Consider the following 72,089-nt stretch of genomic DNA (forward strand, 5'->3'; position numbering starts at 1 on the left):
TCTCTGCCAACTACAAGGTGGACTCTGAGAAGCTGGCCCCTTTCATCAAGAAGTACCTGAAATCTGCCGTGGCTTCCGGAGAGCTGGTCCAGACCAAGGGGAAGGGAGCTTCAGGTTCCTTCAAGCTCGCTTCGGCTGCCAAGCCGGAGAAGGCCAGCGCAGCCCCTGTCAAGCGGTCCGCTGCCCCCAAGGAGAAGCGCATCCCCAAGGCGAAGAAGGCTGGTGGAGCCAAGGCTGCAGCCAAGAAAGCCATTTCCAAAAAGCCTGCTGAGAAGAAGAAGGCCGCTCCTGCTCCCAAACCCAAGCAGAAGGCTCCTTCCAAGGCTAAGAAGGCCGCCAAGGTGCCCACTAAGAAGCCTAAGGCACCTAAGCCTAAAAAGGCCGCTAAGCCCAAGGCCTCGCCTAAAAAGGCTCCAGCAAAAAGGAAGTGAGGACATTTCGTGTTCTTGCTTCCTTCTACACGCACCTCTTGCTCTCGTAAGAGCAGAGGAAAAACGGCCCTTATCAGGGCCATCAATTTTATTCCCCAAGAGAGCATATTATGTCAGTCACTGTCCAAGGCTGGAACCCTGGCCTCTCCTATCTCTGCCTCCTAAACAGGCTAGTTTGTCTCATTGCGGGGCGACTCACTCTTCGAATTTCATTATTATTGTACTTGACTACATTTTTCTTTATCCTTACTTACTGCACTTTTGCTGTTGCTGTTGTTGTTATTATTATTATTATTATTATTATTATTATTATTATTATTATTATAACTATCACCTCCTAGATATTAATTAATGAATTATTGTACTCAGTACTCAAGATTATTATTATTATTATTATTATTATTATTATTATTATTATTATTTTCTGTTACTCTTAGATTTTTCCTTGAACCTAGAGGAACCACTAGCTTTTTTTTTTTCTTTTCGTTTTCCTTCTATCCTAGACCAGAGAGACAATAACTACTCTTCTAGGAAATTTTGGTGGCCCTGAAAAGGGCCGTTTGGTAAAGCTCCAGCCATAAGACAAGCACCGGACTTAGGCACGTTCGCCACGGATGCGGCGGGCGAGCTGGATGTCCTTAGGCATGATGGTGACACGCTTGGCGTGGATGGCACACAAGTTGGTGTCTTCAAAAAGACCCACCAGGTAGGCCTCACTGGCCTCCTGCAAGGCCATGACAGCCGAGCTCTGGAAGCGCAGGTCGGTCTTGAAGTCCTGAGCTATCTCTCTCACCAGCCGCTGGAAGGGCAGCTTGCGGATCAGAAGCTCAGTGCTCTTCTGGTAGCGCCTGATCTCACGCAGGGCCACGGTGCCGGGCCTGTAACGATGAGGCTTCTTCACTCCTCCGGTGGCAGGCGCGCTCTTACGGGCAGCCTTGGTGGCCAGTTGCTTGCGCGGGGCCTTGCCTCCGGTAGATTTACGTGCAGTCTGCTTAGTACGGGCCATCACGTGCTCACTGTCGACTCGTCCCAGGAAGAATGGTGCGGGGGCTTGCTGCCCGGCTGTTTTATTGCTTCGCTTCCCCCACCCTCGGTAGCAGCTGCACTCCCATTGGCCGGGCGGTGCTGACGTCACCGGGGCCAGGCACTTTCAACAAAAGCGAGGGGTCGCGAGTGCCAGCCGCATTCTAGCTCTGAACTCGCAGCTCTACTGATCTATCATGACCGGACGAGGCAAGGGAGGCAAGGGACTCGGCAAAGGAGGCGCCAAGCGTCACAGGAAGGTGCTCCGAGACAACATCCAGGGCATCACTAAGCCTGCCATCAGACGTCTCGCTCGCAGAGGTGGAGTCAAGCGTATTTCGGGACTTATCTACGAGGAGACCCGTGGCGTGCTCAAGGTATTCCTGGAGAACGTTATCCGGGATGCCGTCACCTACACCGAGCACGCCAAGAGGAAGACTGTGACCGCCATGGATGTCGTCTATGCTCTCAAGAGGCAGGGACGCACCCTGTACGGTTTCGGTGGTTAAGTCTCCTCCGAGCGTGCTCCCGTTTGTGAGCATGCAGTATTTAAAAAACGGCCCTTTTCAGGGCCACCACTTACCTCTCAAAAGAGCACAGAGTCCCACTTACAGTACTCCTCTAACGTAGCTTGCGCTATTCTCCCTCTCAAAACAGTCATCTCCCCGAAACCTGCACGGAAAAAAAAGCCCTCATTATCAGTTATGATGTCTACATTTTAATGCTAACAAGAGAAAACAAACATTATCTTCCTTGCCGTGCACATCTGATACACAAAGTATTGTAAATATACTACTTTAAGTATCCTTTCCTCTCTAGTTAAGTGTGTGTTCTTACATGCATAGGTCGGTAGTATCCAGCAGTCAAGAACAGAATTATACAGCATTAATGAAATGAAATCTATAATGTACTTCCTTCTTCCTTCCCTTCTGAAAATTAAATATTAAGAGGGGCCTGGAGCTACTTCACTCATTTCCCCCTTAAATAAATAACCTCAAAGGTAAGGCTATTCTTGTGCTCTCCTGGCTAATGTTACAGATGCCCTCATATTTGCAGTGTCTCATTATTGTTATTATTATCATTATTATTAGGAGAGTTGTCTGAACTGCTCTATCACTTCAGGATTTTTCCATACTTCTGTAAGATAGCTATACCAGCATGATAGACAAACAGCTCTTATCTTAAGGTGTTGGTGGCCCTGAAAAGGGCCGTTTATTTATATTTTTCCGGTGAGCCAACGCCCTGACCGAGAACAGGAACTTAAGCCTTCTTCTCAGTCTTCTTAGGCAGGAGCACTGCCTGGATGTTGGGCAGAACACCACCCTGGGCAATGGTCACTCCGGACAGCAACTTGTTCAACTCCTCGTCGTTACGGATGGCCAACTGTAAGTGACGAGGGATGATCCTGGTCTTCTTGTTGTCACGGGCTGCATTGCCCGCCAACTCAAGAACTTCAGCTGCCAGGTATTCCATGACTGCGGCCAGGTACACAGGAGCCCCAGCACCCACTCGCTCAGCGTAGTTTCCCTTGCGGAGGAGACGGTGGATACGGCCGACAGGGAACTGCAGGCCTGCACGGCTGGAGCGACTCTTGGACTTGCCCTTAACTTTTCCTCCCTTTCCTCGTCCTGACATGATGCTCTGCTGCTCTACTTCGAAAATGATACCGAATCACTCTGCGCACCAGTTTTGTAGCCTGCAAGGTTGCTCAACGTTACGAGCCAACCAATAAGGCTGCAGTAAGCTTGCGCTCATTGGCTAGTCGCATGCAGCCCTCTCGGTCTTAAAAAGAATTGCAAGGGGCCCGCAAAATTTCAGCAGAGCAGATTTGTCAGCCATCAAGAGCGGATTTGTCAGTCAGAGCAAATTGTCAGCCAGCGAGCTGGTATCCTGCAAACCGACAGCTCGCCCCCAGCGCCAGCCAGACCCCCGCTAGTCGCCGCAGCCAGCCAAGGGACCGAGCGTGCGAGCACCCAGCTACTCCGCAAGCTCGCCTCTCTCGCCCGTCAAGCTCCGCCAGTCGCCGCAGCCTGCCCCTGGACCTCGGGTGGATAGGCCACCTGCCAAGATTTCCTGCGCGGTCCGTCCCTCCTGGTATATAAGGGGAGCCTACTGATCGCGGCCCAGCACTCCTTCGCCTGCCAAGCGAGCAGCCAGACGTCCAGCCCGGCCAGCTAGCCCCTTGCTAGCTACAAGAAGCAAATTTGTCTTACACCCGGTGTGTGCCTGTTTCGCGTCTTGTCCCGGCGTGATCCGTAACAACTAAACCTGACGCGACTGGTACCCCCCGGGTGCACCCTAGCCTTGGTCCTCCGAGGAGTTTGACCAATCAGTGCTAGTTTCCTATACTCCCGCCAAGCCCCCACCCTAACCTCTCCCCTTACCTATATCTCTTATTTCTTCGCCCAGAATATGGATAACTCCGGTGGATTGAGTAGCTGGGGCCCATATTCTGATTTCAATCTTCCTCTCTCCATCAAACTCAACCCCCCCCCTCCCCAACCTCTCGACTATGCTCTACTTATCCACCGTCCTAATGAAATCTCACCCGCCAGTTTGAAAACCCATCGTCTACTAATTGCCGCTGCCCTTATCAACAATAGTGAACATGTTTTCCTCATCGAAGAAGATCCTACCCATGACATTTACCTCCTCTCGACATCCGCGGAATCTGCCGCCATCGCCTACCTCCTTCTAACCTATCAGGGTCTTACCGTCACCCAATACGGCCACTCCGAAGAAGATGATTGTGAAGAGGACGAAGGTGTAGGAGAACCAACCGAAGAAGAAAACATCGCAGCAGCCAGCGCCGAAGAACATCCCTTCGAGCGTCCCTTCCATTATACCCATAACAACACCACCTTTCCCATTGCCTCCAAATGCAGCTTCCTTATTATCCCCCTCACAAATCCTGGACCCATTCCTCTCACAAGAAAAACAGTTATTGAGGCAATAGAACCTATCATGAGCAAGCACATAGCAATAATTGAAGAAACTCATAACAACCACCTCCTAATTACTCCCCTCCGAAACAAATCTATCCCTACCATTCTTAACAGATTGAAACCCCTGGACATCCCCCCTCCCATTCTTATGGATCCTGTTAATAACTCATGCAGAAGAGCCCTTCCCGATAGCAGCACTCAAGCGCCTATTACTAGCAATAAGCCTATACAAACTGACAGTATTCCCAATAGTTCCCATGAAGCCCAAACCGACAATATTCCCAATAGTTCCCATGAAGCCCAAACCGAGCCTACCCCACCGCCCCCGCCGCCACTTCCGTCACAACCGCTTATGCAAACAACTCCTCCGCCTGAGCCAGAACCTACAACCAATCAAATTCAACCGCCACCCAATCTCACCGCCAGCGCCACACAGACACGAAGAAGACGCCGCAGAAGACCAACACTGGAGCCCTCTTCACACCCCCAGCTAGTCACCCAACCACAAATGCCCCCCAGCCCACACCCATCCTTAATTACTCAATGTTACAACTGTCTTAAGCTGAATCACACAGCTGCGACATGCACTGACTCCACCAGATGCAATAGGTGTGGCGGCCCTCATCGTCACACTGATTGCCAGGTACCTCGACAACAGCCGAGGTGTGCTAACTGTGGGGGCAATCATGCTGCCTCTTACCCCGGATGTCCCTTCCTCAAAAATGCAATCCGTTCGCACTACAGGCATGCCAACCATCTCAACCAACCCTCTCCACCACTGAATCACTCCACCCTTCCATCCTTCTCACCAACCGTTCAACCTCCCAGCTACGACAATTCCACACTTATCCACCTGCTACTAAGCCTTCTCTATTCCCAACTAACCCCTCAAGCTCCACCAATGCCAAGCAGACAACTGATTGTTCATTAAACTACCCTGTCATCCCCTGTCAAGATTCCTGCCCTGACAAGACTCCTATCCTCACTAGACTGCCTTCTCCTTTTCTAACCAGGTAACCAACAGCAACAAGACCCTGCCACCTAGCACTATTAAACTAGAAAACTAATAGCACAGCGAAGAGGGGGGTTTTCATCTCTGACGTGGCGAACCAGTTTTCTCCACCGACAGATTGCTTTCTCCCCCCACTAGAGTAAATTGAGAACAGTGACTTCTTTCCCGTCTCTAGGGAACGACGCAGATACAGACGAGTAGGGGGGCCTTCTGTTGCCCCGGGGCTCTCGACCACTAGATATCAACAAAAAAAAAAAAAAAAAAAAAAAAAAAAAAAAACCGCAAAATTTACTTTCTAGGAGACATCCGAGACAACCATGCCACCCAAGACAAGCGGAAAGGCAGCCAAGAAAGCCGGCAAGGCCCAGAAGAACATCTCCAAGGGAGACAAGAAGAAGAAGCGCAAGAGGAAGGAAAGCTATGCCATCTACATCTACAAGGTGCTTAAACAGGTACATCCTGATACTGGCATCTCCAGCAAGGCGATGAGCATCATGAACAGCTTTGTCAACGACATCTTCGAGCGCATCGCCGCTGAGGCTTCCCGTCTGGCCCACTACAACAAGCGCTCCACCATCACCAGTCGGGAGATCCAGACTGCCGTCCGCCTCCTGTTGCCCGGTGAGCTGGCCAAGCACGCCGTCAGTGAGGGTACCAAGGCAGTTACCAAATACACCAGCTCCAAGTAAGGTGCCAGGTTTTCTGCCTTGCTGCATTCTTAACAAACGGCCCTTTTCAGGGCCACCACACCTTTAAAAAAAAGAGCAGCATCTGTTAGCCTTGTTATCAACTCCACTCTGATTTTATCTATCTGTCCTACTTCATATACATCGAAAGACAGTGCAAAACATTCAAATCATAAGCTAACGAGGGAAGAACTACTACTACTACTACTACTACTACTGCATTACCTTATTGCTAAAAATCCTCCTGCTTTGTCCTTTACAATGAAAACCAGACCAACCCCCATGGCACTACAGCCCCTAAGCAAGCAGGCTGAGTGGACCTCAAAGCAGCCATTAGAACGAGGTAAAATTCCTTTGCCTGGCCGGGAATTGAACCCGGGCCCCCCAGCTACGAGGCAGGCACGCTGCCCCTGCGCTACAGCGCCGGCCCCTTCACAACCACCTTCAGTAATTATTATTATTATTATTATTATTATTATTATTATTATTATTATTATTATTACAACCCTAGACACTTCCCGTGTGTGTGTGCGCGCGCGCGCCAGCGCGCGCGTTTTTTTGGGGTTAGGTTACGAGAAGTGGGGTTAAGTCGAGTTAGGTTACGTTTCGCCGCGGAGCGCGACAACCACCCGCGCCCGCTCCGCGACGGCGACCTCCGAGCACACCCCTGCACCATTGCCAACGCCCCCGCGCCACAAAGACCTCCAGGAAACTCGCTTTGCGGTTCGTATGGACGTTTCAAGCTCCGTTCTCTCGCCAACGGCCATACCATGTTGAATACACCGGTTCTCGTCCGATCACCGCAGTTAAGCAACATTGGGCGTGGTCAGTACTTGGATGGGTGACCGCTTGGGAACACCACGTGCCGTTGGCTCAATTCCCTTTTTACCAAGTTTCCCAGTCCCAGTACGACAACTTACTTTCAACTTTTGCCTCAGGCCAGCAGAAATTGCTTAAATCACGTTTTTTGTTACGTCTGAAACTAGCTAGACCTTTTGCTGCTCTTCGACCCCGTGTGGCTATACAGGAACGAAGCTTAGCGTAGTATTGCATTTCCTCCTAGGTGACCGGCCTAACCTGGCGGCGGCGACATCATTATTATTATTATTATTATTATTATTATTATTATTATTATTATTATTATTATTATTATTATTATTCGTGTCTCTCTCTCTCTCTCTCTCTCTCTCTCTCTCTCTCTGTGTGTGTGTGTGTGTGTGTGTGTGTGTGTGTGTGTGTGTGTGTGTGTGTGTGTGTGTGTGTGTGTCGACCTAGGGGACCCTTGCTGAGCCTAGCACCGCTTCCAATTACTCGTGCCAGGATTTTAACTTTCGTACCTCCTATCGTACGTCCCTATGTCTAAACTTGCTGTTCTTATTCTTTTAGGTTAGTGTAGCTTATCCTGCAGGCCTCTTATGGCACATAACATCATTCTACGTCCTATTTCTCCCAATATTAAGATTATTAAAGGGCGGAACGAGGCTTCCAAACTCCCCGCCCACCTTGAAAATCGCGAGGAAGGTGGTTTCCATGCAACGTCATCGACACTGTCGTGATTACAATGAAAGCCATGTCCTAGCAACCGACCGCGGCATTTAGCAGCCCCTCAAAGAGTCGAACAATTTCCTTTTATGTTCTTCCAGGTAAGTAGCTATTCAAATTACGACACGGTTCGGCAATAAGTTACAAGTTTGTAGTACGCTCGTGTCTCTCCCGGGCTTCCTTACGAACGGTAGGGCACCAGTGCAGTACAGTGGCCTACACACAGCCCGCTATCTTCGAAGTGCGTGTGTTGCGATGTAACGTAGTTTTGAAGCCTAGGAACTTGTAAAACTCTTTCATTTCTATCAAAGACGAGACGCCCTTCAAATAAGACTGAGAAGGTAACCTTTTGACGACAAGGGTTAGTTCAAAGAGTCGTGACGTTTTAGGTTAGGTGAAGGGAGGAAAGCACTCGTTTTTGTTGTTTGTACGTCAGCTGACCGATCTTTTGGCAAGTGATAAATTGAGTAGAACGAATCGGAACTCCGGATAGTTACTGTTACCGTCCTAGAATTAAAATTAGACCATTCTGAGCCCTACTTGACAGGTTCGACACCGGCTCACTCGCGTGATATTTCGATGGTCTGTAGATATGGGCGCATAAAAAGAACTCCTGCGGGACAAACTTCCGGCACCTCGGCATCTACGAAAGGCGTAAGATAATAGTGAACATAACCTTACTAGTAGTACCACCACCACCATTACTGCTACTAATACGACTATTACTTAAGGCAGTGGACAATTTCGAACTCAAGCAATAATGTGTCCATTTGCTGACCACCTGATCACTGCCTCTTGCCTTACTACTACAGGCTAGCGTTCAAGGAAAGAAAGAAAGAAAGAAAGAAAGAAAGAAAGAAAGAAAGAAAGAAAGAAAGAAAGAAATAAGTTACCGTTCTTCCCAAGTCAGGTTAGGATTTCTGCATCAGACACGGCTAGGGCTGATCGTGGATCTACTAATACCTAACATGCTCAATTGTGCACCGTTATATCATCACCAGTCGTGAAGTCACAGCTGCATCTTCTAATTACAGGGTAGATGCTACATATTTTGGGCAATATATAACCCAGGTTTGGCTTGGATAACCTAAAAATATTCAGGTACTGGGTCTGGCCTGGTTATATCAAGTGTCACCCTAGATCAGCAGGGCTAAGAATCATCAGGTCTCTGTCATGAATTTAAATGGCTTAGTACCCCTCATTATGGTGTACCTCTCTTCATATTTGAGGGAAGAGGAGTAAAACTTAAAACTTTATTGCCTGTCTTAAACCAACTGCTTTCTTTGGGGTATTGTCTAGCACAAACTTCTAAGGCGACCACATCACCCAGCCCGATGCTCGAATACTGCTTGGGCAGGGGTGTAGGTGGTGGTTAGTGGTTGCAAGAAGGGTCCTGGAAGGGAGGGATAATAAGCCAGTACGCCACTTGCTCTTAAGTCTGTACCTTTCATTATACGGTTTCATTAACTATTTTTTACACCTGCCCTGTAGTATGGTACCATTTAGTAAGAGGTCTCTAGAGTTTGGCCTAGTACAACCTTCAATGAAAGTAGTTTTCAGGAGTGGTTAGGTACCCCTATACTTACTTTCTTTCTTTCTTTCTTTCTTTCTTTCTTTCTTTCTTTCTTAGATTACAAGGTGTCGGTAAAACAGCTGATCGTTGCTTATGTACAAAAAAATGTTCATACATGGGCTTTCATTCGCTGAGGTAAATGATAATGATAATAATAATAATAATAATAATAATAATAATAATAATAATAATAATAATAATGGCAAGAACACAAAGGGTCCTTTTCTCTGCAGCTGATTTTTAGCATGAAGGACAGAGGCTGTCATGATGATGATGATTACCGAGTGATACCGTTAAGCTAAAACCCAGTAGGGGATTAATATTAACAGCAGGGAACGTTGTGCAGAATCATTCAGTAAAGATGTAATGGCAGGGGGGGGGGGGGAAGAGGGCGTTCAGTATAATACACCATCAACCCAAGTACAGTGCATATTTAGCTCTATGTTATGTTATGCTCTCTCTGCTCTCTGTACCTTTATTTGGCCCTACAACTTGTCTCACCAAGTGAAGGAGATCTTACACATAGTTACTGTACTGTACTTAATTTCACGCTGACTTCAACTGCTAGTAGGATACGCACGTCGAACCATGCAGAAACCTGCACGATTTCAAACGACTGCCGACTAGATAGCGACTAGGCCGAAGAAAGAAAGGGCATCTTATAAATCGAGAGCGACAATTCATTTTCGAGGTTAGGGTTACCGCATGGTTCTCTTAGCCAAAGAAATCATGAAACCATTTTGCGAGTAAAAACTGATGTTACCTGAATTTTGGATACAGTTATTACTACCATCATCATCATCATCATCATCATCATCATCATCATCATCATCATCATACGCTACTCTGTATGATGAAGGTGGGTAGCAAGATCGAGTCTCGGCGCGATCAGTTGGCTTCAAATTCTGCTTCACCTCGTTCAGAGTATACATATTCAAGGTAAAAACAAGAGCTTCTCTCAAAAAATAAACTCCTATTGAAGGGTCATTAAACACAACTTCTTCTTCTTCTTCTTCTTCTTCTTCTTCTTCTTCTTCTTCTTCTTATTATTATTATTATTATTATTATTATTATTATTATTATTATTATTATTATTATTATTATTATTATTTTCCTTTCTTTCTTTCTTTCTTTCTTTCTTTCTTTCTTTCTTTCTTTCTTTCTTTCAGGACCATTTAAGTGAGATGTTAGCTGTATGAGTGTTGCAGCACCTCAAACCTTTACATTTTTTCCTTGTAAGTTGTGGCAATGTCTTGCAGAGAAGTTTGTTGGGAAACCATGGTCCTTCCTTCCTTCCTTCCTTCCTTCCTTCCTTCCTTCCTTCCTTCTTTCCTTCCTTCCTTCCTTCCTTCCATCCATCCAATAAATCTGCTGAGTTGCTGTCTCAAAGGGTCTCTCATCCTAAAGAAATTTGACCGAAGGTAAGGGATGTTGCCAGGTCTATCAAACTGACAGACTTATCATCTCCTGGTACAGGAAATCTGTTCTTTGAAGAGTCTGGACTGACTGCCCCTTCCTCCGTCACGGTGTTCTCAATCCTGCCTTCGCAGCCCACTGGAGGCAGTAAGATACGACTCACAATGCCTCCATCCAGCAGGCGAGGGGTGAAGCCTCTCCTGAGGCGGTACAGGCTCTGTAGCGAACTGGAAATTTAATTATGCCCTAAGAAACATCTAGAGGTTCCCTTGGGCAGGCTGTCCCTTTTCCCAACCTGAGCTTTCGACCCCCGACAGGGGCTGAAAGCTGCTGGATGTGAGAGACTGTACAGAGTTGAGAGCCTTATAAATAGAGGCCTAAAGGCTAGGACTTTACGAGATTGGCGCTACCTGCAGGAAAGCAGGAGTCGAACGAGTCATGGAGGCTAGCTTCTAACTTATGTCCTTTATCCTGTAGGTCCTTTCAAGCAAAGCTACAAGAGGCAGATTACAGCAGGTCTGCTTCACTCTGTGGAAAACTACCTAAAGGCTGACTTGCCTTTGCTCTCACTCGGAAGGGGTTAGAGCCTGAGGATGGCCGTTCAGCTCCATTGCTAGAGGAAGGATTGGGCTTCCTTCAGGTAAGAGGGGGTCACTCCCGGGGGCGTCGCGACGACGACGGCCGCCCCTAAACGTCGGCATGGAGAGGCGGCTGGTGAAATGCTGCCCATCGAACGCACCTCCATCAGGACGCCCGAAGCAAGGTGACGAGTACTTCTGCCACCTGAGGAGCAGCGTCAAACCTTTGACTATCCCTTCCTAACCGAACCCTGATTGTAACCCACCCCTTAAAGACGCAGGGAGCACGAGAAAGGAGCTAGGAAGCACGTCCCCAACTTGTCGCCGCGCAACCCACCCGACAGCCAGCCACTGCTGTTTCCTGCGCGGTCCGAGTAGCCTGATACACTCAGATAACCAGGGGAGAGCGCGAACACTCGAACACAGGAACACTCGAACACGAACATTCACACACCTCGCCGTGCAGCCACGCTAGAGAGCGCTTCGGAGAGACCAGCCACGACGCCTGTTACTGGTTACCCAGACACCCAGCACACAGCCCGTCAAGAGGAGCTCACCGCCGCTAGCACTCGCTAGCCCTGTACAGCCAAGAAGAAGCCCGCCTAGTTGCCAGCATCGCCGCTAGCGCTCGCTAGCTGCGCCCCAGCCAAGAAGACAACTGCAGTCAACGGTCACTTTAGTGGCCACCGAGCTTATTTGTCTTACAGCTTGGTGTCCTGTGCGCGTGTCTTGCCTGTGGCGTAATCCACGTATAAAAAACTAGCCTGACACGACACAGGCAACAAGTTGAATAATACCCAGCCTGGTCCGCTACTGCGTTTGACCATTCCAGTATTTCTTCCTTACCTCTCCCAGCCTTCAACCAATAAATCCCAGCCAAGAAAAATCCCGCCATGCCCAACAAACCAAGATCAAGGAACAAGTCCGGTGGACCGAGTAGCTGGACCCCTGTTCCGGACCCTCCCAGAAATTACCAAACCAGAAGCAACACGACCCGTACCCGCTCGCCCCCCCGCTCCCCCATTAGTGAATTCATTGAGGTCTATACCCAGTATCGCAACAACAATACCCCCAGCCCGCCTCACTCTCACCCCACCGCCCGATCGCCGTCGCCTGCACTATCGCATAAATCAACTTCAACTACACTCTCTCACCAGGATCTCGAAAGCGCAAGCTATGAAGATCCAGTCCGTTATGTCAAGAATAATTCCATCTTTCCAGTTTCCCCCAAGTGCAGCACAGCACTAATCCCACTTGGTATCCAAGGACCTGTGCCTCTCAACCGTAGCACAATAATTGGTGCCATCTCAGACATCATCCCCACCCACGTCGCTGTACTAGAAGAGACGCATAATAACTTACTAATGATTACCCCTGTCCGAGACATTCTCATGCAGGACATTCTGCAAAGGCTCAGTACCCTCCAAGATGTCCCCCGCCCTATAGTCATTAACCCAGTGGACTCACTCCAAGATCCTGAGCCTGAAGAAGAAATCTACCCTGAGGATGAAGACGACATCGAAGAAGCAGAAGAAGAAGAAGAAGAAGAAGAAGAAGCCACAATAGAAGACCCTCCTTTCTTGGACTGCGGCGTCCAAACCGATTCACCTCCGTCCCTTGTGGACACCTGTTCTCAAACCGACCCTAAAATCACTTCCCCCTCAGCTACCACACATGTCCAGACTGACCCTGAAGTTCCCAACTCTTCAGCTACCACGCATATCCAGATTGATCTGGAAAAAACTGAAAATACTCCAATCACACCTGCCATAGAACCGGAGGCACCCCCTCCTGATCCGGAAAGCACTGAAAATTCTCCAACCACACCTGCCATAGAACCGGAGGCACCCCCTCCTGCAACCCTAAGCACTGCCACCCCCACTCAAAGGAGGACCTCACCTCGCCATAAGCCTACTAGTATAATCATGTGTTATAATTGTCTCCAACTACATCACACAGCTGCCAACTGTACTAACAAGGTTCGCTGTAATAGGTGTGGAGATCACCATCATCACTCCACCTGCCCAGTCCCTAGAAAGGAGGCCATATGCGCAAACTGCAAGGGCAACCATGCTGCATCCTATCCTGGGTGTCCCTTCCTTAAAAAGGCACTCAAGGCCCAGCATATTGCAAAAAAGCACTTACGTCACCAGCAACCTGCCACCCAACCGCAACAACCTTCACTACTCAGCCTAAAGATCCCACCACCTCCCGCCTACAACCCACCACTGCAACTCAACACACCTGCCATAGAGCTACTTAAAAGCCTCCTAACTCTCCTCACCACTACAGCAACATAAAGCCATTATCTCCCACGTCCAAAACTTTTTCACCCAAATACTGCATATAATAAATCCCAAATCTAACCTGCCCTACCCTCCTGAAATACTGGAAGATAGGGCTGAAAACTACAATGTCAAGATGGCATAGTCGAAAACTGAGAAGAACCAACTGAAGAACGAGGACAGCAAGTCGAAACAAGCAACTCACCAACCAGTTGGCATGGGACAAAGGACCCAGAAAGGTCGGCGGTCCCAAAAGATTTAAAACAAAAACCACGCGACCCCCCTTCGGGGGGTCACGTGGTCTCGTACACAGTCTGGAGCGCGAACACATTCTGATCGTGACCATGGCTGACACAGCAACAGCATCGGCAGCATCTGCACCCGCCTCGGCTCCGGCCCAGGCGTCGCCCAAGAAGAGCAAGGCTTCTGCATCGAAGAAACCTCGCACCAAGCCTGCCCATCCGAAAACCTCCGAGATGGTGGGCAGTGCCATCAAGAGCCTAAAGGAACGAGGTGGATCTTCTCTGCAGGCTATCAAGAAGTACATCTCTGCCAACTACAAGGTGGACTCTGAGAAGCTGGCCCCTTTCATCAAGAAGTACCTGAAATCTGCCGTGGCTTCCGGAGAGCTGGTCCAGACCAAGGGGAAGGGAGCTTCAGGTTCCTTCAAGCTCGCTTCGGCTGCCAAGCCGGAGAAGGCCAGCGCAGCCCCTGTCAAGCGGTCCGCTGCCCCCAAGGAGAAGCGCATCCCCAAGGCGAAGAAGGCTGGTGGAGCCAAGGCTGCAGCCAAGAAAGCCATTTCCAAAAAGCCTGCTGAGAAGAAGAAGGCCGCTCCTGCTCCCAAACCCAAGCAGAAGGCTCCTTCCAAGGCTAAGAAGGCCGCCAAGGTGCCCACTAAGAAGCCTAAGGCACCTAAGCCTAAAAAGGCCGCTAAGCCCAAGGCCTCGCCTAAAAAGGCTCCAGCAAAAAGGAAGTGAGGACATTTCGTGTTCTTGCTTCCTTCTACACGCACCTCTTGCTCTCGTAAGAGCAGAGGAAAAACGGCCCTTATCAGGGCCATCAATTTTATTCCCCAAGAGAGCATATTATGTCAGTCACTGTCCAAGGCTGGAACCCTGGCCTCTCCTATCTCTGCCTCCTAAACAGGCTAGTTTGTCTCATTGCGGGGCGACTCACTCTTCGAATTTCATTATTATTGTACTTGACTACATTTTTCTTTATCCTTACTTACTGCACTTTTGCTGTTGCTGTTGTTGTTGTTATTATTATTATTATTATTATTATTATTATTATTATTATTATTATAACTATCACCTCCTAGATATTAATTAATGAATTATTGTACTCAGTACTCAAGATTATTATTATTATTATTATTATTATTATTATTATTATTATTATTATTATTATTTTCTGTTACTCTTAGATTTTTCCTTGAACCTAGAGGAACCACTAGCTTTTTTTTTTTCTTTTCGTTTTCCTTCTATCCTAGACCAGAGAGACAATAACTACTCTTCTAGGAAATTTTGGTGGCCCTGAAAAGGGCCGTTTGGTAAAGCTCCAGCCATAAGACAAGCACCGGACTTAGGCACGTTCGCCACGGATGCGGCGGGCGAGCTGGATGTCCTTAGGCATGATGGTGACACGCTTGGCGTGGATGGCACACAAGTTGGTGTCTTCAAAAAGACCCACCAGGTAGGCCTCACTGGCCTCCTGCAAGGCCATGACAGCCGAGCTCTGGAAGCGCAGGTCGGTCTTGAAGTCCTGAGCTATCTCTCTCACCAGCCGCTGGAAGGGCAGCTTGCGGATCAGAAGCTCAGTGCTCTTCTGGTAGCGCCTGATCTCACGCAGGGCCACGGTGCCGGGCCTGTAACGATGAGGCTTCTTCACTCCTCCGGTGGCAGGCGCGCTCTTACGGGCAGCCTTGGTGGCCAGTTGCTTGCGCGGGGCCTTGCCTCCGGTAGATTTACGTGCAGTCTGCTTAGTACGGGCCATCACGTGCTCACTGTCGACTCGTCCCAGGAAGAATGGTGCGGGGGCTTGCTGCCCGGCTGTTTTATTGCTTCGCTTCCCCCACCCTCGGTAGCAGCTGCACTCCCATTGGCCGGGCGGTGCTGACGTCACCGGGGCCAGGCACTTTCAACAAAAGCGAGGGGTCGCGAGTGCCAGCCGCATTCTAGCTCTGAACTCGCAGCTCTACTGATCTATCATGACCGGACGAGGCAAGGGAGGCAAGGGACTCGGCAAAGGAGGCGCCAAGCGTCACAGGAAGGTGCTCCGAGACAACATCCAGGGCATCACTAAGCCTGCCATCAGACGTCTCGCTCGCAGAGGTGGAGTCAAGCGTATTTCGGGACTTATCTACGAGGAGACCCGTGGCGTGCTCAAGGTATTCCTGGAGAACGTTATCCGGGATGCCGTCACCTACACCGAGCACGCCAAGAGGAAGACTGTGACCGCCATGGATGTCGTCTATGCTCTCAAGAGGCAGGGACGCACCCTGTACGGTTTCGGTGGTTAAGTCTCCTCCGAGCGTGCTCCCGTTTGTGAGCATGCAGTATTTAAAAAACGGCCCTTTTCAGGGCCACCACTTACCTCTCAAAAGAGCACAGAGTCCCACTTACAGTACTCCTCTAACGTAGCTTGCGCTATTCTCCCTCTCAAAACAGTCATCTCCCCGAAACCTGCACGGAAAAAAAAGCCCTCATTATCAGTTATGATGTCTACATTTTAATGCTAACAAGAGAAAACAAACATTATCTTCCTTGCCGTGCACATCTGATACACAAAGTATTGTAAATATACTACTTTAAGTATCCTTTCCTCTCTAGTTAAGTGTGTGTTCTTACATGCATAGGTCGGTAGTATCCAGCAGTCAAGAACAGAATTATACAGCATTAATGAAATGAAATCTATAATGTACTTCCTTCTTCCTTCCCTTCTGAAAATTAAATATTAAGAGGGGCCTGGAGCTACTTCACTCATTTCCCCCTTAAATAAATAACCTCAAAGGTAAGGCTATTCTTGTGCTCTCCTGGCTAATGTTACAGATGCCCTCATATTTGCAGTGTCTCATTATTGTTATTATTATCATTATTATTAGGAGAGTTGTCTGAACTGCTCTATCACTTCAGGATTTTTCCATACTTCTGTAAGATAGCTATACCAGCATGATAGACAAACAGCTCTTATCTTAAGGTGTTGGTGGCCCTGAAAAGGGCCGTTTATTTATATTTTTCCGGTGAGCCAACGCCCTGACCGAGAACAGGAACTTAAGCCTTCTTCTCAGTCTTCTTAGGCAGGAGCACTGCCTGGATGTTGGGCAGAACACCACCCTGGGCAATGGTCACTCCGGACAGCAACTTGTTCAACTCCTCGTCGTTACGGATGGCCAACTGTAAGTGACGAGGGATGATCCTGGTCTTCTTGTTGTCACGGGCTGCATTGCCCGCCAACTCAAGAACTTCAGCTGCCAGGTATTCCATGACTGCGGCCAGGTACACAGGAGCCCCAGCACCCACTCGCTCAGCGTAGTTTCCCTTGCGGAGGAGACGGTGGATACGGCCGACAGGGAACTGCAGGCCTGCACGGCTGGAGCGACTCTTGGACTTGCCCTTAACTTTTCCTCCCTTTCCTCGTCCTGACATGATGCTCTGCTGCTCTACTTCGAAAATGATACCGAATCACTCTGCGCACCAGTTTTGTAGCCTGCAAGGTTGCTCAACGTTACGAGCCAACCAATAAGGCTGCAGTAAGCTTGCGCTCATTGGCTAGTCGCATGCAGCCCTCTCGGTCTTAAAAAGAATTGCAAGGGGCCCGCAAAATTACCACAAATTCACGTGGCATGTCAATAAAAATCTGAAAACCTTTTCGATCACCAGCGAGAATGATGTTGACCGCGCGATTGCGCACCTTAATAACAAGGTCTCCAATGCCCGGAAATACATCATTCGAGCAGCCAAAATTAATAATAATAATAATAATAGTAATAATCGTTCTCAGCACCGTCCTGGTTCTGAGGACGATACCACACCGGATCTCCTTAAGGATTTGATCCAAATTAAAAACAGATATAGGAAGAGATGGCAACGATTCCGGGACCCAGCTGACCGGGCGGAATACCTGGAACTAGCCCGTGAAGTCCGCAATCGCTTGCTGGAACGTAAGATTGAAAGATGGGAGGAATTCTGCCGACATCTTTCAGAACATGAGTCAGAACGCGACTTTTGGCGTGTCACTCGCGGTCTGACTCGAACCCAGGAACCCCGGCGTGCCATTCACGGCCGGCACGGCCTGGTGTTCTCCCCCTATGATAAAGCTGAGGCTTTCGCGGACACTATTGAAAGCCAGTGCGTAACTCACAATTTAGATAACGATGACGACGACGATGACGAGCGACGGACCCGTGAGATACGCAGAAAAGCCTTGGCTTTCGAAAGACAATGGACACCTGACTTCAACGTACCCGACTTCCAGCCTCGCGAGATTCGCAGGGTTATTAAAAATTTAAACGAGAAGAAGTCTCCCGGTGATGACAGGGTTTCGAACAAGGAAATCAAATCACTGCCATACAGGGCAGTAATTTTCTTAGCAACCATCTTTTCGGCCTGCATAAAACTGGGATACTTCCCTGACGTCTGGAAGACTGGTAAAATGATAGTCTTCCCGAAGCCAGGGAAGGATAAATTATTCCCACAAAATTATCGCCCGATAACCCTGTTATCACATATCTCTAAGATTTTCGAGAGACTTCTTCTCTCTCGCCTCAATGGATACCTAAACACCCGCAACATACTGCGACCTGAGCAGTTTGGGTTCAGGTCCAGGCGCAGCGCCCCCCTTGCGGTGCTGCGCCTGACACAGTATGTCACAAGGTCGTTCAATATGCGCCGTAGCGTGCCAGCAGTATTTTTCGACGTAGAGAAAGCTTTTGACACTGTCTGGCACGATAATTTAATTGTAAAACTTTTGGAATTATATAGAGTCCCAAGCTACCTTGTCAAAATTATTCAGTCATATTTGACTAACAGGAAATTTTATGTTTCCTGTGAAGGGGAGCAATCCACCCCTCGGGTACTCAGAGCAGGAGTCCCACAGGGTGGAGTGCTGAGCCCCACTCTCTACGGCCTATATGTGAACGATCTTCCTACACGGGAAGGTGTAGAGATCCAGCAGTACGCGGATGACATAGCCATTTACACTGGCATGAAGAGAAATGACTATGCTGTCCGACGATTACAGCAATGGATCGACTCCTTCTGGGAGTGGTGTCACCGGAACAAGGTGAAAATAAATGCAGATAAAACGCAGGCAATTGTTTTCACCCGGCGCCGGCCTAACCTTGACCGCCTCACTATCAATAACGTCCCCGTGTCTTGGACGAACCAAATTAAATATCTCGGCCTAATAATGGACAGAACTTTGTCCTGGAGCCACAATATAGAACAGGCCAGACAGCGTGCCACGGCACGGACGAAAGCACTGAGACCTCTGCTAGGCAATAAATATATCTCTACCTCCATCAAGAGAAATATTTACCTAGCATGTATCAGGCCCATCCTGCTGTATGGCTGTGAGGCCTGGGGCTATATTGCGAAAACTCCACTTTCAAAATTGCAAGCCTTCCAGAACAAGACACTTAGAATGATGACCAGAGCACCATATCTGAAATCTAACAAGAGGATACGGGCCGAGCTTCGTATCCCCACACTTATATCTCAGATAAATAAAATAGTGAGGATGACCAGGGCTAGGATCCTCTCGAACCAATCAGAGGACCCTGGTATTTTACTGTTAAAACGGGTCATGAGGACCAAGAAGCCTAGTACTCGCCTGAAGTACCGTGGCCCTTGGATCCTCTACGACCTGTTTTAAATTCGAACCGGCCAACCTTTCGGTCTATTCCAAATTGAAACCTTCTGTCCACTAAATTTTTCTCTAAATTACTCTCCCGCTAAGGGCCGTTTCTTAAGAAGCACTCTGATATCAATTCCGCTCCGATTTAATTTTCCCTTTTGAGCACGTAAACTGAAGCGAAGAGGGGGTTTCTTTTCTGACTATAGGCCTCCCAGCCTATCAGACAGACTGCTTTTCCCCCACCAGTGTAGCGTGAACAGTGACTTTTTCGCCTCATCGGCAATTCCTCGGACACAGATGAGTAGGGGGGCATCATTTTCGCCCCGGGGCTCCCATCCACTGGCCATCAACAAAAAAAAAAAAAAAAAAAAAAAAACCGCAAAATTTACTTTCTAGGAGACATCCGAGACAACCATGCCACCCAAGACAAGCGGAAAGGCAGCCAAGAAAGCCGGCAAGGCCCAGAAGAACATCTCCAAGGGAGACAAGAAGAAGAAGCGCAAGAGGAAGGAAAGCTATGCCATCTACATCTACAAGGTGCTTAAACAGGTACATCCTGATACTGGCATCTCCAGCAAGGCGATGAGCATCATGAACAGCTTTGTCAACGACATCTTCGAGCGCATCGCCGCTGAGGCTTCCCGTCTGGCCCACTACAACAAGCGCTCCACCATCACCAGTCGGGAGATCCAGACTGCCGTCCGCCTCCTGTTGCCCGGTGAGCTGGCCAAGCACGCCGTCAGTGAGGGTACCAAGGCAGTTACCAAATACACCAGCTCCAAGTAAGGTGCCAGGTTTTCTGCCTTGCTGCATTCTTAACAAACGGCCCTTTTCAGGGCCACCACACCTTTAAAAAAAAGAGCAGCATCTGTTAGCCTTGTTATCAACTCCACTCTGATTTTATCTATCTGTCCTACTTCATATACATCGAAAGACAGTGCAAAACATTCAAATCATAAGCTAACGAGGGAAGAACTACTACTACTACTACTACTACTACTGCATTACCTTATTGCTAAAAATCCTCCTGCTTTGTCCTTTACAATGAAAACCAGACCAACCCCCATGGCACTACAGCCCCTAAGCAAGCAGGCTGAGTGGACCTCAAAGCAGCCATTAGAACGAGGTAAAATTCCTTTGCCTGGCCGGGAATTGAACCCGGGCCCCCCAGCTACGAGGCAGGCACGCTGCCCCTGCGCTACAGCGCCGGCCCCTTCACAACCACCTTCAGTAATTATTATTATTATTATTATTATTATTATTATTATTATTATTATTATTATTATTATTATTATTATTATTACAACCCTAGACACTTCCCGTGTGTGTGTGCGCGCGCGCGCCAGCGCGCGCGTTTTTTTGGGGTTAGGTTACGAGAAGTGGGGTTAAGTCGAGTTAGGTTACGTTTCGCCGCGGAGCGCGACAACCACCCGCGCCCGCTCCGCGACGGCGACCTCCGAGCACACCCCTGCACCATTGCCAACGCCCCCGCGCCACAAAGACCTCCAGGAAACTCGCTTTGCGGTTCGTATGGACGTTTCAAGCTCCGTTCTCTCGCCAACGGCCATACCATGTTGAATACACCGGTTCTCGTCCGATCACCGCAGTTAAGCAACATTGGGCGTGGTCAGTACTTGGATGGGTGACCGCTTGGGAACACCACGTGCCGTTGGCTCAATTCCCTTTTTACCAAGTTTCCCAGTCCCAGTACGACAACTTACTTTCAACTTTTGCCTCAGGCCAGCAGAAATTGCTTAAATCACGTTTTTTGTTACGTCTGAAACTAGCTAGACCTTTTGCTGCTCTTCGACCCCGTGTGGCTATACAGGAACGAAGCTTAGCGTAGTATTGCATTTCCTCCTAGGTGACCGGCCTAACCTGGCGGCGGCGACATCATTATTATTATTATTATTATTATTATTATTATTATTATTATTATTATTATTATTATTATTATTATTATTCGTGTCTCTCTCTCTCTCTCTCTCTCTCTCTCTCTCTCTGTGTGTGTGTGTGTGTGTGTGTGTGTGTGTGTGTGTGTGTGTGTGTGTGTGTGTGTGTGTGTGTGTGTGTGTGTCGACCTAGGGGACCCTTGCTGAGCCTAGCACCGCTTCCAATTACTCGTGCCAGGATTTTAACTTTCGTACCTCCTATCGTACGTCCCTATGTCTAAACTTGCTGTTCTTATTCTTTTAGGTTAGTGTAGCTTATCCTGCAGGCCTCTTATGGCACATAACATCATTCTACGTCCTATTTCTCCCAATATTAAGATTATTAAAGGGCGGAACGAGGCTTCCAAACTCCCCGCCCACCTTGAAAATCGCGAGGAAGGTGGTTTCCATGCAACGTCATCGACACTGTCGTGATTACAATGAAAGCCATGTCCTAGCAACCGACCGCGGCATTTAGCAGCCCCTCAAAGAGTCGAACAATTTCCTTTTATGTTCTTCCAGGTAAGTAGCTATTCAAATTACGACACGGTTCGGCAATAAGTTACAAGTTTGTAGTACGCTCGTGTCTCTCCCGGGCTTCCTTACGAACGGTAGGGCACCAGTGCAGTACAGTGGCCTACACACAGCCCGCTATCTTCGAAGTGCGTGTGTTGCGATGTAACGTAGTTTTGAAGCCTAGGAACTTGTAAAACTCTTTCATTTCTATCAAAGACGAGACGCCCTTCAAATAAGACTGAGAAGGTAACCTTTTGACGACAAGGGTTAGTTCAAAGAGTCGTGACGTTTTAGGTTAGGTGAAGGGAGGAAAGCACTCGTTTTTGTTGTTTGTACGTCAGCTGACCGATCTTTTGGCAAGTGATAAATTGAGTAGAACGAATCGGAACTCCGGATAGTTACTGTTACCGTCCTAGAATTAAAATTAGACCATTCTGAGCCCTACTTGACAGGTTCGACACCGGCTCACTCGCGTGATATTTCGATGGTCTGTAGATATGGGCGCATAAAAAGAACTCCTGCGGGACAAACTTCCGGCACCTCGGCATCTACGAAAGGCGTAAGATAATAGTGAACATAACCTTACTAGTAGTACCACCACCACCATTACTGCTACTAATACGACTATTACTTAAGGCAGTGGACAATTTCGAACTCAAGCAATAATGTGTCCATTTGCTGACCACCTGATCACTGCCTCTTGCCTTACTACTACAGGCTAGCGTTCAAGGAAAGAAAGAAAGAAAGAAAGAAAGAAAGAAAGAAAGAAAGAAAGAAAGAAAGAAAGAAAGAAATAAGTTACCGTTCTTCCCAAGTCAGGTTAGGATTTCTGCATCAGACACGGCTAGGGCTGATCGTGGATCTACTAATACCTAACATGCTCAATTGTGCACCGTTATATCATCACCAGTCGTGAAGTCACAGCTGCATCTTCTAATTACAGGGTAGATGCTACATATTTTGGGCAATATATAACCCAGGTTTGGCTTGGATAACCTAAAAATATTCAGGTACTGGGTCTGGCCTGGTTATATCAAGTGTCACCCTAGATCAGCAGGGCTAAGAATCATCAGGTCTCTGTCATGAATTTAAATGGCTTAGTACCCCTCATTATGGTGTACCTCTCTTCATATTTGAGGGAAGAGGAGTAAAACTTAAAACTTTATTGCCTGTCTTAAACCAACTGCTTTCTTTGGGGTATTGTCTAGCACAAACTTCTAAGGCGACCACATCACCCAGCCCGATGCTCGAATACTGCTTGGGCAGGGGTGTAGGTGGTGGTTAGTGGTTGCAAGAAGGGTCCTGGAAGGGAGGGATAATAAGCCAGTACGCCACTTGCTCTTAAGTCTGTACCTTTCATTATACGGTTTCATTAACTATTTTTTACACCTGCCCTGTAGTATGGTACCATTTAGTAAGAGGTCTCTAGAGTTTGGCCTAGTACAACCTTCAATGAAAGTAGTTTTCAGGAGTGGTTAGGTACCCCTATACTTACTTTCTTTCTTTCTTTCTTTCTTTCTTTCTTTCTTTCTTTCTTAGATTACAAGGTGTCGGTAAAACAGCTGATCGTTGCTTATGTACAAAAAAATGTTCATACATGGGCTTTCATTCGCTGAGGTAAATGATAATGATAATAATAATAATAATAATAATAATAATAATAATAATAATAATAATGGCAAGAACACAAAGGGTCCTTTTCTCTGCAGCTGATTTTTAGCATGAAGGACAGAGGCTGTCATGATGATGATGATTACCGAGTGATACCGTTAAGCTAAAACCCAGTAGGGGATTAATATTAACAGCAGGGAACGTTGTGCAGAATCATTCAGTAAAGATGTAATGGCAGGGGGGGGGGGGAAGAGGGCGTTCAGTATAATACACCATCAACCCAAGTACAGTGCATATTTAGCTCTATGTTATGTTATGCTCTCTCTGCTCTCTGTACCTTTATTTGGCCCTACAACTTGTCTCACCAAGTGAAGGAGATCTTACACATAGTTACTGTACTGTACTTAATTTCACGCTGACTTCAACTGCTAGTAGGATACGCACGTCGAACCATGCAGAAACCTGCACGATTTCAAACGACTGCCGACTAGATAGCGACTAGGCCGAAGAAAGAAAGGGCATCTTATAAATCGAGAGCGACAATTCATTTTCGAGGTTAGGGTTACCGCATGGTTCTCTTAGCCAAAGAAATCATGAAACCATTTTGCGAGTAAAAACTGATGTTACCTGAATTTTGGATACAGTTATTACTACCATCATCATCATCATCATCATCATCATCATCATCATCATCATCATCATACGCTACTCTGTATGATGAAGGTGGGTAGCAAGATCGAGTCTCGGCGCGATCAGTTGGCTTCAAATTCTGCTTCACCTCGTTCAGAGTATACATATTCAAGGTAAAAACAAGAGCTTCTCTCAAAAAATAAACTCCTATTGAAGGGTCATTAAACACAACTTCTTCTTCTTCTTCTTCTTCTTCTTCTTCTTCTTCTTCTTCTTCTTATTATTATTATTATTATTATTATTATTATTATTATTATTATTATTATTATTTTCCTTTCTTTCTTTCTTTCTTTCTTTCTTTCTTTCTTTCTTTCTTTCTTTCTTTCTTTCAGGACCATTTAAGTGAGATGTTAGCTGTATGAGTGTTGCAGCACCTCAAACCTTTACATTTTTTCCTTGTAAGTTGTGGCAATGTCTTGCAGAGAAGTTTGTTGGGAAACCATGGTCCTTCCTTCCTTCCTTCCTTCCTTCCTTCCTTCCTTCCTTCCTTCTTTCCTTCCTTCCTTCCTTCCTTCCATCCATCCAATAAATCTGCTGAGTTGCTGTCTCAAAGGGTCTCTCATCCTAAAGAAATTTGACCGAAGGTAAGGGATGTTGCCAGGTCTATCAAACTGACAGACTTATCATCTCCTGGTACAGGAAATCTGTTCTTTGAAGAGTCTGGACTGACTGCCCCTTCCTCCGTCACGGTGTTCTCAATCCTGCCTTCGCAGCCCACTGGAGGCAGTAAGATACGACTCACAATGCCTCCATCCAGCAGGCGAGGGGTGAAGCCTCTCCTGAGGCGGTACAGGCTCTGTAGCGAACTGGAAATTTAATTATGCCCTAAGAAACATCTAGAGGTTCCCTTGGGCAGGCTGTCCCTTTTCCCAACCTGAGCTTTCGACCCCCGACAGGGGCTGAAAGCTGCTGGATGTGAGAGACTGTACAGAGTTGAGAGCCTTATAAATAGAGGCCTAAAGGCTAGGACTTTACGAGATTGGCGCTACCTGCAGGAAAGCAGGAGTCGAACGAGTCATGGAGGCTAGCTTCTAACTTATGTCCTTTATCCTGTAGGTCCTTTCAAGCAAAGCTACAAGAGGCAGATTACAGCAGGTCTGCTTCACTCTGTGGAAAACTACCTAAAGGCTGACTTGCCTTTGCTCTCACTCGGAAGGGGTTAGAGCCTGAGGATGGCCGTTCAGCTCCATTGCTAGAGGAAGGATTGGGCTTCCTTCAGGTAAGAGGGGGTCACTCCCGGGGGCGTCGCGACGACGACGGCCGCCCCTAAACGTCGGCATGGAGAGGCGGCTGGTGAAATGCTGCCCATCGAACGCACCTCCATCAGGACGCCCGAAGCAAGGTGACGAGTACTTCTGCCACCTGAGGAGCAGCGTCAAACCTTTGACTATCCCTTCCTAACCGAACCCTGATTGTAACCCACCCCTTAAAGACGCAGGGAGCACGAGAAAGGAGCTAGGAAGCACGTCCCCAACTTGTCGCCGCGCAACCCACCCGACAGCCAGCCACTGCTGTTTCCTGCGCGGTCCGAGTAGCCTGATACACTCAGATAACCAGGGGAACAGCAACAGCATCGGCAGCATCTGCACCCGCCTCGGCTCCGGCCCAGGCGTCGCCCAAGAAGAGCAAGGCTTCTGCATCGAAGAAACCTCGCACCAAGCCTGCCCATCCGAAAACCTCCGAGATGGTGGGCAGTGCCATCAAGAGCCTAAAGGAACGAGGTGGATCTTCTCTGCAGGCTATCAAGAAGTACATCTCTGCCAACTACAAGGTGGACTCTGAGAAGCTGGCCCCTTTCATCAAGAAGTACCTGAAATCTGCCGTGGCTTCCGGAGAGCTGGTCCAGACCAAGGGGAAGGGAGCTTCAGGTTCCTTCAAGCTCGCTTCGGCTGCCAAGCCGGAGAAGGCCAGCGCAGCCCCTGTCAAGCGGTCCGCTGCCCCCAAGGAGAAGCGCATCCCCAAGGCGAAGAAGGCTGGTGGAGCCAAGGCTGCAGCCAAGAAAGCCATTTCCAAAAAGCCTGCTGAGAAGAAGAAGGCCGCTCCTGCTCCCAAACCCAAGCAGAAGGCTCCTTCCAAGGCTAAGAAGGCCGCCAAGGTGCCCACTAAGAAGCCTAAGGCACCTAAGCCTAAAAAGGCCGCTAAGCCCAAGGCCTCGCCTAAAAAGGCTCCAGCAAAAAGGAAGTGAGGACATTTCGTGTTCTTGCTTCCTTCTACACGCACCTCTTGCTCTCGTAAGAGCAGAGGAAAAACGGCCCTTATCAGGGCCATCAATTTTATTCCCCAAGAGAGCATATTATGTCAGTCACTGTCCAAGGCTGGAACCCTGGCCTCTCCTATCTCTGCCTCCTAAACAGGCTAGTTTGTCTCATTGCGGGGCGACTCACTCTTCGAATTTCATTATTATTGTACTTGACTACATTTTTCTTTATCCTTACTTACTGCACTTTTGCTGTTGCTGTTGTTGTTGTTATTATTATTATTATTATTATTATTATTATTATTATTATTATTATAACTATCACCTCCTAGATATTAATTAATGAATTATTGTACTCAGTACTCAAGATTATTATTATTATTATTATTATTATTATTATTATTATTATTATTATTATTTTCTGTTACTCTTAGATTTTTCCTTGAACCTAGAGGAACCACTAGCTTTTTTTTTTTCTTTTCGTTTTCCTTCTATCCTAGACCAGAGAGACAATAACTACTCTTCTAGGAAATTTTGGTGGCCCTGAAAAGGGCCGTTTGGTAAAGCTCCAGCCATAAGACAAGCACCGGACTTAGGCACGTTCGCCACGGATGCGGCGGGCGAGCTGGATGTCCTTAGGCATGATGGTGACACGCTTGGCGTGGATGGCACACAAGTTGGTGTCTTCAAAAAGACCCACCAGGTAGGCCTCACTGGCCTCCTGCAAGGCCATGACAGCCGAGCTCTGGAAGCGCAGGTCGGTCTTGAAGTCCTGAGCTATCTCTCTCACCAGCCGCTGGAAGGGCAGCTTGCGGATCAGAAGCTCAGTGCTCTTCTGGTAGCGCCTGATCTCACGCAGGGCCACGGTGCCGGGCCTGTAACGATGAGGCTTCTTCACTCCTCCGGTGGCAGGCGCGCTCTTACGGGCAGCCTTGGTGGCCAGTTGCTTGCGCGGGGCCTTGCCTCCGGTAGATTTACGTGCAGTCTGCTTAGTACGGGCCATCACGTGCTCACTGTCGACTCGTCCCAGGAAGAATGGTGCGGGGGCTTGCTGCCCGGCTGTTTTATTGCTTCGCTTCCCCCACCCTCGGTAGCAGCTGCACTCCCATTGGCCGGGCGGTGCTGACGTCACCGGGGCCAGGCACTTTCAACAAAAGCGAGGGGTCGCGAGTGCCAGCCGCATTCTAGCTCTGAACTCGCAGCTCTACTGATCTATCATGACCGGACGAGGCAAGGGAGGCAAGGGACTCGGCAAAGGAGGCGCCAAGCGTCACAGGAAGGTGCTCCGAGACAACATCCAGGGCATCACTAAGCCTGCCATCAGACGTCTCGCTCGCAGAGGTGGAGTCAAGCGTATTTCGGGACTTATCTACGAGGAGACCCGTGGCGTGCTCAAGGTATTCCTGGAGAACGTTATCCGGGATGCCGTCACCTACACCGAGCACGCCAAGAGGAAGACTGTGACCGCCATGGATGTCGTCTATGCTCTCAAGAGGCAGGGACGCACCCTGTACGGTTTCGGTGGTTAAGTCTCCTCCGAGCGTGCTCCCGTTTGTGAGCATGCAGTATTTAAAAAACGGCCCTTTTCAGGGCCACCACTTACCTCTCAAAAGAGCACAGAGTCCCACTTACAGTACTCCTCTAACGTAGCTTGCGCTATTCTCCCTCTCAAAACAGTCATCTCCCCGAAACCTGCACGGAAAAAAAAGCCCTCATTATCAGTTATGATGTCTACATTTTAATGCTAACAAGAGAAAACAAACATTATCTTCCTTGCCGTGCACATCTGATACACAAAGTATTGTAAATATACTACTTTAAGTATCCTTTCCTCTCTAGTTAAGTGTGTGTTCTTACATGCATAGGTCGGTAGTATCCAGCAGTCAAGAACAGAATTATACAGCATTAATGAAATGAAATCTATAATGTACTTCCTTCTTCCTTCCCTTCTGAAAATTAAATATTAAGAGGGGCCTGGAGCTACTTCACTCATTTCCCCCTTAAATAAATAACCTCAAAGGTAAGGCTATTCTTGTGCTCTCCTGGCTAATGTTACAGATGCCCTCATATTTGCAGTGTCTCATTATTGTTATTATTATCATTATTATTAGGAGAGTTGTCTGAACTGCTCTATCACTTCAGGATTTTTCCATACTTCTGTAAGATAGCTATACCAGCATGATAGACAAACAGCTCTTATCTTAAGGTGTTGGTGGCCCTGAAAAGGGCCGTTTATTTATATTTTTCCGGTGAGCCAACGCCCTGACCGAGAACAGGAACTTAAGCCTTCTTCTCAGTCTTCTTAGGCAGGAGCACTGCCTGGATGTTGGGCAGAACACCACCCTGGGCAATGGTCACTCCGGACAGCAACTTGTTCAACTCCTCGTCGTTACGGATGGCCAACTGTAAGTGACGAGGGATGATCCTGGTCTTCTTGTTGTCACGGGCTGCATTGCCCGCCAACTCAAGAACTTCAGCTGCCAGGTATTCCATGACTGCGGCCAGGTACACAGGAGCCCCAGCACCCACTCGCTCAGCGTAGTTTCCCTTGCGGAGGAGACGGTGGATACGGCCGACAGGGAACTGCAGGCCTGCACGGCTGGAGCGACTCTTGGACTTGCCCTTAACTTTTCCTCCCTTTCCTCGTCCTGACATGATGCTCTGCTGCTCTACTTCGAAAATGATACCGAATGAAGCCACCTCATCAGAGGTCCCGAGGGACCAATGATGCTTTTAGCCCGTCGACCAATTAAAGGCCTTGAGTGCTATTTCTTAGTAGGATGTTATGGCATAATGGTAGTGTGGAATGTGGATTTTTGTAGGGGGGTCGTAACTGACCAGAATATGGTCTGGGGGGGTGCCCAGAAGGGCGGGGGTTGGGGAGAGGCGTTGGTTCTCTAGTTAATAGAGGCCAACGAGGAGCAGTATCGGGTGGATGGTCACCCATCCAGTAGGTGACCACGCCCAATGTTGCTGTCATAAAATGTTGTTGGGGATTAACCTAGTTGTAGGGAGGAAGGTTAGGGCAGTCTGAGTGGGTGATGGTGTAACGCGTGGTGAGGAGTTAAACATCTGGGAACTGGGTGTTGCTTGAACTGGGGGGGATTAGTTGATAATCAACTGGCGGCTTGGCATGGTCTGGTTAAGGGACGTGAGGAGGTGGATAAGGAGAAGGTTGAGCAGGGTAGGATTATCAAGACTTGGCGGGGCGGGGGTGTAGGTGGGAGTTGGGTTTGAGGTGTTGGTGGAGCGGAGGAAGGGCTGAGGAGCTGTGGAAGGGTGTGTGTGTAGGTGGCGTGCGTGTTTGTAGTGCGCCTTAATTGCCTGCTTTAGATATGGGCAGCCAGGGTAGGAGGCTGCGTGACTGCCTTCGCAGTTAGCGCACCTCGGCTTGGTTTTTGGTAAGGTGCAGGCAGTGTGGCGGTGAGCGCCACCACATCTGTTGCACCTGGTAGCCTCTGAGCATGAAGCCGCAGAGTGGCCCAGTTGCAGGCAATTGTAGCACTGTGTAATGAGGGAGGAGGGGCGGGGGCGTGTAGGTGTACTGTGAGTGTTAGGTGTTGGTGTGGGTTTCAACCGGGAAGCAGGTTTGTTACGCCTGCTCCCGGTTTGAGTGTATTTGTTGGTAGATACCTTGTCCGGTTGTGAGACTAATGGGGTCTCACTTCCGGATTCGGTAGATGGTGGGGAGTCCGCAACCTTGGCCGGTTGTGAGGCTAATGGGGTCTCACTTCCAGGTTCAGTCACGGGCTCGGTAGGCGGAGGGGGGTATGTGACCTTGGCCGGTTGCGAGACTGATGGGGTCTCACTTCCGGATTCGGTAGGTGGTGCAGTGTCGGTGAGTGTGGAAGAGTGGTGGTCAGGAGGGATGGTAATATCGGACTGAGTGCTCGTATCCACAGATTGTTCTTCAAGTTGGCAAGTGTATGGGAGCAGCTTGTGGTGAGCAAGCTGCTTCCAAAGGGCCTGGAAACTGTCATCACTGTCCGTGAATATGATGACATAGCCGTTTTCAAGTTCCTGCAAAAGTTGGATGTGCTCGGTGAGGGAAGATGTAGCTGTGGATACGAGCTTGCGGAATTTAGTAGCAGAAAGGAAGTCAGGCATAGGAGGAATGACCAGTGGAAGGAATTTGGTGTCAAGATCCTGGGCACATTGGAAGAGAGGTTTGCGGAATTGGTCTTTGGATTTTTTGGGTTTGGGTGAGTCGGAAGCTGGAGGGGACTTGGAAGCTGTAGATTTATGGGTGGGCGTTTCAGAGCCGAATATGTTAAGGGACGGGTCCAGGACAAGAGGACGCGCCTTGGCAGAGACGTGGTGAGACATGGCTGGGGTTGTCAGGGTCCCAGCTACTCGGTCCACCGGGGTTACCTGACAGGTAAGGGGTCAGGGGTGGAGAGGTGAGGATGGAGGGATGGATGGGTCAAACTCCGAAGAGGACCAGAAATAGTGCGCTCGGTGGGCACCTGTCGTGTCAGGTATAGTTATACGGATCACGCCGGGACAAGACACGAGCAGGCGTAACCACAGAGCACTGACAAATTTGCTTGGTACAGGGCAGCCCTAAGGCTGTGTGGCTTGGCTGGATGTGTGGCCTGCCGGACAGCTGGTGCTAATGTGAGAGACCGCGGAACGACTGGACCCAGAGTATATCCAGGAAGTCGGACCGCGCAGGGAACTTGGCAGGCTCGACGCTGGTTGGCTGGCCGAAGAGTGCGGGCAAGGGCTCGTGGCGAGGGCGAGAGCGAGTGAGCTGGGCTGGGCCTTGACGGGCGACGACGGCGAGCTGGCGGCTGGCAGGGTGCTGGCTCGGAGTGACGTCTGCTCAGGTCAGGTGCTGGCTCTCGAATGGTGATGAAATGATGATACCGAATCACTCTGCGCACCAGTTTTGTAGCCTGCAAGGTTGCTCAACGTTACGAGCCAACCAATAAGGCTGCAGTAAGCTTGCGCTCATTGGCTAGTCGCATGCAGCCCTCTCGGTCTTAAAAAGAATTGCAAGGGGCCCGCAAAATTTACTTTCTAGGAGACATCCGAGACAACCATGCCACCCAAGACAAGCGGAAAGGCAGCCAAGAAAGCCGGCAAGGCCCAGAAGAACATCTCCAAGGGAGACAAGAAGAAGAAGCGCAAGAGGAAGGAAAGCTATGCCATCTACATCTACAAGGTGCTTAAACAGGTACATCCTGATACTGGCATCTCCAGCAAGGCGATGAGCATCATGAACAGCTTTGTCAACGACATCTTCGAGCGCATCGCCGCTGAGGCTTCCCGTCTGGCCCACTACAACAAGCGCTCCACCATCACCAGTCGGGAGATCCAGACTGCCGTCCGCCTCCTGTTGCCCGGTGAGCTGGCCAAGCACGCCGTCAGTGAGGGTACCAAGGCAGTTACCAAATACACCAGCTCCAAGTAAGGTGCCAGGTTTTCTGCCTTGCTGCATTCTTAACAAACGGCCCTTTTCAGGGCCACCACACCTTTAAAAAAAAGAGCAGCATCTGTTAGCCTTGTTATCAACTCCACTCTGATTTTATCTATCTGTCCTACTTCATATACATCGAAAGACAGTGCAAAACATTCAAATCATAAGCTAACGAGGGAAGAACTACTACTACTACTACTACTACTACTGCATTACCTTATTGCTAAAAATCCTCCTGCTTTGTCCTTTACAATGAAAACCAGACCAACCCCCATGGCACTACAGCCCCTAAGCAAGCAGGCTGAGTGGACCTCAAAGCAGCCATTAGAACGAGGTAAAATTCCTTTGCCTGGCCGGGAATTGAACCCGGGCCCCCCAGCTACGAGGCAGGCACGCTGCCCCTGCGCTACAGCGCCGGCCCCTTCACAACCACCTTCAGTAATTATTATTATTATTATTATTATTATTATTATTATTATTATTATTATTATTATTATTATTATTATTACAACCCTAGACACTTCCCGTGTGTGTGTGCGCGCGCGCGCCAGCGCGCGCGTTTTTTTGGGGTTAGGTTACGAGAAGTGGGGTTAAGTCGAGTTAGGTTACGTTTCGCCGCGGAGCGCGACAACCACCCGCGCCCGCTCCGCGACGGCGACCTCCGAGCACACCCCTGCACCATTGCCAACGCCCCCGCGCCACAAAGACCTCCAGGAAACTCGCTTTGCGGTTCGTATGGACGTTTCAAGCTCCGTTCTCTCGCCAACGGCCATACCATGTTGAATACACCGGTTCTCGTCCGATCACCGCAGTTAAGCAACATTGGGCGTGGTCAGTACTTGGATGGGTGACCGCTTGGGAACACCACGTGCCGTTGGCTCAATTCCCTTTTTACCAAGTTTCCCAGTCCCAGTACGACAACTTACTTTCAACTTTTGCCTCAGGCCAGCAGAAATTGCTTAAATCACGTTTTTTGTTACGTCTGAAACTAGCTAGACCTTTTGCTGCTCTTCGACCCCGTGTGGCTATACAGGAACGAAGCTTAGCGTAGTATTGCATTTCCTCCTAGGTGACCGGCCTAACCTGGCGGCGGCGACATCATTATTATTATTATTATTATTATTATTATTATTATTATTATTATTATTATTATTATTATTCGTGTCTCTCTCTCTCTCTCTCTCTCTCTCTCTCTCTGTGTGTGTGTGTGTGTGTGTGTGTGTGTGTGTGTGTGTGTGTGTGTGTGTGTGTGTGTGTGTGTGTGTGTGTGTCGACCTAGGGGACCCTTGCTGAGCCTAGCACCGCTTCCAATTACTCGTGCCAGGATTTTAACTTTCGTACCTCCTATCGTACGTCCCTATGTCTAAACTTGCTGTTCTTATTCTTTTAGGTTAGTGTAGCTTATCCTGCAGGCCTCTTATGGCACATAACATCATTCTACGTCCTATTTCTCCCAATATTAAGATTATTAAAGGGCGGAACGAGGCTTCCAAACTCCCCGCCCACCTTGAAAATCGCGAGGAAGGTGGTTTCCATGCAACGTCATCGACACTGTCGTGATTACAATGAAAGCCATGTCCTAGCAACCGACCGCGGCATTTAGCAGCCCCTCAAAGAGTCGAACAATTTCCTTTTATGTTCTTCCAGGTAAGTAGCTATTCAAATTACGACACGGTTCGGCAATAAGTTACAAGTTTGTAGTACGCTCGTGTCTCTCCCGGGCTTCCTTACGAACGGTAGGGCACCAGTGCAGTACAGTGGCCTACACACAGCCCGCTATCTTCGAAGTGCGTGTGTTGCGATGTAACGTAGTTTTGAAGCCTAGGAACTTGTAAAACTCTTTCATTTCTATCAAAGACGAGACGCCCTTCAAATAAGACTGAGAAGGTAACCTTTTGACGACAAGGGTTAGTTCAAAGAGTCGTGACGTTTTAGGTTAGGTGAAGGGAGGAAAGCACTCGTTTTTGTTGTTTGTACGTCAGCTGACCGATCTTTTGGCAAGTGATAAATTGAGTAGAACGAATCGGAACTCCGGATAGTTACTGTTACCGTCCTAGAATTAAAATTAGACCATTCTGAGCCCTACTTGACAGGTTCGACACCGGCTCACTCGCGTGATATTTCGATGGTCTGTAGATATGGGCGCATAAAAAGAACTCCTGCGGGACAAACTTCCGGCACCTCGGCATCTACGAAAGGCGTAAGATAATAGTGAACATAACCTTACTAGTAGTACCACCACCACCATTACTGCTACTAATACGACTATTACTTAAGGCAGTGGACAATTTCGAACTCAAGCAATAATGTGTCCATTTGCTGACCACCTGATCACTGCCTCTTGCCTTACTACTACAGGCTAGCGTTCAAGGAAAGAAAGAAAGAAAGAAAGAAAGAAAGAAAGAAAGAAAGAAAGAAAGAAAGAAAGAAATAAGTTACCGTTCTTCCCAAGTCAGGTTAGGATTTCTGCATCAGACACGGCTAGGGCTGATCGTGGATCTACTAATACCTAACATGCTCAATTGTGCACCGTTATATCATCACCAGTCGTGAAGTCACAGCTGCATCTTCTAATTACAGGGTAGATGCTACATATTTCGGGCAATATATAACCCAGGTTTGGCTTGGATAACCTAAAAATATTCAGGTACTGGGTCTGGCCTGGTTATATCAAGTGTCACCCTAGATCAGCAGGGCTAAGAATCATCAGGTCTCTGTCATGAATTTAAATGGCTTAGTACCCCTCATTATGGTGTACCTCTCTTCATATTTGAGGGAAGAGGAGTAAAACTTAAAACTTTATTGCCTGTCTTAAACCAACTGCTTTCTTTGGGGTATTGTCTAGCACAAACTTCTAAGGCGACCACATCACCCAGCCCGATGCTCGAATACTGCTTGGGCAGGGGTGTAGGTGGTGGTTAGTGGTTGCAAGAAGGGTCCTGGAAGGGAGGGATAATAAGCCAGTACGCCACTTGCTCTTAAGTCTGTACCTTTCATTATACGGTTTCATTAACTATTTTTTACACCTGCCCTGTAGTATGGTACCATTTAGTAAGAGGTCTCTAGAGTTTGGCCTAGTACAACCTTCAATGAAAGTAGTTTTCAGGAGTGGTTAGGTACCCCTATACTTACTTTCTTTCTTTCTTTCTTTCTTTCTTTCTTTCTTTCTTTCTTAGATTACAAGGTGTCGGTAAAACAGCTGATCGTTGCTTATGTACAAAAAAATGTTCATACATGGGCTTTCATTCGCTGAGGTAAATGATAATGATAATAATAATAATAATAATAATAATAATAATAATAATAATAATAATGGCAAGAACACAAAGGGTCCTTTTCTCTGCAGCTGATTTTTAGCATGAAGGACAGAGGCTGTCATGATGATGATGATTACCGAGTGATACCGTTAAGCTAAAACCCAGTAGGGGATTAATATTAACAGCAGGGAACGTTGTGCAGAATCATTCAGTAAAGATGTAATGGCAGGGGGGGGGGGGAAGAGGGCGTTCAGTATAATACACCATCAACCCAAGTACAGTGCATATTTAGCTCTATGTTATGTTATGCTCTCTCTGCTCTCTGTACCTTTATTTGGCCCTACAACTTGTCTCACCAAGTGAAGGAGATCTTACACATAGTTACTGTACTGTACTTAATTTCACGCTGACTTCAACTGCTAGTAGGATACGCACGTCGAACCATGCAGAAACCTGCACGATTTCAAACGACTGCCGACTAGATAGCGACTAGGCCGAAGAAAGAAAGGGCATCTTATAAATCGAGAGCGACAATTCATTTTCGAGGTTAGGGTTACCGCATGGTTCTCTTAGCCAAAGAAATCATGAAACCATTTTGCGAGTAAAAACTGATGTTACCTGAATTTTGGATACAGTTATTACTACCATCATCATCATCATCATCATCATCATCATCATCATCATCATCATACGCTACTCTGTATGATGAAGGTGGGTAGCAAGATCGAGTCTCGGCGCGATCAGTTGGCTTCAAATTCTGCTTCACCTCGTTCAGAGTATACATATTCAAGGTAAAAACAAGAGCTTCTCTCAAAAAATAAACTCCTATTGAAGGGTCATTAAACACAACTTCTTCTTCTTCTTCTTCTTCTTCTTCTTCTTCTTCTTCTTCTTCTTATTATTATTATTATTATTATTATTATTATTATTATTATTATTATTATTATTATTATTATTATTATTATTATTTTCCTTTCTTTCTTTCTTTCTTTCTTTCTTTCTTTCTTTCTTTCTTTCTTTCTTTCAGGACCATTTAAGTGAGATGTTAGCTGTATGAGTGTTGCAGCACCTCAAACCTTTACATTTTTTCCTTGTAAGTTGTGGCAATGTCTTGCAGAGAAGTTTGTTGGGAAACCATGGTCCTTCCTTCCTTCCTTCCTTCCTTCCTTCCTTCCTTCCTTCCTTCTTTCCTTCCTTCCTTCCTTCCTTCCATCCATCCAATAAATCTGCTGAGTTGCTGTCTCAAAGGGTCTCTCATCCTAAAGAAATTTGACCGAAGGTAAGGGATGTTGCCAGGTCTATCAAACTGACAGACTTATCATCTCCTGGTACAGGAAATCTGTTCTTTGAAGAGTCTGGACTGACTGCCCCTTCCTCCGTCACGGTGTTCTCAATCCTGCCTTCGCAGCCCACTGGAGGCAGTAAGATACGACTCACAATGCCTCCATCCAGCAGGCGAGGGGTGAAGCCTCTCCTGAGGCGGTACAGGCTCTGTAGCGAACTGGAAATTTAATTATGCCCTAAGAAACATCTAGAGGTTCCCTTGGGCAGGCTGTCCCTTTTCCCAACCTGAGCTTTCGACCCCCGACAGGGGCTGAAAGCTGCTGGATGTGAGAGACTGTACAGAGTTGAGAGCCTTATAAATAGAGGCCTAAAGGCTAGGACTTTACGAGATTGGCGCTACCTGCAGGAAAGCAGGAGTCGAACGAGTCATGGAGGCTAGCTTCTAACTTATGTCCTTTATCCTGTAGGTCCTTTCAAGCAAAGCTACAAGAGGCAGATTACAGCAGGTCTGCTTCACTCTGTGGAAAACTACCTAAAGGCTGACTTGCCTTTGCTCTCACTCGGAAGGGGTTAGAGCCTGAGGATGGCCGTTCAGCTCCATTGCTAGAGGAAGGATTGGGCTTCCTTCAGGTAAGAGGGGGTCACTCCCGGGGGCGTCGCGACGACGACGGCCGCCCCTAAACGTCGGCATGGAGAGGCGGCTGGTGAAATGCTGCCCATCGAACGCACCTCCATCAGGACGCCCGAAGCAAGGTGACGAGTACTTCTGCCACCTGAGGAGCAGCGTCAAACCTTTGACTATCCCTTCCTAACCGAACCCTGATTGTAACCCACCCCTTAAAGACGCAGGGAGCACGAGAAAGGAGCTAGGAAGCACGTCCCCAACTTGTCGCCGCGCAACCCACCCGACAGCCAGCCACTGCTGTTTCCTGCGCGGTCCGAGTAGCCTGATACACTCAGATAACCAGGGGAGAGCGCGAACACATTCTGATCGTGACCATGGCTGACACAGCAACAGCATCGGCAGCATCTGCACCCGCCTCGGCTCCGGCCCAGGCGTCGCCCAAGAAGAGCAAGGCTTCTGCATCGAAGAAACCTCGCACCAAGCCTGCCCATCCGAAAACCTCCGAGATGGTGGGCAGTGCCATCAAGAGCCTAAAGGAACGAGGTGGATCTTCTCTGCAGGCTATCAAGAAGTACATCTCTGCCAACTACAAGGTGGACTCTGAGAAGCTGGCCCCTTTCATCAAGAAGTACCTGAAATCTGCCGTGGCTTCCGGAGAGCTGGTCCAGACCAAGGGGAAGGGAGCTTCAGGTTCCTTCAAGCTCGCTTCGGCTGCCAAGCCGGAGAAGGCCAGCGCAGCCCCTGTCAAGCGGTCCGCTGCCCCCAAGGAGAAGCGCATCCCCAAGGCGAAGAAGGCTGGTGGAGCCAAGGCTGCAGCCAAGAAAGCCATTTCCAAAAAGCCTGCTGAGAAGAAGAAGGCCGCTCCTGCTCCCAAACCCAAGCAGAAGGCTCCTTCCAAGGCTAAGAAGGCCGCCAAGGTGCCCACTAAGAAGCCTAAGGCACCTAAGCCTAAAAAGGCCGCTAAGCCCAAGGCCTCGCCTAAAAAGGCTCCAGCAAAAAGGAAGTGAGGACATTTCGTGTTCTTGCTTCCTTCTACACGCACCTCTTGCTCTCGTAAGAGCAGAGGAAAAACGGCCCTTATCAGGGCCATCAATTTTATTCCCCAAGAGAGCATATTATGTCAGTCACTGTCCAAGGCTGGAACCCTGGCCTCTCCTATCTCTGCCTCCTAAACAGGCTAGTTTGTCTCATTGCGGGGCGACTCACTCTTCGAATTTCATTATTATTGTACTTGACTACATTTTTCTTTATCCTTACTTACTGCACTTTTGCTGTTGCTGTTGTTGTTGTTATTATTATTATTATTATTATTATTATTATTATTATTATTATTATAACTATCACCTCCTAGATATTAATTAATGAATTATTGTACTCAGTACTCAAGATTATTATTATTATTATTATTATTATTATTATTATTATTATTATTATTATTTTCTGTTACTCTTAGATTTTTCCTTGAACCTAGAGGAACCACTAGCTTTTTTTTTTTCTTTTCGTTTTCCTTCTATCCTAGACCAGAGAGACAATAACTACTCTTCTAGGAAATTTTGGTGGCCCTGAAAAGGGCCGTTTGGTAAAGCTCCAGCCATAAGACAAGCACCGGACTTAGGCACGTTCGCCACGGATGCGGCGGGCGAGCTGGATGTCCTTAGGCATGATGGTGACACGCTTGGCGTGGATGGCACACAAGTTGGTGTCTTCAAAAAGACCCACCAGGTAGGCCTCACTGGCCTCCTGCAAGGCCATGACAGCCGAGCTCTGGAAGCGCAGGTCGGTCTTGAAGTCCTGAGCTATCTCTCTCACCAGCCGCTGGAAGGGCAGCTTGCGGATCAGAAGCTCAGTGCTCTTCTGGTAGCGCCTGATCTCACGCAGGGCCACGGTGCCGGGCCTGTAACGATGAGGCTTCTTCACTCCTCCGGTGGCAGGCGCGCTCTTACGGGCAGCCTTGGTGGCCAGTTGCTTGCGCGGGGCCTTGCCTCCGGTAGATTTACGTGCAGTCTGCTTAGTACGGGCCATCACGTGCTCACTGTCGACTCGTCCCAGGAAGAATGGTGCGGGGGCTTGCTGCCCGGCTGTTTTATTGCTTCGCTTCCCCCACCCTCGGTAGCAGCTGCACTCCCATTGGCCGGGCGGTGCTGACGTCACCGGGGCCAGGCACTTTCAACAAAAGCGAGGGGTCGCGAGTGCCAGCCGCATTCTAGCTCTGAACTCGCAGCTCTACTGATCTATCATGACCGGACGAGGCAAGGGAGGCAAGGGACTCGGCAAAGGAGGCGCCAAGCGTCACAGGAAGGTGCTCCGAGACAACATCCAGGGCATCACTAAGCCTGCCATCAGACGTCTCGCTCGCAGAGGTGGAGTCAAGCGTATTTCGGGACTTATCTACGAGGAGACCCGTGGCGTGCTCAAGGTATTCCTGGAGAACGTTATCCGGGATGCCGTCACCTACACCGAGCACGCCAAGAGGAAGACTGTGACCGCCATGGATGTCGTCTATGCTCTCAAGAGGCAGGGACGCACCCTGTACGGTTTCGGTGGTTAAGTCTCCTCCGAGCGTGCTCCCGTTTGTGAGCATGCAGTATTTAAAAAACGGCCCTTTTCAGGGCCACCACTTACCTCTCAAAAGAGCACAGAGTCCCACTTACAGTACTCCTCTAACGTAGCTTGCGCTATTCTCCCTCTCAAAACAGTCATCTCCCCGAAACCTGCACGGAAAAAAAAGCCCTCATTATCAGTTATGATGTCTACATTTTAATGCTAACAAGAGAAAACAAACATTATCTTCCTTGCCGTGCACATCTGATACACAAAGTATTGTAAATATACTACTTTAAGTATCCTTTCCTCTCTAGTTAAGTGTGTGTTCTTACATGCATAGGTCGGTAGTATCCAGCAGTCAAGAACAGAATTATACAGCATTAATGAAATGAAATCTATAATGTACTTCCTTCTTCCTTCCCTTCTGAAAATTAAATATTAAGAGGGGCCTGGAGCTACTTCACTCATTTCCCCCTTAAATAAATAACCTCAAAGGTAAGGCTATTCTTGTGCTCTCCTGGCTAATGTTACAGATGCCCTCATATTTGCAGTGTCTCATTATTGTTATTATTATCATTATTATTAGGAGAGTTGTCTGAACTGCTCTATCACTTCAGGATTTTTCCATACTTCTGTAAGATAGCTATACCAGCATGATAGACAAACAGCTCTTATCTTAAGGTGTTGGTGGCCCTGAAAAGGGCCGTTTATTTATATTTTTCCGGTGAGCCAACGCCCTGACCGAGAACAGGAACTTAAGCCTTCTTCTCAGTCTTCTTAGGCAGGAGCACTGCCTGGATGTTGGGCAGAACACCACCCTGGGCAATGGTCACTCCGGACAGCAACTTGTTCAACTCCTCGTCGTTACGGATGGCCAACTGTAAGTGACGAGGGATGATCCTGGTCTTCTTGTTGTCACGGGCTGCATTGCCCGCCAACTCAAGAACTTCAGCTGCCAGGTATTCCATGACTGCGGCCAGGTACACAGGAGCCCCAGCACCCACTCGCTCAGCGTAGTTTCCCTTGCGGAGGAGACGGTGGATACGGCCGACAGGGAACTGCAGGCCTGCACGGCTGGAGCGACTCTTGGACTTGCCCTTAACTTTTCCTCCCTTTCCTCGTCCTGACATGATGCTCTGCTGCTCTACTTCGAAAATGATACCGAATCACTCTGCGCACCAGTTTTGTAGCCTGCAAGGTTGCTCATTTTTTTTTTTTTTTTTTTTTTTTTGTTGATGGCCAGTGGATGGGAGCCCCGGGGCGAAAAATATGCCCCCCTACTCATCTGTTTCCTGGGAATTGCCGATGAGGCGAAAAGTCACTGTTCTCGCTACACTGGCGGGGGAGAAACAATCTGTCTGATAGGCTGGGAGGCCTATAGTCAGAAAAGAAACCCCCACTTCACTTTAGTTAACGTTCTCAAAAAGAAGGTTTATATCGGAGCAGTATTGATATCAGAGTGCTTCTTAAGAAACGGCCCTTGACAGGAGAGTAATTTAGAGTAATTTTAGTGGTAGGACGGTTTCAATTTGGAATAGACCGAAAGGTTGGCCGGTTCGAATTTAAAACAGGTCATAGAGGATCCAAGGGCCACGGTACTTCAGGCGAGTACTAGGCTTCTTGGTCCTCATGACCCGTTTTAACAGTAAAATACCAGGGTCCTCTGATTGGTTCGAGAGGATCCTAGCCCTGGTCATCCTCACTATTTTATTTATCTGAGATCTAAGTGTGGGGATACGAAGCTCGGCCCGTATCCTCTTGTTAGATTTCAGATATGGTGCTCTGGTCATCATTCTAAGTGTCTTGTTCTGGAAAGCTTGTAATTTTGAAAGTGGAGTTTTCGCAATATAGCCCCAGGCCTCACAGCCATACAGCAGGATGGGCCTGATACATGCTAGGTAAATATTTCTCTTGATGGAGGTAGAGATATATTTATTGCCTAGCAGAGGTCTCAGTGCTTTCATCCGTGCCGTGGCACGCTGTCTGGCCTGTTCTATATTGTGGCTCCAGGACAAAGTTCTGTCCATTATTAAGCCGAGATATTTAATTTGGTTCGTCCAAGACACGGGGACGTTATTGATAGTGAGGCGGTCAAGGTTAGGCCGGCGCCGGGTGAAAACAATTGCCTGGGTTTTATCTGCATTTATTTTCACCTTGTTCCGGTGACACCACTCCCAGAAGGAATCGATCCATTGCTGTAATCGTCGGACAGCATAGTCATTTCTCTTCATGCCAGTGTAAATGGCTATGTCATCCGCGTACTGCTGGATCTCTACACCTTCCCGTGTAGGAAGATCGTTCACATATAGGCCGTAGAGAGTGGGGCTCAGCACTCCACCCTGTGGGACTCCTGCTCTGAGTACCCGAGGGGTGGATTGCTCCCCTTCACAGGAAATATAAAATTTCCTGTTAGTCAAATATGACTGAATAATTTTGACAAGGTAGTTAGGGACTTTATATAATTCCAAAAGTTTTACGATTAAATTATCATGCCAGACAGTGTCAAAAGCTTTCTCTACGTCGAAAAATACTGCTGGCACGCTACGGCGCATATTGAACGACCTTGTGACATACTGTGTCAGGCGCAGCACCGCAAGGGGGGCGCTGCGCCTGGACCTGAACCCAAACTGCTCAGGTCGCAGTATGTTGCGGGTGTTTAGGTATCCATTGAGGCGAGAGAGAAGAAGTCTCTCGAAAATCTTAGAGATATGTGATAACAGGGTTATCGGGCGATAATTTTGTGGGAATAATTTATCCTTCCCTGGCTTCGGGAAGACTATCATTTTACCAGTCTTCCAGACGTCAGGGAAGTATCCCAGTTTAATACAGGCCGAAAAGATGGTTGCTAAGAAAATTACTGCCCTGTATGGCAGTGATTTGATTTCCTTGTTCGAAACCCTGTCATCACCGGGAGACTTCTTCTCATTTAAATTTTTAATAACCCTGCGAATCTCGCGAGGCTGGAAGTCAGGTACGTTGAAGTCAGGTGTCCATTGTCTTTCGAAAGCCAAGGCTTTTCTGCGTATCTCACGGGTCCGTCGCTCGTCATCGTCATCGTCATCGTTATCTAAATTGTGAGTTACGCACTGGCTTTCAATAGTGTCCGCGAAAGCCTCAGCTTTATCATAGGGGGAGAACACCAGGCCGTGCCGGCCGTGGATGGCACGCCGGGGTTCCTGGGTTCGAGTCAGACCGCGAGTGACACGCCAAAAGTCACGCTCTGACTCGTGTTCTGAAAGATGTCGGCAGAATTCCTCCCATCTTTCAATCTTACGTTCCAGCAAGCGATTGCGGACTTCACGGGCTAGTTCCAGGTATTCCGCCCGGTCAGCTGGGTCCCGGAATCGTTGCCATCTCTTCCTATATCTGTTTTTAATTTGGATCAAATCCTTAAGGAGATCCGGTGTGGTATCGTCCTCAGAACCAGGACGGTGCTGAGAACGATTATTATTATTATTATTATTATTATTATTATTAATTTTGGCTGCTCGAATGATGTATTTCCGGGCATTGCAGACCTTGTTATTAAGGTGCGCAATCGCGCGGTCAACATCATTCTCGCTGGTGATCGAAAAGGTTTTCAGATTTTTATTGACATGCCACGTGAATTTGTGGTAGTCAAGGTTTAGTTTAGAGATAGGAAGAGACGGCTCATCGAGCCTAACCCAGGTAAGATTGAAGATGATTGGTTTGTGGTCGGAATTTAGCTCATCAGGGACTACAAAATCAATAGCCCTGCTGTAATACTTAGTAACTGCGACATCAAGGACATCAGGTAGGCCACCATTATCCGGATAGAAGGTGGGCTCCGTGGGGGCATATACACTGATGTCAGTATCTGTCATATGTTGCTGGAGTATTCTCCCCCTAGGATTTATAGTCCTGGAGTTCCAGTCGGTGTGCTTGGAATTCAAGTCGCCTCCGATGATAGAGGGCGTATGGCTGGGATTATTAAGCAAAGTATCTAGCTCCGCCGTATGAAGCGGAGCGCTGGGAGGGAGATAGGCCGCAAAAATACGATAGTGATAATTACTGTGTCTAATCTCGATACCGAGAGACTCAATAACTCCGAGAGGGAGGGGGTCTATGACGTGATGAGTAAGCTTAGACTTAATCAGCACGGCCACGCCCCCGCCCTCTCTGTCAACTCTGTCTTTGCGGTATACCGCAAAGTTTTTAATTTTGAAGGGCATATGAGGTTTCAGCCATGTTTCCCCTAGTAGGAGGATATCGATGTTATGCTCAGAGATGAACGACTCGAGTTCGTATCTCTGAGCAGAAACACCCTTGCAATTCCATGCACAGATTCTGAGGTCCATAGTCAAAACATGACAGCCTCATTAGGGTTCTGAAAAGTACTGCATAACAGCACTTAACAGGACTCCAATTTTGTCAATCATGGTTTCACATGTCCTCAGTTTAGTCATGGTGTCCTTAATAATAGGCAGTAATTTTGAGAAATTAATCTGCCTCACGAGATTCAAAATGTCACCCATGCCCGAAAAGTCGGATATGGGAGACGCTTCCGCTGGGGGTGCAGGGTTCGATGCAGGGGTGGGGGCGGCCTGGGCGCCTCCGGCAGCAGCAGCATAAGTAAAGTTAGGGTCTACTGCCCGGGAGGGGGGGAGGGTCCTCCTTTTCTCAGCTTTGGAGAGCTCCCTGACTACCTTCTGCTCCATAATATTACGAAACAGTTGGCAGCCCCTCCAGGAGGCGGGGTGGTTGCCCTGGCAGTTGGCACACTTAGCTGCTGCCTCCGGCTGTAGGGGGCAGGCAGCAGCTGAGTGGTTTTCACCACATTTCACACATCTCAATGGCATTTTGCAATAATTAGCGGTGTGCCCCCACCGCTGGCATCGGTAACACTGAGAGGGGCCCTCACGGCCCCTGAAGGCCTCTATTTTAACGGCACACCCGCACAGATGCTTTACGGAGAAGATGGTTTCTGAGAATTTTTCCCTCGGGAGGGTGACACTCATGACACTTAGAGGGATCAGCTTTTTGGACGTTGCATCTCGCCTGGTGTATTGATAAACATCCTGGGGCTGATATCCAAGTGCCATGAGTTCCTCGCGAACCCAGTCCACGCTGACTGTGGCAACTATGTTGCGGATAATTACCTTTAAGAGCCTCTTACTCGCCAGCTGGTGAGTATAGAAACTCTTGTTATTCTCTTCAAAATATTGCTTAATGAGCAGGTAATCGTGTTCATTGTCTGCGTGAAATTTCAGAGCGTCCCTGGTATTGATCACTCTGATATTTCCAGTGCAGCGTGTTCGGAGGTAATTGTAGTGGCGCTGATACTCCGATTTATCAGCGACCACAATTGGGGGAACAGTGACCTTTTTTGGGGGCGCGACATCCATGGCTTCGCCCTGGCTTCCTTGGGATGAGCACTGCTCTGTCTCATTAGTGTTGGAGGCCGAACTCGCGACCTCAGCGCGCCTAGCAGGCTGAGAGGAAGCAGTACTGGTTGAGGGGAGGGGGTCAGCTGGCCTAGGCATGAAATCAGCTAGGGTTAGGTTTCCGTCAGTGGGCAACGAAGCCAGGACACTGTAGCTATTAGACGTGGGAACAGAGGGTTTGGGTAGCAGCTTCTTAGCTAATTGATGTTTAAAATAATGCTTCCGAGCCTTTTTGGCCACTGGGTGTTCGCTGCGAACGACCGCGGCTATATGAGCCGGGATCTCCCCTGTTCTGGAATATTCCATGACCACGTCTTTTAATGGAGGGAAGAGTTTAATGGTGGAGGCAGCCTGAGAAGCCGGCAAGCCCTGATTATCACATGCAGTTCGCTTTAGCGTCGCGGAGAGAGGAGGAAAATCGTCTCCACCACCTCCCGGTGGCGGGGATTTAGCCATCATGCAACCACAAGTACTCTACAACAAGGCACACCAACAAGCAAAAACAGCAAGTGATGTAGCACTTACCAGATTATACCAGAGAAGTAGCCAAAAGGATTGGTTTAAGATCCAATTTAGCGCTTCACCTGTATAATACTTGGTACCTTATAAACACAGAAAATAAGCTCACACCAAAGCAACAAGTGGGAGAGTACAGCACTAAGCGTCCGCTGTCACCAGGAGATTGTTCTCGAATGGCTTGGCTGGCTGAAAAAAAGGTTGCTCAACGTTACGAGCCAACCAATAAGGCTGCAGTAAGCTTGCGCTCATTGGCTAGTCGCATGCAGCCCTCTCGGTCTTAAAAAGAATTGCAAGGGGCCCGCAAAATTTACTTTCTAGGAGACATCCGAGACAACCATGCCACCCAAGACAAGCGGAAAGGCAGCCAAGAAAGCCGGCAAGGCCCAGAAGAACATCTCCAAGGGAGACAAGAAGAAGAAGCGCAAGAGGAAGGAAAGCTATGCCATCTACATCTACAAGGTGCTTAAACAGGTACATCCTGATACTGGCATCTCCAGCAAGGCGATGAGCATCATGAACAGCTTTGTCAACGACATCTTCGAGCGCATCGCCGCTGAGGCTTCCCGTCTGGCCCACTACAACAAGCGCTCCACCATCACCAGTCGGGAGATCCAGACTGCCGTCCGCCTCCTGTTGCCCGGTGAGCTGGCCAAGCACGCCGTCAGTGAGGGTACCAAGGCAGTTACCAAATACACCAGCTCCAAGTAAGGTGCCAGGTTTTCTGCCTTGCTGCATTCTTAACAAACGGCCCTTTTCAGGGCCACCACACCTTTAAAAAAAAGAGCAGCATCTGTTAGCCTTGTTATCAACTCCACTCTGATTTTATCTATCTGTCCTACTTCATATACATCGAAAGACAGTGCAAAACATTCAAATCATAAGCTAACGAGGGAAGAACTACTACTACTACTACTACTACTACTGCATTACCTTATTGCTAAAAATCCTCCTGCTTTGTCCTTTACAATGAAAACCAGACCAACCCCCATGGCACTACAGCCCCTAAGCAAGCAGGCTGAGTGGACCTCAAAGCAGCCATTAGAACGAGGTAAAATTCCTTTGCCTGGCCGGGAATTGAACCCGGGCCCCCCAGCTACGAGGCAGGCACGCTGCCCCTGCGCTACAGCGCCGGCCCCTTCACAACCACCTTCAGTAATTATTATTATTATTATTATTATTATTATTATTATTATTATTATTATTATTATTATTATTATTATTACAACCCTAGACACTTCCCGTGTGTGTGTGCGCGCGCGCGCCAGCGCGCGCGTTTTTTTGGGGTTAGGTTACGAGAAGTGGGGTTAAGTCGAGTTAGGTTACGTTTCGCCGCGGAGCGCGACAACCACCCGCGCCCGCTCCGCGACGGCGACCTCCGAGCACACCCCTGCACCATTGCCAACGCCCCCGCGCCACAAAGACCTCCAGGAAACTCGCTTTGCGGTTCGTATGGACGTTTCAAGCTCCGTTCTCTCGCCAACGGCCATACCATGTTGAATACACCGGTTCTCGTCCGATCACCGCAGTTAAGCAACATTGGGCGTGGTCAGTACTTGGATGGGTGACCGCTTGGGAACACCACGTGCCGTTGGCTCAATTCCCTTTTTACCAAGTTTCCCAGTCCCAGTACGACAACTTACTTTCAACTTTTGCCTCAGGCCAGCAGAAATTGCTTAAATCACGTTTTTTGTTACGTCTGAAACTAGCTAGACCTTTTGCTGCTCTTCGACCCCGTGTGGCTATACAGGAACGAAGCTTAGCGTAGTATTGCATTTCCTCCTAGGTGACCGGCCTAACCTGGCGGCGGCGACATCATTATTATTATTATTATTATTATTATTATTATTATTATTATTATTATTATTATTATTATTATTATTCGTGTCTCTCTCTCTCTCTCTCTCTCTCTCTCTCTCTCTGTGTGTGTGTGTGTGTGTGTGTGTGTGTGTGTGTGTGTGTGTGTGTGTGTGTGTGTGTGTGTGTGTGTGTCGACCTAGGGGACCCTTGCTGAGCCTAGCACCGCTTCCAATTACTCGTGCCAGGATTTTAACTTTCGTACCTCCTATCGTACGTCCCTATGTCTAAACTTGCTGTTCTTATTCTTTTAGGTTAGTGTAGCTTATCCTGCAGGCCTCTTATGGCACATAACATCATTCTACGTCCTATTTCTCCCAATATTAAGATTATTAAAGGGCGGAACGAGGCTTCCAAACTCCCCGCCCACCTTGAAAATCGCGAGGAAGGTGGTTTCCATGCAACGTCATCGACACTGTCGTGATTACAATGAAAGCCATGTCCTAGCAACCGACCGCGGCATTTAGCAGCCCCTCAAAGAGTCGAACAATTTCCTTTTATGTTCTTCCAGGTAAGTAGCTATTCAAATTACGACACGGTTCGGCAATAAGTTACAAGTTTGTAGTACGCTCGTGTCTCTCCCGGGCTTCCTTACGAACGGTAGGGCACCAGTGCAGTACAGTGGCCTACACACAGCCCGCTATCTTCGAAGTGCGTGTGTTGCGATGTAACGTAGTTTTGAAGCCTAGGAACTTGTAAAACTCTTTCATTTCTATCAAAGACGAGACGCCCTTCAAATAAGACTGAGAAGGTAACCTTTTGACGACAAGGGTTAGTTCAAAGAGTCGTGACGTTTTAGGTTAGGTGAAGGGAGGAAAGCACTCGTTTTTGTTGTTTGTACGTCAGCTGACCGATCTTTTGGCAAGTGATAAATTGAGTAGAACGAATCGGAACTCCGGATAGTTACTGTTACCGTCCTAGAATTAAAATTAGACCATTCTGAGCCCTACTTGACAGGTTCGACACCGGCTCACTCGCGTGATATTTCGATGGTCTGTAGATATGGGCGCATAAAAAGAACTCCTGCGGGACAAACTTCCGGCACCTCGGCATCTACGAAAGGCGTAAGATAATAGTGAACATAACCTTACTAGTAGTACCACCACCACCATTACTGCTACTAATACGACTATTACTTAAGGCAGTGGACAATTTCGAACTCAAGCAATAATGTGTCCATTTGCTGACCACCTGATCACTGCCTCTTGCCTTACTACTACAGGCTAGCGTTCAAGGAAAGAAAGAAAGAAAGAAAGAAAGAAAGAAAGAAAGAAAGAAAGAAAGAAAGAAATAAGTTACCGTTCTTCCCAAGTCAGGTTAGGATTTCTGCATCAGACACGGCTAGGGCTGATCGTGGATCTACTAATACCTAACATGCTCAATTGTGCACCGTTATATCATCACCAGTCGTGAAGTCACAGCTGCATCTTCTAATTACAGGGTAGATGCTACATATTTTGGGCAATATATAACCCAGGTTTGGCTTGGATAACCTAAAAATATTCAGGTACTGGGTCTGGCCTGGTTATATCAAGTGTCACCCTAGATCAGCAGGGCTAAGAATCATCAGGTCTCTGTCATGAATTTAAATGGCTTAGTACCCCTCATTATGGTGTACCTCTCTTCATATTTGAGGGAAGAGGAGTAAAACTTAAAACTTTATTGCCTGTCTTAAACCAACTGCTTTCTTTGGGGTATTGTCTAGCACAAACTTCTAAGGCGACCACATCACCCAGCCCGATGCTCGAATACTGCTTGGGCAGGGGTGTAGGTGGTGGTTAGTGGTTGCAAGAAGGGTCCTGGAAGGGAGGGATAATAAGCCAGTACGCCACTTGCTCTTAAGTCTGTACCTTTCATTATACGGTTTCATTAACTATTTTTTACACCTGCCCTGTAGTATGGTACCATTTAGTAAGAGGTCTCTAGAGTTTGGCCTAGTACAACCTTCAATGAAAGTAGTTTTCAGGAGTGGTTAGGTACCCCTATACTTACTTTCTTTCTTTCTTTCTTTCTTTCTTTCTTTCTTTCTTTCTTAGATTACAAGGTGTCGGTAAAACAGCTGATCGTTGCTTATGTACAAAAAAATGTTCATACATGGGCTTTCATTCGCTGAGGTAAATGATAATGATAATAATAATAATAATAATAATAATAATAATAATAATAATAATAATGGCAAGAACACAAAGGGTCCTTTTCTCTGCAGCTGATTTTTAGCATGAAGGACAGAGGCTGTCATGATGATGATGATTACCGAGTGATACCGTTAAGCTAAAACCCAGTAGGGGATTAATATTAACAGCAGGGAACGTTGTGCAGAATCATTCAGTAAAGATGTAATGGCAGGGGGGGGGGGGAAGAGGGCGTTCAGTATAATACACCATCAACCCAAGTACAGTGCATATTTAGCTCTATGTTATGTTATGCTCTCTCTGCTCTCTGTACCTTTATTTGGCCCTACAACTTGTCTCACCAAGTGAAGGAGATCTTACACATAGTTACTGTACTGTACTTAATTTCACGCTGACTTCAACTGCTAGTAGGATACGCACGTCGAACCATGCAGAAACCTGCACGATTTCAAACGACTGCCGACTAGATAGCGACTAGGCCGAAGAAAGAAAGGGCATCTTATAAATCGAGAGCGACAATTCATTTTCGAGGTTAGGGTTACCGCATGGTTCTCTTAGCCAAAGAAATCATGAAACCATTTTGCGAGTAAAAACTGATGTTACCTGAATTTTGGATACAGTTATTACTACCATCATCATCATCATCATCATCATCATACGCTACTCTGTATGATGAAGGTGGGTAGCAAGATCGAGTCTCGGCGCGATCAGTTGGCTTCAAATTCTGCTTCACCTCGTTCAGAGTATACATATTCAAGGTAAAAACAAGAGCTTCTCTCAAAAAATAAACTCCTATTGAAGGGTCATTAAACACAACTTCTTCTTCTTCTTCTTCTTCTTCTTCTTCTTCTTCTTCTTCTTCTTATTATTATTATTATTATTATTATTATTATTATTATTATTATTATTATTATTATTATTATTATTTTCCTTTCTTTCTTTCTTTCTTTCTTTCTTTCTTTCTTTCTTTCTTTCTTTCTTTCAGGACCATTTAAGTGAGATGTTAGCTGTATGAGTGTTGCAGCACCTCAAACCTTTACATTTTTTCCTTGTAAGTTGTGGCAATGTCTTGCAGAGAAGTTTGTTGGGAAACCATGGTCCTTCCTTCCTTCCTTCCTTCCTTCCTTCCTTCCTTCCTTCCTTCTTTCCTTCCTTCCTTCCTTCCTTCCATCCATCCAATAAATCTGCTGAGTTGCTGTCTCAAAGGGTCTCTCATCCTAAAGAAATTTGACCGAAGGTAAGGGATGTTGCCAGGTCTATCAAACTGACAGACTTATCATCTCCTGGTACAGGAAATCTGTTCTTTGAAGAGTCTGGACTGACTGCCCCTTCCTCCGTCACGGTGTTCTCAATCCTGCCTTCGCAGCCCACTGGAGGCAGTAAGATACGACTCACAATGCCTCCATCCAGCAGGCGAGGGGTGAAGCCTCTCCTGAGGCGGTACAGGCTCTGTAGCGAACTGGAAATTTAATTGTGCCCTAAGAAACATCTAGAGGTTCCCTTGGGCAGGCTGTCCCTTTTCCCAACCTGAGCTTTCGACCCCCGACAGGGGCTGAAAGCTGCTGGATGTGAGAGACTGTACAGAGTTGAGAGCCTTATAAATAGAGGCCTAAAGGCTAGGACTTTACGAGATTGGCGCTACCTGCAGGAAAGCAGGAGTCGAACGAGTCATGGAGGCTAGCTTCTAACTTATGTCCTTTATCCTGTAGGTCCTTTCAAGCAAAGCTACAAGAGGCAGATTACAGCAGGTCTGCTTCACTCTGTGGAAAACTACCTAAAGGCTGACTTGCCTTTGCTCTCACTCGGAAGGGGTTAGAGCCTGAGGATGGCCGTTCAGCTCCATTGCTAGAGGAAGGATTGGGCTTCCTTCAGGTAAGAGGGGGTCACTCCCGGGGGCGTCGCGACGACGACGGCCGCCCCTAAACGTCGGCATGGAGAGGCGGCTGGTGAAATGCTGCCCATCGAACGCACCTCCATCAGGACGCCCGAAGCAAGGTGACGAGTACTTCTGCCACCTGAGGAGCAGCGTCAAACCTTTGACTATCCCTTCCTAACCGAACCCTGATTGTAACCCACCCCTTAAAGACGCAGGGAGCACGAGAAAGGAGCTAGGAAGCACGTCCCCAACTTGTCGCCGCGCAACCCACCCGACAGCCAGCCACTGCTGTTTCCTGCGCGGTCCGAGTAGCCTGATACACTCAGATAACCAGGGGAGAGCGCGAACACATTCTGATCGTGACCATGGCTGACACAGCAACAGCATCGGCAGCATCTGCACCCGCCTCGGCTCCGGCCCAGGCGTCGCCCAAGAAGAGCAAGGCTTCTGCATCGAAGAAACCTCGCACCAAGCCTGCCCATCCGAAAACCTCCGAGATGGTGGGCAGTGCCATCAAGAGCCTAAAGGAACGAGGTGGATCTTCTCTGCAGGCTATCAAGAAGTACATCTCTGCCAACTACAAGGTGGACTCTGAGAAGCTGGCCCCTTTCATCAAGAAGTACCTGAAATCTGCCGTGGCTTCCGGAGAGCTGGTCCAGACCAAGGGGAAGGGAGCTTCAGGTTCCTTCAAGCTCGCTTCGGCTGCCAAGCCGGAGAAGGCCAGCGCAGCCCCTGTCAAGCGGTCCGCTGCCCCCAAGGAGAAGCGCATCCCCAAGGCGAAGAAGGCTGGTGGAGCCAAGGCTGCAGCCAAGAAAGCCATTTCCAAAAAGCCTGCTGAGAAGAAGAAGGCCGCTCCTGCTCCCAAACCCAAGCAGAAGGCTCCTTCCAAGGCTAAGAAGGCCGCCAAGGTGCCCACTAAGAAGCCTAAGGCACCTAAGCCTAAAAAGGCCGCTAAGCCCAAGGCCTCGCCTAAAAAGGCTCCAGCAAAAAGGAAGTGAGGACATTTCGTGTTCTTGCTTCCTTCTACACGCACCTCTTGCTCTCGTAAGAGCAGAGGAAAAACGGCCCTTATCAGGGCCATCAATTTTATTCCCCAAGAGAGCATATTATGTCAGTCACTGTCCAAGGCTGGAACCCTGGCCTCTCCTATCTCTGCCTCCTAAACAGGCTAGTTTGTCTCATTGCGGGGCGACTCACTCTTCGAATTTCATTATTATTGTACTTGACTACATTTTTCTTTATCCTTACTTACTGCACTTTTGCTGTTGCTGTTGTTGTTGTTATTATTATTATTATTATTATTATTATTATTATTATTATTATTATAACTATCACCTCCTAGATATTAATTAATGAATTATTGTACTCAGTACTCAAGATTATTATTATTATTATTATTATTATTATTATTATTATTATTATTATTATTATTTTCTGTTACTCTTAGATTTTTCCTTGAACCTAGAGGAACCACTAGCTTTTTTTTTTTCTTTTCGTTTTCCTTCTATCCTAGACCAGAGAGACAATAACTACTCTTCTAGGAAATTTTGGTGGCCCTGAAAAGGGCCGTTTGGTAAAGCTCCAGCCATAAGACAAGCACCGGACTTAGGCACGTTCGCCACGGATGCGGCGGGCGAGCTGGATGTCCTTAGGCATGATGGTGACACGCTTGGCGTGGATGGCACACAAGTTGGTGTCTTCAAAAAGACCCACCAGGTAGGCCTCACTGGCCTCCTGCAAGGCCATGACAGCCGAGCTCTGGAAGCGCAGGTCGGTCTTGAAGTCCTGAGCTATCTCTCTCACCAGCCGCTGGAAGGGCAGCTTGCGGATCAGAAGCTCAGTGCTCTTCTGGTAGCGCCTGATCTCACGCAGGGCCACGGTGCCGGGCCTGTAACGATGAGGCTTCTTCACTCCTCCGGTGGCAGGCGCGCTCTTACGGGCAGCCTTGGTGGCCAGTTGCTTGCGCGGGGCCTTGCCTCCGGTAGATTTACGTGCAGTCTGCTTAGTACGGGCCATCACGTGCTCACTGTCGACTCGTCCCAGGAAGAATGGTGCGGGGGCTTGCTGCCCGGCTGTTTTATTGCTTCGCTTCCCCCACCCTCGGTAGCAGCTGCACTCCCATTGGCCGGGCGGTGCTGACGTCACCGGGGCCAGGCACTTTCAACAAAAGCGAGGGGTCGCGAGTGCCAGCCGCATTCTAGCTCTGAACTCGCAGCTCTACTGATCTATCATGACCGGACGAGGCAAGGGAGGCAAGGGACTCGGCAAAGGAGGCGCCAAGCGTCACAGGAAGGTGCTCCGAGACAACATCCAGGGCATCACTAAGCCTGCCATCAGACGTCTCGCTCGCAGAGGTGGAGTCAAGCGTATTTCGGGACTTATCTACGAGGAGACCCGTGGCGTGCTCAAGGTATTCCTGGAGAACGTTATCCGGGATGCCGTCACCTACACCGAGCACGCCAAGAGGAAGACTGTGACCGCCATGGATGTCGTCTATGCTCTCAAGAGGCAGGGACGCACCCTGTACGGTTTCGGTGGTTAAGTCTCCTCCGAGCGTGCTCCCGTTTGTGAGCATGCAGTATTTAAAAAACGGCCCTTTTCAGGGCCACCACTTACCTCTCAAAAGAGCACAGAGTCCCACTTACAGTACTCCTCTAACGTAGCTTGCGCTATTCTCCCTCTCAAAACAGTCATCTCCCCGAAACCTGCACGGAAAAAAAAGCCCTCATTATCAGTTATGATGTCTACATTTTAATGCTAACAAGAGAAAACAAACATTATCTTCCTTGCCGTGCACATCTGATACACAAAGTATTGTAAATATACTACTTTAAGTATCCTTTCCTCTCTAGTTAAGTGTGTGTTCTTACATGCATAGGTCGGTAGTATCCAGCAGTCAAGAACAGAATTATACAGCATTAATGAAATGAAATCTATAATGTACTTCCTTCTTCCTTCCCTTCTGAAAATTAAATATTAAGAGGGGCCTGGAGCTACTTCACTCATTTCCCCCTTAAATAAATAACCTCAAAGGTAAGGCTATTCTTGTGCTCTCCTGGCTAATGTTACAGATGCCCTCATATTTGCAGTGTCTCATTATTGTTATTATTATCATTATTATTAGGAGAGTTGTCTGAACTGCTCTATCACTTCAGGATTTTTCCATACTTCTGTAAGATAGCTATACCAGCATGATAGACAAACAGCTCTTATCTTAAGGTGTTGGTGGCCCTGAAAAGGGCCGTTTATTTATATTTTTCCGGTGAGCCAACGCCCTGACCGAGAACAGGAACTTAAGCCTTCTTCTCAGTCTTCTTAGGCAGGAGCACTGCCTGGATGTTGGGCAGAACACCACCCTGGGCAATGGTCACTCCGGACAGCAACTTGTTCAACTCCTCGTCGTTACGGATGGCCAACTGTAAGTGACGAGGGATGATCCTGGTCTTCTTGTTGTCACGGGCTGCATTGCCCGCCAACTCAAGAACTTCAGCTGCCAGGTATTCCATGACTGCGGCCAGGTACACAGGAGCCCCAGCACCCACTCGCTCAGCGTAGTTTCCCTTGCGGAGGAGACGGTGGATACGGCCGACAGGGAACTGCAGGCCTGCACGGCTGGAGCGACTCTTGGACTTGCCCTTAACTTTTCCTCCCTTTCCTCGTCCTGACATGATGCTCTGCTGCTCTACTTCGAAAATGATACCGCAGGACCGCCTCAATTGGTGCAGGCAGGGCCTGCACCGTGAGTATTATAGCCTATCAGCCCGTTGGGGCTTTGAGTGCTTTTTCTTGAAGATTCTTCTTATTGTAGCTTGACGTTCTGTTGTTGGTGGTCGGTCTTCTTTTAACATCTGGACTGGACAGAATATGCCCTGCGCCCTAGGGGCGAGAAGAGTAGGGTGAAGCAAGGATCGGGTTTAGCATCACTCCACAGCAAGGACAGACAGCGCCTTAAGCTTCTAAGTGGTGCCGTGCCCGATGTTGCTTAACTATCATGAAGAGTTTGAAATTGGAATCATGAGAGTTGAGAATAGTTACAGAATCAGGACGAGAGGGAGGAGAGGTGGGGGTAAGTGGTTGGCGAGCAAGGCAGGTTGGTGTGGTCACCCATCCACTCGGTGACCACGGCCGATGTTGCTGCAGCACTTCTTGTTGCTACGCGGGGGTTTAGTGCTTCGGGAATAGGTACATGAAAAGTTGGCTTGGTGCAGTTGGCGATATTAGCAGGGTTAATTGACGAGGAGTTGTCTGGGCGGCATGGGGGGAGGGTTAAGGGACGAGAGAAGTCTGATAAGGAGCAAGTTGAGAAGAGTGGAGTTGTCTTGACTTGGTGAAGGAGTGACTGGGAGGGTCTGAGGAGGAGCAGTGTGCAAATGACGTGCCTGCCTATAGTGATCTCGGATAGCCTTCTTCAAAAATGGACAACCAGGATAGGAGGCTGCGTGACTGCCTTCACAGTTCGCGCACCTCGGCTGGGTCTTTGGCACAGTGCAGACAGTGTGGTGGTGATCACCCCCACATCTGTTGCAGCGTGTATCATTAGGGCAAGAAGCCGCTGAATGATACAGCTGAAGGCAGTTGTAGCACTGAGTCACTAAGGCAGGACGGGAGGGGGGACGGGTCCGAGTCTCTGTTCTGGGAGTGTGTGGTGTTGTTGTGGTGGGAGACAGCGGAGCAGGTTTTCTACGCCTACTCCGAGTCTGTGTGTACCTGGAGTGAGTGGCCGTACTCGGTTGCGAGATTAAAGGAGTCTCGCTTCCGGGTTCGGTGTCAGTTTGTGGCAGGGGTGGTGAGGTGGTTTGTGTCTGCTGAGAAGCTGTAGAGGGTGGAGTGTGGGTGGTGACAGGGTTAGTAGAGAAGGTGATGTCGGTTTGGTTTGGTCTGGAAATGGTAGGACGGGGTCGCATGGTTTGAGTTTGTTTGTGTTTGGATTTGGTAGGTGGTGGGGTGTAGGTGACGGTAGGTTGAGAGTGGGTTGAGAGACGGCTGACAGGAGGAGTGGTTTGGCAGGAGGCAACGACAGTGGGAGCATCATCTGAACAGCATTGGTATGAAATGCTGTGTTTGATGAGCTGCTCACGAATCTTGAAATATCCTTCTTCGCCATGGGAGAAGATAAGGACATAGCCGTTACTGAGTTCCTGCAACAGTTGGATATGTTCCAGGACTGGGGAGGTGGCAGAGGAAATGACAAAGCGGTGTGCATGAAGGTCTTGGAGTTGCTGGAGTGCATTGAGATCGGGATCACTCCTATACGGAAGGATAAATGGCAGGTATACGGAATCAGGTAGGTTGGTTTGATGTAGTAATGGATGGTGATGTGCGGAGTCAGGAAGAAGAAGTTCAGAGTGGGAGGTGAAAGAGGAGTCAAAGTCGGTCATGGTAGCGGAACCGGGGTCTTGGCTACTCGATCCACCAAGGGGGTCCCGGAGGTGGATGGGTGAGTAGAGGGGGGGGGGGCGGTGAAGCACTAAACGGTCAAACTCCTAGGAGGACCAGCGTAGGGGCACTCAACGGGCACCAGTCGTACCAGGTGTAGTTTTAACGGATCGCGCCGGGACAAGGCACGAACAGGTACCCGCAGAGTGCAGACAAATTGCTCTTTTATCCTGAAGAGGTCTTCACCGTGCTGGGCAGGACCGGTAGCTGTACGAAGAGCCGGTGGCGAAATGGCAGACCGCGGAAAGACTGGTCCCAGAGTATATCTGGGAAGTCGGACCGCGCTGGGAACTTGGCAGGCTCGAACGTGATTGGCTGCCCGGGAGTGCGGGCAAGGGCTCGAAGCGATGGCGAGAGCGAGTGGGCTGGGCTGGCTCTTGGCGGGCGACGACGGTGAGCTGGCGGTAAGCAGGGTGCTGGCTCGGAGTGACGTCTGCTCAGGTCGGGTGCTGGCTCTCGAATCCAATGATACCGAATCACTCTGCGCACCAGTTTTGTAGCCTGCAAGGTTGCTCAACGTTACGAGCCAACCAATAAGGCTGCAGTAAGCTTGCGCTCATTGGCTAGTCGCATGCAGCCCTCTCGGTCTTAAAAAGAATTGCAAGGGGCCCGCAAAATTATTCGAGATCTGACTTGTGAACTGAGCGGATCTGCTGTACGAGTGTGCTTGGTGAGTGCGCGCAGTGATAGTTGTACTGACGGGCGAGATCGGTGTGTTGCGGGTTGCCTGCTGCTAGTCACCCCGCGCTGCTATTGGCTCTCTGGTACGACCGAGCGACCCAACGATGGACACGGCTGGTCCCCCGCCTGGCGGCGGGGACACCAAGAGGAAACGGGCCCCGGCTTCGATGACGACCCCTGCTACGGACTCGGACACTGGTTTGGTAAAGTTGACGGAGGTTGCTGGTTCAACCCCCAGCACCTCTACGATTACTCTCCTGCCGGAAGGCACCACTTTAGATGACCAGGCTCGCTTATTGGCCTCTTTTGCCGCTGCCAAAGCTGCTGAAGATAGTCAGTGGAAAACGGCTCGGATGGTGAAGGGCAAATCTAGACCCCGCTATGTCCTGAAAAAGAGAACTGCTAACGGCCAAACATTAGTTTATAATAAGGATTTAAATTCATACGCCCCTCTTTCGGCCCTACCCACCAGTGGTAGCAACGGTCCAGAGGCACTAGTGCCTGCCCAGTCGCCTACTCCCCGGACGGCGACCGAGGCCGCCCCCTCGACCAGCGCCTCCCGTTCGGCGCCACCACCGTCTGTGTGTGACGGGAATGGGACTGCCACGACAACCGCTCCTGGTGGAGAGGTCGAGCATATGGACACCACGGGCCCCCCCCCACCCAAGAAAAAGTCGCTGCCGCCGGTAGTTGTCTTTGATAAGACCAACTATCAGCAGCATTTCAGGTATTTGCAACAGCGGTGCACTGGTGACCTTAGGGTCATCAACACAAGGGAGGCTCTCAAATATCATGTCGACAACGAGGAGGACTATCAGCTGTTGACAAAATATTTCGACTCCACCAATGCTCACTTTTACACTCACCAGCTGCCCTCCAAGCGGCTGCTGAAGGTAATCATTCGGAATATCGTGTCAACAGTTGATATCGATTGGGTCAGGGAAGAGCTGATTGCGCTTGGCTATCAACCCAAGGACATTTATCAATACACCAGGAGGGATGCCACCACCCAAAAGGTTATTCCCCTCAGCGTAATCAGTGTCACGCTTCCTAATGAGGAATTTTCCAAAACCATTTACTCTGTTCACTACTTGTGTGGTGCCAAGGTAAAAATTGAGGCTTACCGAGGCAGGGAAGGACCTTCCCAATGTTTCAAGTGCCAGAGACTGGGGCACACTGCCAATTACTGTAAAATGCCTTTAAGATGCGTTAAGTGCGGAGATAACCACCTGGCTGCGGCCTGCCCGCTCACACCGGAGGCTTCCGCCAAGTGCGTTAATTGTCAGGGGGAACATCCAGCTTCGTGGCGAGGGTGCAAACTCTTTCGGGAGGCTGTAACTAAACAGAAGACTGCGGTGCAACTGAAAGCCCAGAAGAAGAGTGCACTGCCACCCTCAAAACCTGTGACCGAGGGGGTTTCGTTCGCGAGCCTCTTCGGTGGCGCTGCTGCCCCCTCATCATCTCCCACTCCCTCCCCTAGTAGTACTGGAAACTCCTTCCCCGACCTCGGCGGTTTAGCTGACATCATCGATCTGCTTCGGCAGATTGATTTTTCCAGACTTATCCCTATACTCAAGGATACCATGACAAAATTGAGCTCGTGCAATAGCACTCTTGACAAAATCCTGGTGCTGATTGATGCCGCTATGCGGTATTTCTCAGCCCCTTAGACGACGCGACTGACGCCACGGACTATGGACTTAAGGGTTGGTGCTTGGAATTGTCAAAGTGTTGTCGGTGAGAGATATGAGCTTGAGGCTTTTATCTCTGACCATAACCTAGACATCATGCTACTTGGTGAGACGTTTCTAAAGGAGCATATGCCTTTCAAAATTAAAAATATGGTAGTCTACCGGAAAGACAGAGTCGGGATGAAGGGTGGGGGTGTTGCTGTGCTGGTTAAGTCTAGTCTTACCCATCACGTCCTCGACCCCCTCCCCCACTCCGTACTGGAATCCCTCGGGATTGAAATCCGACATCGGGACTATCATTATCGCTTATTTACAGCATACCTGTCACCTAATGCACCCTTCAATCTGGTGGAACTAAATGCTCTTTTGGAGAACCCTAGCCACGTACCCACCATAGTGGCTGGTGACCTCAATTGCAAGCATCCCGACTGGAACTCCAGGGTAGCCAATCCTCGGGGGAGAATCTTAAGTGCTTACATGAGAGACAGTGACGTCAAGGTGTGTGCTCCCACGGAGCCCACAATATACCCGGCTAATGGGTTACCTGACGTCATTGATGTGACCGTATCAAAATATTATAACAGAACAATTGATTTTGTTGTTCCACATGAATTGAATTCTGACCACAATCCCATTGTTTTCAATCTTGTCTGGGAGCGCTTGGAGGGGCCAACTCGTTCGATCCCTCCCATCAACTTGGACTACCACAAGTTCAGGAAACATGTGGATCGAAATTTTAAACCTTTTGACATCCGCACCCGGGATGATGTTGACCGGGCAGTCGAGCATCTTACTGGTAAGATTCTCAATGCACGGAAACACATCCAGGCTGTTGCCCGAAATTCTCGTTCGGCCCGCGGTCCACAAGTTGAGGAGGGCCTACCCGATCTCCTCAAGGATTTGATCAAGATCAAAAATCTCTATCGGAAGAGATGGCAACTCTATCGCGACCCAGATGACAAGGCAGAATACCAGGAACTTGCCCGTGTCGTCCGCCAACGGCTGCTGGAACACAAGATTGAAAAATGGGAAGAACTCTGTCGCACTCTCACTGAAAACGACTCAGACCGTGAGTTTTGGAGGGTTACTCGCAGTCTGACTCGAACACGAGAACCCCGTCGAGCACTTCACGGCCGCCGGGGTCTCGTTTTCTCCCCTCTGGAGAAAGCTGAAGCTTTCGCTGACTCCATTGAGAGTCAGTGTGTAGTACACTACACCCGCCACGATGACGACCGTACCGACCGACAGATTGAACGAAAAGCTTCAGCTCTCAGGCAAAGTAGGACGCCACGAGACACTGTGACTGACATCACACCAGCGGAGGTCCGCCGGTGTATCAAAGGACTTAGTGAGAATAAGTCTCCCGGGGCTGATAGGGTCACTGTTAAAGAAATCAAGTCCCTCCCATACAGGGCTGTGGTATTTCTAGCTGCCCTCTTCACGGCCTGCCTTTCCCTGGGTTATTACCCAACGGCCTGGAAGACGGCAAAGATTTGTCTGATTCCCAAGCCGGGGAAAGACAGGCTCTTTCCACAGAATTACCGCCCTATCAGCCTTCTCTCCCACTTGTCCAAAATTTTCGAGAGACTTATTCTCAAACGCCTCAATTCATACCTTGTAACCAGTAGGATATTGAGACCGGAGCAGTTTGGTTTCCGGGCCAAACGCTCAGCTCCATTGGCGGTATTGCGCCTGGTCCAATATGCTACGAGATCGTTCACATTACGGCGTAGCGTGCCAGCGGTCTTTTTCGATGTCGATAAAGCTTTTGATACCGTCTGGCACGATAATCTACTTGTGAAACTGGGGGAATTATACAAAGTCCCTCTCTACCTACTCAAAATTATTCAGTCCTATCTTCGGGATCGACAGTTTTTCGTCACCTGCGATGGTGAGAACTCCACCCCTCGGCGCTTATTGGCAGGAGTGCCTCAGGGAGGGGCACTATCGCCTACCTTGTACGCCCTATATGTGAACGATCTCCCCAAGGTAGCGGGAGTAGAAATTCAGCAATACGCTGATGACATTGCAGTTTATACCGCTCAGCGAAGATATTGTGATGCCACAGCGAAAATGCAAGCCTGGATTAATCAATTTTTATCCTGGTGTACCAAGAACAAGGTCAAAATTAACCCGGACAAAACCCAGGCAATCCTCTTTTCGAAGCGGCGTCCGAGGTTTTGTCATCTTAAAATCCGGCGCACCGAGCTGCCATGGTTGAGCCGTGTCAAGTACCTTGGTATGACCCTGGACAAAGCACTAACCTGGAGATGGAATGTGGACCAGGCATTACAGCGAGCCAACGCCAGAACAGTAGCATTGCGCCCTCTGCTGCTGAATCGGCATCTCGGCGATCGTATCAAGAGGTCCTTGTACCTTGCGTGCGTTCGACCTATCTTCCTATATGGCTGTGAGGCCTGGTGCTACATGGCCAAGACGCACATTCGGCGACTCCAGGTGTTCCAGAACAAGGTACTGCGGCGCATGACCGGTTCACCATGGTACACATCAAATTTGAGGATTCGTCAGAATCTCCAAATCCCCACTGTCCAGCAGCAGATCTTCAAACAGGTTAGGATGACAAGATCTCGGATCACCCTGACTCAATCGAATGATGAGGGTCTTCTCTTGCTCAAACGGGTCATCAGGACCAAGAAGCCAACAACACGTTACCGCCACCGCGGCCCTTGGCTCCTGTATACCAAATTCTAGTTTCGGCCTTTTCCAAATTTTTCACAACGTTGTTCAGGTAATCACTAAAAGGTACTAAATTCTGTTTCAATAAGACTGACCCACTTCCTAGTTGACATCATGTTATGGCCCAGCGATGAGGGGGTTTCAATTCTGCCCCACCTTCTCCGGTGGGAAAGAGTGATTTTTCCCCCGCCAGTGTAGGTAACTCGCGACTTTTTCTGACTCATCAGGTAACCACGGAAACAGATGAGTAAGAGGGCATATTTTTTCGCCCTGGGGCTCCCATATACTTGATCTCACTAGAAAAAAAAAAAAAAAAAAAAAAACCCGCAAAATTTTCAGCCTTTTTCAGCCATTCCCTTCCAAAGCCTCATACGTGACGGTTGTGTTTCTGTTATCTCCGTGGTGTTTGGTGGAAGCGTGGGGACTGTAGTACATTGTTGCTTAGTGCATTGTTGTCCGACTGTGTGTGTGTTCTTCGCCTTGCTGTGTGCCTTCTATCCTTTACTCCTGTGACTTTCTTTAATCATGGCGTTTGCCCCGCCGGGAGGCGGGGGAAATATTAGCTCCCTTCCGTCCAGCGCGTCTTCGTCTTGTGCTTCCCTTAATCAGTGGCCGCCTCTTCCCGAATCCAAGATCCACGTGTTACCTGATGTTGATCCATCCTTGCTCCAGGCTGTCATCAACGAAACCTGTAAGTCGCATACCATTCCTCATGGTAAAGATGCTCCTGCTTTTAAGCTCTTTTCAAATGCTAAACGTAAGGTAGCCGAAGCTCAATTGAGACGCTCTAAGCAGCGAAAGACTAAGAATACAGCTGCTCCGCTACCACTACGAAATAGTTTTCAAGTGCTTGAGTCTTTGCCCACCAGTGGTAATACAGATAGTGCTGCTTTTATTCCTACTCAGACGAGCCCAGGAAACGTGTCTGAGTCCCAGCCTATTTCCTCCCAATCCCTGCCTGAAAATGCTCAGGCTGGGATCGAAGAGGGCTCGAACCCTGGTGGGGCTGTGAGTGAGACCATGGAGGTTTCTGCCCCTAGGAAAATCTCTGTTCCGCCTATTGTTGTGTACGACAAGGCAAACTATCAGCGTCATTTTAACTACCTTAAAACTAAATGCACTGGGGAAATACGGGCGATAAATCAGAGAGACTCCATAAAGTTTCATGCTGAAAATGAGGAGGATTACCTCCTAATGAAGAAATATTTTGAGGATTCTAGTAGTGCTCACTATACGCACCAGCTGCCTAGCAATAGGCTACTTAAAGTAATTATTAGGAATATTGTACCATCTGTGGGTGTTGACTGGGTTCGAGACGAGCTCATGGCGCTCAGCTACGAACCCCGTGATATCTACCAGTTCACCAGAAAAGACCCTGTGTCGAACACACAGATACCGCTGAGCGTCATGAGCGTGACCCTCCCTAAGACAAAATTTTCAGAGACTATCTACTCTCTGAAATATTTGTGTGGTACGAGGGTTACCATTGAGGCCTATCAGGGAAGAGAGGGTCCCTCTCAGTGTTTTAAATGCCAACGGTGGGGTCACACCGCCAACTACTGCCATATGCCTGTAAGATGCGTTAAATGTGGTGATAACCATCCCACCGCAGCTTGTCCCTTAACCCCCGAAGCTAAGGCCAAGTGCGCTAACTGTAAGGGTGAGCATCCTGCCTCCTGGAGGGGATGCTCGCTCTTCAGAAATATCATGGAGGCAAAAATAGCCAGAGAGTACGAAAAAGCCCAGAAAAAACGTACTCTCATAGCAAAGGAAATAAATCCGAATATTACCTTTGCTAATGCAGTGACCGGTGCTACCCCCCCACCTACCGAGCCCACCCCCTCATCATCCTCCTTGGGGTCTGACCTGTCAGGCCTTAAGGATATACTTGACATCTGCAGGCAGATAAATTTTTCGAAACTAATGCCGATATTAAAAGACACCACTTCTAAACTGAAACAGTGTCAGAATACATTTGACAAGATTACCGTTCTGATAGGTGCTGCATTGCAGTACTTCTCAGAACCTTAAATCTTTGATTTATTCTGACAATGGACTTGACAGTCTGTGCTTGGAACTGTCAGAGTATTGTTAATCAGAAATATGAACTCGAGTCGTTTATTTCTGATTACAATATTGACATCATGCTGCTAGGTGAAACGTGGCTCAAACCCCCTCACATTTTCAAAATTAAAAATTTCACTATGTACCGTAAAGACCGGCTTCACGCTGAGGCGGGGGGCGTGGCGGTGCTGATTAAGTCTAGCCTTACTCACCACCTCATTGACCCCCTCCCTCAGGGTGTAATTGAATCTCTTGGTATTGAACTCCACCATGGTAACTTCCATTACAGGCTTATTGCGGCTTATTTATCTCCTAATGCTCCCCTTCATACCTTGGAAATTGAAACATTATTAAATAACAATGGGAACGTTTCATCTATCATCTGTGGTGACATCAATTCCAAGCATCCTGACTGGAATTCACGAGTGACAAACCCTAAGGGGAGAATACTACAACGTTTTGTAAGGGATAGTAATATTAAAGTTCATGGTCCGACTGAGCCCACTATTTATCCGGCTCGCGGACGTCCAGATGTTATTGACATTGCGATATCTAAATATTATGCACCCAGCATTACTTTTTCGGTCCCAAATGTACTAAATTCTGACCATGATCCCATTATTTTCAATCTTGCTTGGTCCCGCCCACAGGCGCCATCTCCCATTGTTGACCGTATTCCTATGAATTTCCATAAGTTCCGATGGCACGTTAACAAAAATTTACAGCCTTTCGAACCTCGCAGCAGGGAGGATATTGACCGGGCTATTCAACATCTCTATAATAAGATGGGGAATGCTCGGAAATATGCTCTAAATGCTGCACGAAATTCCATTTCGGCCCATGACAACAACAATGGGATGCGCAACAATGGCATTCGTACTCCCGCTCATCATGGCGGGAACGCGACTGGCCCTGGTCGCCATCCCAATATTAATAATAATAATAATAATAATAACAATCCAAATTATAATAATAATAATAATAATAATAATAATAATAATAATAATAATAATAATAATAATAATATTAATACCAACACGAGCCATCGGGACGATAATGGTACACCAGATCTCCTCAAGGATTTGATCTATATTAAGAATAGATATAGGAAAAGATGGCAATTGTACCGTGACCCTGCTGACCGGGCGGAATACCACGAACTCGCCCGGGAAGTCCGCAAACGATTGTTGGAGCGCAAGATTGAAAAATGGGAAGAATTCTGCCGCTCCCTTACAAAACACGAGCCAGACCGCAATTTCTGGAAAACCACCCGCTGTCTGACTCGAACCCGGGAACCTAGCCGAGCTATTCACGGCACTAGGGGCCTGGTATTCTCCCCTTACGATAAAGCTGAGGCCTTTGCTGATTCTATTGAGAATCAATGTGTGACACATGACGATATTAACGATGACAATGACGAACTACGGACTCGTGCCGCACGAAGAAAGGTCTCAACTTTCATAAGACAATGGACTCCAGACAATGACATCGAAAAAGTGACGCCTGCAGAGGTCCGCAAAATTATCAAGGGCCTTAAGGAGAATAAGTCTCCTGGCGATGACAGGCTATCCAACAAAGAAATTAAATTCCTGCCCTATAAAGCAGTACTGTTTTTGGCATCCATCTTTTCGGCCTGTTTTACCACGGGGTACTTTCCTAAGCTTTGGAAAACAGCCAAAATAGTTGTTCTTCCCAAGCCTGGAAAGGACAAATTATTCCCACAAAATTATCGTCCTATTAGCCTGTTATCGCACTTATCTAAAATCTTCGAGAGACTTATTCTCAATAGACTCAATGGTCACCTTCTGCGACATAGCATAATGAGACCGGAACAGTTCGGATTCCGGTCAAGACGTAGCGCTCCTCTTGCAGTGCTGCGTCTTGCTCAGTATGCTACTAGGTCGTTTAATTTACGCCGTACAGTCCCTGCTGTATTTTTCGATATTGAAAAAGCATTCGATACGGTTTGGCATGACAATCTTATTTCAAAATTAATAGGTAAATATCATGTTCCCCCATACCTAGTCAAAATTATTCACTCCTACCTATATAATAGAAAATTTTACGTGTCCTGTGATGGAGAAAAATCCACCCCTCGGTCTCTGCAGGCAGGAGTACCACAGGGTGGAACGCTGTCCCCTACATTGTACGGCCTATATGTAAACGACCTACCTATAGTTCCGGGAGTAGAGATACAGCAGTACGCCGATGACATAGCCGTCTACACTTCGAAACGACGGCGATGTGATGCCATTCGGCTGCTGCAGTCCTGGATAAATTGTTTTAGGGACTGGTGCAAAATTAATAAAGTTAAAATAAATGCCGACAAAACTCAGGCAATCCCGTTCACCTGGAGAATACCTAGACTTGACCATCTTAGAATTGGCAACACGGTCCTCCCATGGGCCCGTGTTGTCAAATATCTCGGCCTTCATTTAGATAGAAAATTAACTTGGAGTAACAATGTGAACCAGGCCCTTCAGCGAGCATCAGCAAGGGTGGCCTGTCTTAAACCATTGCTTTCAAATAAATATATCTCTCCTACCATAAAGAGAAATATTTATTTAGCATGTGTGAGACCCATCCTTCTGTACGGCTGTGAGGCCTGGGGCTACACTGCCAAGACTCACATACGCAAGCTACAAACATTTCAAAATAAAACACTGCGAAAAATGATTAAGCCACCATGGTACGTTTCGAACATCAAAATTAGACACGACTTGCGTATCCCAACTATTCGGTTCCAAATTAACAAAATTGCTAGGATGGCCAAGTCTAGAATACTCTCGGCCCAGTCAAACGACCCAGGAGTCTCTCTGCTAAAACGGATTATAAGAACCAAGAAGCCTAATACCCGGTACAAATTTAGAGGCCCTTGGCTCACTTATAATCCATAATTTCGGCCTTTTCCAAATTTAACTAAACCATCACTAATTACTAGAAATCTGCCCTGAAAACGCCCGTTTCTTAAGAATGCAATGGTATCCCCTTCCTACCTCTAGTTGAAAACAAAATTTAGCGATGTTTCGGGGGTTTCACCACTGATTTAGGGACTCACCCCCCTAAAACAGATTGTTTTTCCCCCCCCCAGTGCAAGTAACAGTGATTTTCCGTCTCATCGGTATCCCGCGGAAACAGATGAGTAGAGGGGCAATATTTTCGCCCCGGGGCTCCCAGGTACTTGCTCACAGCAAAAAAAAAAAAAAAAAAAAAGGCCCGCAAAATTTACTTTCTAGGAGACATCCGAGACAACCATGCCACCCAAGACAAGCGGAAAGGCAGCCAAGAAAGCCGGCAAGGCCCAGAAGAACATCTCCAAGGGAGACAAGAAGAAGAAGCGCAAGAGGAAGGAAAGCTATGCCATCTACATCTACAAGGTGCTTAAACAGGTACATCCTGATACTGGCATCTCCAGCAAGGCGATGAGCATCATGAACAGCTTTGTCAACGACATCTTCGAGCGCATCGCCGCTGAGGCTTCCCGTCTGGCCCACTACAACAAGCGCTCCACCATCACCAGTCGGGAGATCCAGACTGCCGTCCGCCTCCTGTTGCCCGGTGAGCTGGCCAAGCACGCCGTCAGTGAGGGTACCAAGGCAGTTACCAAATACACCAGCTCCAAGTAAGGTGCCAGGTTTTCTGCCTTGCTGCATTCTTAACAAACGGCCCTTTTCAGGGCCACCACACCTTTAAAAAAAAGAGCAGCATCTGTTAGCCTTGTTATCAACTCCACTCTGATTTTATCTATCTGTCCTACTTCATATACATCGAAAGACAGTGCAAAACATTCAAATCATAAGCTAACGAGGGAAGAACTACTACTACTACTACTACTACTACTGCATTACCTTATTGCTAAAAATCCTCCTGCTTTGTCCTTTACAATGAAAACCAGACCAACCCCCATGGCACTACAGCCCCTAAGCAAGCAGGCTGAGTGGACCTCAAAGCAGCCATTAGAACGAGGTAAAATTCCTTTGCCTGGCCGGGAATTGAACCCGGGCCCCCCAGCTACGAGGCAGGCACGCTGCCCCTGCGCTACAGCGCCGGCCCCTTCACAACCACCTTCAGTAATTATTATTATTATTATTATTATTATTATTATTATTATTATTATTATTATTATTATTATTATTATTATTACAACCCTAGACACTTCCCGTGTGTGTGTGCGCGCGCGCGCCAGCGCGCGCGTTTTTTTGGGGTTAGGTTACGAGAAGTGGGGTTAAGTCGAGTTAGGTTACGTTTCGCCGCGGAGCGCGACAACCACCCGCGCCCGCTCCGCGACGGCGACCTCCGAGCACACCCCTGCACCATTGCCAACGCCCCCGCGCCACAAAGACCTCCAGGAAACTCGCTTTGCGGTTCGTATGGACGTTTCAAGCTCCGTTCTCTCGCCAACGGCCATACCATGTTGAATACACCGGTTCTCGTCCGATCACCGCAGTTAAGCAACATTGGGCGTGGTCAGTACTTGGATGGGTGACCGCTTGGGAACACCACGTGCCGTTGGCTCAATTCCCTTTTTACCAAGTTTCCCAGTCCCAGTACGACAACTTACTTTCAACTTTTGCCTCAGGCCAGCAGAAATTGCTTAAATCACGTTTTTTGTTACGTCTGAAACTAGCTAGACCTTTTGCTGCTCTTCGACCCCGTGTGGCTATACAGGAACGAAGCTTAGCGTAGTATTGCATTTCCTCCTAGGTGACCGGCCTAACCTGGCGGCGGCGACATCATTATTATTATTATTATTATTATTATTATTATTATTATTATTATTATTATTATTATTATTATTCGTGTCTCTCTCTCTCTCTCTCTCTCTCTCTCTCTCTCTGTGTGTGTGTGTGTGTGTGTGTGTGTGTGTGTGTGTGTGTGTGTGTGTGTGTGTGTGTGTGTGTGTGTGTGTCGACCTAGGGGACCCTTGCTGAGCCTAGCACCGCTTCCAATTACTCGTGCCAGGATTTTAACTTTCGTACCTCCTATCGTACGTCCCTATGTCTAAACTTGCTGTTCTTATTCTTTTAGGTTAGTGTAGCTTATCCTGCAGGCCTCTTATGGCACATAACATCATTCTACGTCCTATTTCTCCCAATATTAAGATTATTAAAGGGCGGAACGAGGCTTCCAAACTCCCCGCCCACCTTGAAAATCGCGAGGAAGGTGGTTTCCATGCAACGTCATCGACACTGTCGTGATTACAATGAAAGCCATGTCCTAGCAACCGACCGCGGCATTTAGCAGCCCCTCAAAGAGTCGAACAATTTCCTTTTATGTTCTTCCAGGTAAGTAGCTATTCAAATTACGACACGGTTCGGCAATAAGTTACAAGTTTGTAGTACGCTCGTGTCTCTCCCGGGCTTCCTTACGAACGGTAGGGCACCAGTGCAGTACAGTGGCCTACACACAGCCCGCTATCTTCGAAGTGCGTGTGTTGCGATGTAACGTAGTTTTGAAGCCTAGGAACTTGTAAAACTCTTTCATTTCTATCAAAGACGAGACGCCCTTCAAATAAGACTGAGAAGGTAACCTTTTGACGACAAGGGTTAGTTCAAAGAGTCGTGACGTTTTAGGTTAGGTGAAGGGAGGAAAGCACTCGTTTTTGTTGTTTGTACGTCAGCTGACCGATCTTTTGGCAAGTGATAAATTGAGTAGAACGAATCGGAACTCCGGATAGTTACTGTTACCGTCCTAGAATTAAAATTAGACCATTCTGAGCCCTACTTGACAGGTTCGACACCGGCTCACTCGCGTGATATTTCGATGGTCTGTAGATATGGGCGCATAAAAAGAACTCCTGCGGGACAAACTTCCGGCACCTCGGCATCTACGAAAGGCGTAAGATAATAGTGAACATAACCTTACTAGTAGTACCACCACCACCATTACTGCTACTAATACGACTATTACTTAAGGCAGTGGACAATTTCGAACTCAAGCAATAATGTGTCCATTTGCTGACCACCTGATCACTGCCTCTTGCCTTACTACTACAGGCTAGCGTTCAAGGAAAGAAAGAAAGAAAGAAAGAAAGAAAGAAAGAAAGAAAGAAAGAAAGAAAGAAATAAGTTACCGTTCTTCCCAAGTCAGGTTAGGATTTCTGCATCAGACACGGCTAGGGCTGATCGTGGATCTACTAATACCTAACATGCTCAATTGTGCACCGTTATATCATCACCAGTCGTGAAGTCACAGCTGCATCTTCTAATTACAGGGTAGATGCTACATATTTTGGGCAATATATAACCCAGGTTTGGCTTGGATAACCTAAAAATATTCAGGTACTGGGTCTGGCCTGGTTATATCAAGTGTCACCCTAGATCAGCAGGGCTAAGAATCATCAGGTCTCTGTCATGAATTTAAATGGCTTAGTACCCCTCATTATGGTGTACCTCTCTTCATATTTGAGGGAAGAGGAGTAAAACTTAAAACTTTATTGCCTGTCTTAAACCAACTGCTTTCTTTGGGGTATTGTCTAGCACAAACTTCTAAGGCGACCACATCACCCAGCCCGATGCTCGAATACTGCTTGGGCAGGGGTGTAGGTGGTGGTTAGTGGTTGCAAGAAGGGTCCTGGAAGGGAGGGATAATAAGCCAGTACGCCACTTGCTCTTAAGTCTGTACCTTTCATTATACGGTTTCATTAACTATTTTTTACACCTGCCCTGTAGTATGGTACCATTTAGTAAGAGGTCTCTAGAGTTTGGCCTAGTACAACCTTCAATGAAAGTAGTTTTCAGGAGTGGTTAGGTACCCCTATACTTACTTTCTTTCTTTCTTTCTTTCTTTCTTTCTTTCTTTCTTTCTTAGATTACAAGGTGTCGGTAAAACAGCTGATCGTTGCTTATGTACAAAAAAATGTTCATACATGGGCTTTCATTCGCTGAGGTAAATGATAATGATAATAATAATAATAATAATAATAATAATAATAATGGCAAGAACACAAAGGGTCCTTTTCTCTGCAGCTGATTTTTAGCATGAAGGACAGAGGCTGTCATGATGATGATGATTACCGAGTGATACCGTTAAGCTAAAACCCAGTAGGGGATTAATATTAACAGCAGGGAACGTTGTGCAGAATCATTCAGTAAAGATGTAATGGCAGGGGGGGGGGGGAAGAGGGCGTTCAGTATAATACACCATCAACCCAAGTACAGTGCATATTTAGCTCTATGTTATGTTATGCTCTCTCTGCTCTCTGTACCTTTATTTGGCCCTACAACTTGTCTCACCAAGTGAAGGAGATCTTACACATAGTTACTGTACTGTACTTAATTTCACGCTGACTTCAACTGCTAGTAGGATACGCACGTCGAACCATGCAGAAACCTGCACGATTTCAAACGACTGCCGACTAGATAGCGACTAGGCCGAAGAAAGAAAGGGCATCTTATAAATCGAGAGCGACAATTCATTTTCGAGGTTAGGGTTACCGCATGGTTCTCTTAGCCAAAGAAATCATGAAACCATTTTGCGAGTAAAAACTGATGTTACCTGAATTTTGGATACAGTTATTACTACCATCATCATCATCATCATCATCATCATCATCATCATCATCATCATACGCTACTCTGTATGATGAAGGTGGGTAGCAAGATCGAGTCTCGGCGCGATCAGTTGGCTTCAAATTCTGCTTCACCTCGTTCAGAGTATACATATTCAAGGTAAAAACAAGAGCTTCTCTCAAAAAATAAACTCCTATTGAAGGGTCATTAAACACAACTTCTTCTTCTTCTTCTTCTTCTTCTTCTTCTTCTTCTTCTTCTTCTTATTATTATTATTATTATTATTATTATTATTATTATTATTATTATTATTATTATTATTATTTTCCTTTCTTTCTTTCTTTCTTTCTTTCTTTCTTTCTTTCTTTCTTTCTTTCTTTCAGGACCATTTAAGTGAGATGTTAGCTGTATGAGTGTTGCAGCACCTCAAACCTTTACATTTTTTCCTTGTAAGTTGTGGCAATGTCTTGCAGAGAAGTTTGTTGGGAAACCATGGTCCTTCCTTCCTTCCTTCCTTCCTTCCTTCCTTCCTTCCTTCCTTCTTTCCTTCCTTCCTTCCTTCCTTCCATCCATCCAATAAATCTGCTGAGTTGCTGTCTCAAAGGGTCTCTCATCCTAAAGAAATTTGACCGAAGGTAAGGGATGTTGCCAGGTCTATCAAACTGACAGACTTATCATCTCCTGGTACAGGAAATCTGTTCTTTGAAGAGTCTGGACTGACTGCCCCTTCCTCCGTCACGGTGTTCTCAATCCTGCCTTCGCAGCCCACTGGAGGCAGTAAGATACGACTCACAATGCC

The 72,089-nt window shown here is 47.9% G+C and overlaps 5 non-coding genes across 5 annotated transcripts; all 5 read left to right on the forward strand.

The window, feature by feature from the left end:
- The first annotated feature begins 6,852 nt into the window (after window positions 1–6,852).
- LOC137500649 (5S ribosomal RNA) lies at window positions 6,853–6,971 on the forward strand. The gene has a single exon (XR_011018157.1). It is a non-coding gene; the product is annotated as a 5S ribosomal RNA (ribosomal RNA).
- A 13,932-nt stretch (window positions 6,972–20,903) lies between these two features.
- LOC137500650 (5S ribosomal RNA) lies at window positions 20,904–21,022 on the forward strand. The gene has a single exon (XR_011018158.1). It is a non-coding gene; the product is annotated as a 5S ribosomal RNA (ribosomal RNA).
- An 11,453-nt stretch (window positions 21,023–32,475) lies between these two features.
- Window positions 32,476–32,594, forward strand: LOC137500651 (5S ribosomal RNA). The gene has a single exon (XR_011018159.1). It is a non-coding gene; the product is annotated as a 5S ribosomal RNA (ribosomal RNA).
- Window positions 32,595–46,823: 14,229 nt separating this feature from the next.
- Window positions 46,824–46,942, forward strand: LOC137500652 (5S ribosomal RNA). The gene has a single exon (XR_011018160.1). It is a non-coding gene; the product is annotated as a 5S ribosomal RNA (ribosomal RNA).
- A 21,233-nt stretch (window positions 46,943–68,175) lies between these two features.
- LOC137500653 (5S ribosomal RNA) lies at window positions 68,176–68,294 on the forward strand. Its single transcript, XR_011018161.1, has one exon. It is a non-coding gene; the product is annotated as a 5S ribosomal RNA (ribosomal RNA).
- Window positions 68,295–72,089: the final 3,795 nt, after the last annotated feature.

Source organism: Anabrus simplex, chromosome 4, assembly GCF_040414725.1.
Source record: "Anabrus simplex isolate iqAnaSimp1 chromosome 4, ASM4041472v1, whole genome shotgun sequence".
Classification (NCBI taxonomy): domain Eukaryota; kingdom Metazoa; phylum Arthropoda; class Insecta; order Orthoptera; family Tettigoniidae; genus Anabrus; species Anabrus simplex.